Consider the following 60,946-nt stretch of genomic DNA (forward strand, 5'->3'; position numbering starts at 1 on the left):
CTATAATTAAAATATATTATTATTATCATTATTATTATGTTATTATTATACATTAATATGCATAAAGGAGAAACAAAGTGTTTTAGTCAGTTATATGTTTGTTAGGGAGATTTTTAATATCTGTAGTCTTAATGTTTCCCTGGTTAATTTGAGGTAAAATGATAGTTTTTTTTAAGCTAGCAGATAACAGAGGTTTTGTTTTTTTTTTGTTTTTTTTTTTTTAATGCACGGCATTTGGCTGTTTAACTGTCATTACATGTGCACATGATTTAATTTACGTTACATTTTTTCTAAAACCCAGTTGTATTTTTATTCGATTTAATTAAATATTTTAGCACAGTTTTAGCTTAGTTTTACCCTGACATTTGTGGTATGCTACGTACATGGGGAGGAAGATTTGCCTGAGAGATCTGACTCAGGGTAAAAATGGCTCACTACTTCCTCAGACCACTTTTTTTATAAGTCACTGACGGCGCTGTCTGAGAGAGAAGAAACGTGGACGGTGTAGTTTAAATCGTTTCCACAGCTTTAGTTTGTGTTAGTTACTTCTTACTCGAAAACATACATTTGTAAAATGACGGGACAGTCTTCGTTGTTATTGCGTAAACAATTATCAGGTAAGTTAGCTAACTGTTGCTGCTAAGTCTGTGGACACTAGCATTTCACTTTGTTTTATTGTCAGTCACAAGTGAGAAGCAGACGTGTTTCGTTTGGTTGTTGTTTAGTAGTAGCAGTGTTTGTCATATGTGACCTGTGTGTTTTATATATAAAAGCTTGAAAATGTAGTTGTAATGCACGTGTCGCGCGTAGATAGCGTGTCACACAGCTGTTAGCGGACATATGACTAAGGCTAGCTGCTATTGCTCAACAGCTACTATTTAAAAGTCAGTACACCCCCATTCATTACATGTGCTTACTCTCTCCATGTCTACTTGATGTTATTCGAAACACACAGTGTGGTGAGTTTAAACACGTTTGATCACTTTGAATCTGCAGAACTGATCAAGAACCCAGTGGACGGCTTTTCTGCCGGGCTCGTGGACGATGATAACATCTATCAATGGGAAGTGGTCGTTATTGGACCTCAAGACACATTATAGTGAGTGATTCTTGTTTATTGATCTTAACTAATGGATTTATATCCATCTGAAGCTAAAGCTGGTCTTGTTAACACCATCCTCTTTCTCATTTTCAGTGAAGGAGGTTTCTTCAAAGCTATCTTAACATTTCCTCGCGACTATCCTTTGAAGCCTCCTAAGATGAAGTTCGCCACTGAAATCTGGCATCCAAATGGTAAGAGCAAGCATCTCCGAACCTCTTCCTCTTTATGTATTCTACATCAAAGGATAGAAAATTAGCATTTTTCTTTGGGGGGGGGGGGGGGGCTGTCTTAAATTGTGGTTATGATTATGCAAACATTACTTCTAATCACAGCCAATGGCTTAGATGGTAATTTATATTATTAAAAAATACAAGAATTATGAGTTTTAAAAATATATAAGCCTTAGCTTAACACTCGGGTATGTACAGTAGTGCTGTGCAATACTGCAGATTTTGGTATTGATCAGATATGAAGCAAATACAGGGCCAGCATTGCCGATACCACTACCTTTACCCTATAAATGCAGCTTATATACCGGAGAGCAGCGTGTGTGATTTACAAGATTAATCATCATCATTTTGCAATTTCTGAACACACTTTAATGACCACTAAATCACAGTGAAAACACCTGATGTGGCTGTCCAACACTGGACTGGAAGACCTACATAAAAAAAAAAAGATGTTTACTTTGCTCCCAAAACACAGATGGGAAAGTAGCAACTGTTTGCTTCTGTGACGTGCCAGCATGCCCTGAGCAAAGCAAGAGGCAAACTGTGTATTATAACTACTTGTAGTAATCATTTAGCTTTAGGTGTTTTTAGTTGTTTGGTTTGCATTCCCAGCATTAAATCAGACTCTATCTCAGTGGGTGTTGGTCTCCGCCAAGGCTTTTATTTGTCACAGACTCGTTTTATGGGGAGAATTTCTAGACACAGCTAATTGACGGAGGATATCGGGTCTTTTGTCTCAGCTTCTTGCAGATGATATGGTTTTGTTGGCTACATTGAGAAATGACTCGACTGCAAACCGAGTGGTTTGCAGTCGAGATGAGAATCAGCACCTCTAGGTCTGAGGCCACGGTTCACAGCTGGAAGAGAGTGCCCACTCTGGGTAGGGGACAAGTTGCTGCACCAAGTCGAGGAGTTCAAGTATATCTGGGTTTTGTTCTCAAGAGAGGGGAGTTGGGAAAGTGACAGGCAGATTGGTGCAGTCTTGGCAGCAGTGTGGGTGCTGTACTGGTTCGTTGTGGTGAGGAGACTAGTGTAAAAGTGAGTCTGTCTGTTTACCGACTGATCTATGTCCTTACTCTCACCTGTGGTCACAAGCTCTGAGTAGTGACTGAAAGAATAAGATCACAAGTGCAAGTGATGGAAATGAGTTTTCTCCGAATGGTGTCATCTTTCAGCCTTAGAAATGGAGTGAGGACCTCAGAGTAGAGCTGCTATTCTCTTCCAGGATGTCTCCTTTGCCCGTTCTAGGTGACATGTTTTGGGTCCCAGGGCTGATTCAATACATGCTAGACAGATTATGTCTCTCAGCTGGTTGATTGGTTTCATCATATATACATAACACAATTAATATTTAGTTGAAATGATTGAAATTGAGTGATACCAGAGTGAAGGACTGGTAAATCTGCTTTTTAAGTAATAATGTGGATTGTACTTGGGACAAAAACTAATTATATTTATAATTAAATTACTCAAATTTTCATTTTATAAAATAAATAAATTGTGAATCTGGAAAAAATTCTTTAAATGACATTAAATACATAACCAATAACACTTTAAGAAGAAACATGTTTTGCTTTTATTATCATTATTTTGCTATTATGATTGCTTCTTCAGTTGGTAGTCTGTGTATGTTAACTATATCAGTAGGGTGAGGATCAATAGATCCATCAATCGTGTACTTTTAAGTGGTATGACATGAGCCACTTTTACCACAAGTGGTATGGAATAAGCCTATACCACACCACTTGTGGTAAAAGTCCCTTAATGAGCTTTTACCTTTTATTTTATATCTGCAGCACTGTAACAGTCTGTTTATTTTCCTGTTTTCTTTTATGCCAGTGGCAAAAAATGGCGAAGTTTGCATTTCCATTCTGCACGAACCTGGTGAGGACAAGTACGGCTACGAGAAGCCTGAGGAGCGCTGGCTACCGATCCATACAGTGGAGACCATCATGATCAGTGTCATCTCCATGCTGGCAGATCCCAATGTAGATTCTCCTGCCAATGTGGATGCAGCTGTAAGTGCTCATGTTCTCCGCTAGCTTCAGACAACGTGTAAGCTCTAAGAGAAATGAAGTAAACGTGTTACAGGCATCTCTGATTTGTGCAGCTTGTGTGGCCAAGATGTAGAAACAAGAAGTGATGGAGGGAGTAAATGACACTGTATACAATCACTGTCTATTATACCCGGCAGAAAGAGTGGAGAGAAGATCCTACAGGAATTTTTAAGAAAAAGGTGGCGCGTTGTGTACGGAAAAGCCAAGACACTGCTTTTGACTAAGGCGTCAGTCTGATCATCAGTTCTGTAAGTACAATCACCCAGATTTAACCTCTTCACATCTGCTAGGCTGCCTTTGAGCAAGTTTGGCATTAGCTGCATTTTAAGTAATGACAAGAAGAAGCTTTATTGTTCATGCATTACAAATTTATTTATTTATTTTTTTTGTTAGTTTGTTTGATTTTTAGAGCCCTCTGAATTCATAGCCTTCTACCATAGTGATTTACTTCCTTATGAAACTAGAACAGAAACTGAAATGTTTATTTTTTTCTTGGGTAGGAGCTGGATGTGGATTGCCCGTTGAGGGAGATGGCTGGCAGATCTTTGCAACTTTTTGCCAGTGAAGAAACTTCTTCATGAATATTGCTGAACAGCAGTAACATCAATGCTGCAGTTTTATATCATTACCACTTTATCAGCATTTCACTAGCAGGACATGTGCAGCCTTTTTGTGTGGCTTGCATACTTATGGAATTTGACAGTACACTGCTCCTATTTTGTTTTTTTGTTTTTTTCCCCCAAAGTAAATGTATTAACATAATATTTAGGATGATTTCCATAATTTAAGTAGTGTAATGGTAAATTCTGTGTATGGGGAAAAAAATCATCAGATTTTGGAGAAGGCACCAGGATAAATGCACCTTCTCTAAAGCTTGTTTATATTAATCTATTTATTTGTAGTGAAGCTGTTGCGTGTCGACTGCTCGAGTTATTTTTTCCTTCAATTTGCAACACTGAGCCACTCATTTCACTATATATGCAGTTTTTCATTAATCGCAGTCATTGATCAGATGGAAATCTAGAAACACATCTTCCTCTTTCTCAGGTGCTTCTTCTTTCCTTTGTTGGTGAACTTGAACACTGCCTTAACTTCAGCAAGGACTGCATTTAAGAGCCTTTTTTTTTTTTTTTAACTCAAGGAAAAAAGGTGTCTCATACAAACCAAAGAGAAACCGTGATTTTTATTATTATTATTTTTTTAAATTAACAGACTTTCTTCCTATCCTTGTGATTGCATATGTAGAGTAAATGTATTCTCTCATTCCTATGGAAGAGGTCACAGGTCAGCAGTTATTTTAATACCTCTTACAGAAGTTTATATGTAACAGCTTTTTTTTATGGTTACAATAGCATGGATATGTCAAATGAAATATAGTTGTATTGATATAAGTGTGAATAAAGTCGTGCAGATACTGTTCTTTCTGTAGAAACCTTTTCTTCCCTCCGCTGTACACCAACACATCCTTAAACAGACCTCAAGTCACTGAAGTTTTCCTTCACACCTAGTGGCACATTTGGTTAAAAACTAAACGGCAATAACTGCACTAGTTTCGCGTCTCCATAATTGCTTTATTGAATTAAGCACCAGCTCAATATAATCAACAAGTGAAGACATGCTTGAACATAAACTGTATAAAATCTTAACACAAAAGCAGACCCTCCTTTACCACCCCACCCAAAAATCCATCTTGCAAGTGTAGAAAACTGCAGTCCTAGTTGCTCACTGTCCAGGGGCTGACAGGCTTTTGTTCATGAACTGCTTCTTGACGAAGCAAACCCACCACTGAAAGAAGAAAAAGTTGGTAAACTTTTCAGTCAAAAGGACACGTTTCAGTGTTAACTGCTGAAACCTGCACATATTTAGATTGTAGAAAGCAGCTTAAATCTAGCATTTGAGCCTGTATCCCTCCTGGGTTAGCTGTGTGGTGACCTAGATTTGATATTAAGTTGTATAAATCAGATAAAGGAGGCAGGAAATCAAGACAGGAACAACAGTTAATTTTCGTTCGCCTCTGATCCAAATATGAGCTATGCAAGTTCTTTTCTGTATTGCAACTTAAATCCTACTGGATGCATCAGACACAGTAATTAAGGAACAAGGGGTGCATTAGCCCTGAGACATTTCCCTTGTCATGTTCACAGACTGCAACAGCCAATCACTTTGGACATGCCAGACTTACCTTGCTGGGTTTATCTGTCTGGGGGTCAAACACACGATCGCATAGCCTCAAGCCAGTCTCCTGTCGGAGCTGCTGGAGGTAGGCCCTCATAGTCTCTAAAGAAGGATGAAGAGCAAATATTATCAGTCCAGCCACAGACAGCAACAACTACTGTTTAACAGCAGGAAGGCATGGCTTTAGTAGTCGACCTTCCACATAATATACTGTACAAAAAAAAAAAGATCCAGGCATTTAGATTTAGGAGTAAGATTGCTGTAAAAGATCTGAGAGGATTCACTTGGATATGGAGTTCAGTAAAATAACTCGATATTTTCAGGAGTTTTTAAATAGGGTGGAATTCCATTAGTTTCATGTGTAACAGTTGGTACTTTATAAATGATAATCACATAAGTATAAAACAACATTTTCAGCCCCAGACCCCTAAAGCTTAAAGGTCAGCATTTCTATTTTTACCTTGAAATATAAGAGGTGTACAAAGGAACCAGTCTAATTCAGAGTCAGGGAATTGAAACAACATAACCAGTTGGTATAAATATGGTGAAATGTCAAGTTTGTTTTTACTTATTTACTGATAAACACCCTAAGGCAGACAAACATGTACTAATCCTAGCTTGTGGCTTCTTACCTTCCTCTTGCTTGTTTGCAGGTTTGACATACATAGCATTAAGGGGGAAGCCAGGTTCTCCAGGAATGGGAAAGTTTGTGATGCCCAGAGTGTACATCTCCTTTTCTCCCTGGCTCCTGGAGCTGCACTGTAGAGCCACATATCCCAATGGAAATAGTTTGATTATGTTTTCTGGTCACCTACTTGAATATATATATTTAAGTAGCTCATTGCTACAAGTGATGAAACTGCATTAAGCCCTTTGTGGGGATTTCAATTTACCTTCTGTAGTTTCTTTAGGCATTCAGAAATATAGAGTGTGACATAGATCAGTGTCCTGTCTGCCTCATTCTGAAAGAAACACATGTACACACACATTTTTGAAAAATTTATATAAAGCATTGAGGTTACTGTAATTTGTAGTAGTTAGGTCTCAGAATTGAACAGCCTAAACTATGCAAACTATGAAAAGATTGCACTGTTTGCAATCACAGGAAGAGGCAAGCCAGGGCATGTGGAAAAACCAAGTGCTCAGCTGCTCCAGAGAGTAAGAGAAAACATAGAGGAAAAGGGGCACCAGTGAGGTGCATACCTGCCTCCTTATTCAAATAAAACTTAAGCTACTTTAAAAAAAAAAAAAAAAAATTATATGTTGATACAATGGTGGGGGCACAAATACAGCAAAACCACCCTAAGGTTTATGACTATTTTGGTCTCCTTAAACATGGAACACATGCAATCAAAACAGTGCAAATGTCAATGAATTGCTTACCTTGATTTCATAGTTCTTGAAGAAAACATTGGCCTTGAAGTAGTAGATAGCCTCGTCAATAATATCAGAATCTACGCCTAAAATTTAAAAAAGCAAAGAAGAAATCAACAAATTTATGGCTCTAAATTCAGTATTTGTGCATATGTATGTGTCACTGTTAAAATGTCATTTCCCGTTTTGGCCATGCAGGCCTTTTTGCTACCAGCAGAGCTCCATTCTTGATTTATGAGCTGCTAACAAGCAACTAGAATCACCCAATCACAAAATATAATAACTTTATTATTCAATAGCACTGAACCTGTCAAACCCACAACACCATGGAAGACTGAAATGAACCTTTAGGTGGAGTAGACACTACAAAATGCACCGTTTTATTACAGAAGTGCTCATAGACTCTAATGAAGAAGTTAGAAGTTGAGGATGAGCTTTTTACACCATATAAGGAAGTGTATCTGATGCATGTATCAGGAAATACAGTAGGGGTCATAACAAGATACAACCCATTGCCTAAAAATGACTTAACCAAATCAAAAAACACTACTATAGACTTCACTACAATTGATATGCGTTATGTGAAGGACATTATCGAGTAAAATATACTCGATAAATATTACACAAGTAAAATATATCGCATAGCCTTACCGTCTCCCCTGGCTGGTCCTTTAAACTGAGTTTTGACGGGGAGCAAAGCCATGTTCCCCACCAGCCTCGTTTCGGTGGCCATCAGGTTTGAGTGATACGCCTGAAAAATATTAAAAGAAAAAGTTGCTGTCACCTGATATCTTTGGGAACATTTCTGCCAGATAGCATCATTGCTACTATGCTAGCCTGGTTTAATAGTTATGTTACCGTAGAACCAAATAATAAGAAGTAGTATAGGCAGCGTGCTAAAACCTATTTGCAACAAAGCATCAAACGCGAATTTGCGCTTTCTGACATGTCAAACATCGTTAAATTGCGACCCAAATGGTTAGGTAATTAGCGAACTATGCTAACGTTAACTCGGAGGCCCCTTTTTTCCTACTCAGTGGGATTTCAGCGCAATATTTCTGCTCTAAACCTAGCAGTAAAGTTCTCTGCTCGTCAATAATAGTGTGTTCCTTCTTATTTTTACTCACCGGCATGTTGAATGATAAATATCAGTCCAACTGCTCAGCGACAGAAATATTCCAACACTTGCAAGATGCTGCTTCCGTGCTGTCCCACCCTTCGGCTTTACAGGAAGTGGCCACGTGTCATGTGGCGTATCAACCAGCCGGGGGCGCTAAATAAACACTTTACATCACACGGGCGGCAAAACGTGTATTTTGCGTTGCATTTTATTCAAAAAAATATAATAGCAATATTTTTTAATAACTGCTAAGCATTTAAATGCATCAAACCACTGTTTTAAAATATACTTTTAAATGAATAGCTTCATTTTCATCAAAACAAACAAAAAAAAAACAAAACATGAAACATTATTTATGATATCCACAATCTTCTTCATGTGTCCATTTCTCGGTATCCATCCAGTTACAACAAACAGTCCGATTGGAACTCCTTTGCCAGTCTTGCTACACAAAGTCTGTATTTGCAGGATTGGCCGTACTCCGCCTCAGCTGTTCGCTTTGTCTTGAAAAATGTCGTCATAATTTAGGTTAGCAGGCTGTTCCTCAACCTCCTGTAGGAAAACAAGGTACAGAACAAAAAAAAAACTGGTTGATCATGAAAAGCTATATAATGCATCTCACACACACACACAGTATATTTATTATATAAATATATATTTATTATATATATATATATATATTTATTTTTTTCCAGTTGTGTTTAATTGGGGTGGGTGGGTTGTGCTGTTTCTTCACCTTTGGCTCCTTAAACTCCAGGTCCTCTCCGTACTGTATTGAGAAGTCAATGTGTTGCAGTACTATGTTAATACCTTCTTCATCAGTGCGGTCAAAAGGGAGGAATCTTACTATACTGTAGTCATCAATCTAGATACACAAACAGATACTGTCTCATTAAAAACAGACAAATATATTAATAAAAATATCAATCTGGTCATAAACATGATGCAGTACCAAATCAAGGCCTTTACTTACGAGACCACAAATAGCTTTGGTTAGCTTCTTGAACTTTTTGCTTCTGATTGTGTTGGAGCCGTCTTCCATCATCGAGTACATGTCCGGGTCCAGGTATCTTTATAAAAAAAAAAAAAATGCAATGCATAAAAATGTAAGCAAATTAAAACTAAGAATTGTGTCTTCAAACATGTTCAGGTTTTGAATAACATGAAAAGAAAACATTAATCTAGTCCTAGTACAGACGACAAAGGGAATTACTTTTGTAGATTTTGTGTGCACTTAACATTGTCAATTCATATGAAACTTACTTTTCAATCTCCTTCTTTGCTTTGGGGCTAAGCAGATCCATTTTTGTCATGATGTTTACCTGAGGAATCTCTAATGACACCATAGCACTGAGGGCAGCCATGACTCCAGAGATAAACTACAGTAGGAGACAAGTAAAAGGTGTGCTCTCACTATTACATTATGTTTGTGTTTGTACAGAAATGAAGTTAAAAAAGGAAAATCAAATAAATCAGAGGAAGACACTGTGAGACTGTTACCTTAAAAGACTCCACCATGAACTGCGAGTCAACAAGGAAAACTCCACAAACCCGAAACTCCCACTGCTGGAGCTGCTCCACCAGCTGCTTCATTACAGGAAGGTGTGTGTACAGCTCAATCTGCCCTGTAAAGAGAAGCCACGCTTCACACCAGTTCTATGAGGCACACACGGACAACCACTTTTCCAACGATAACATACCTTGTTCCAAGACTGAAATAATGATATATACACTCATCTGCCAATTCAATAGGTTTGTTACTCTCTAATGGCAGCAGCTCAACTACATTTAAGCATACAGACACGTTCAATATGCTGAAGTTTAAAGCAAGCATCAGAAAAGGGAAATATGGTATGGTTATTGATGCCAGACGGGCTGGTCTGAGTATTTCTGAAACTGATCTGCTGGGATTTTCCCCAAACAGCCATCAACAACCATCCGTAGGGTTTACAGACAACAGTCCAGAAAAAAAAAAAAAAAAAAAAGAGCGCCACTTCTCTGGGTGAGAATTCTTGTTCATGTATGAGGAGAAAGACCAGACTGTTTAAAGCTAATATGAAGGCAAGAGTAAACTCATATTCATTACAACCTAGGTTTACAGAAGAACATCTCTGAATGCACAACATGTTGAACCTTGAATCAGATAGGCTACAGCAGCAGAACACCACACCAGGTGCCACTACTGTCAACTATGACCAGGAAACTGAGGCTATAATTTGCAAAGGTTCAAGAAAACATAATTTAAACCCCACAGCCTACCTGAGTATTGCTGCTGACTACCTTATGATCACAGTAAACCCATCTTCTGACTGTTGCTTCTAGTAGGATAATTTGTCATACTACAAAGCTCAAAATCATCTCAAACTATGTCTCGCTGCATGCTCAATCATCCAGGTAATGAAATCCCAAAACATTGATCCTGTCCATCAAAACCATAGCACTTTCAGTGGGAGAAACATTATATCACTCATCCAAGTGCCTTCTTCAGTCTCAGATGGCCAAAATCAACGTTTTGGCATCTCAAACAAACTGACAAATCTGCAGCAATTTTGTGATGCTATCGTGTCAGTATGGTCCAAAGTCTATAAGAAATTCACCGTGTTGAATGTATGCCATAAGGAATTAAGGTAATTTTGAGGGTAAGTGGTCATGAGTGTAAATCTATTTTGGTGATTTTAACAAAATTAACAAATAACAGTGCCCAGGATATGTTGAATCCCATCCACACTCCAGCACAAACAACTGCACTGTGCTGAAGCTAATGGAAGTCTGGCTTCAACATACCCTCTTTGAAACATTTACCTGGACAGTCAAACAATATGTAGTCATCTTCCACGTGGCCCAGGCTTTCCTCCAGCCAATCAAAGTTGTTTGCGAAGTACTCCATGCAGAAAACCAGACCTCCGTTTGGGCCAAATCTTAAAGACTCGTCCTCCATCACGTCATCCACCTGAATAAGCTCACGAATGTCTGAGAGCAAACATAATAAAGTTACCATGTGGGTTGTGTAAAATAACTCCTATATGCTAAATACTAAAGCAAGAATTAATGTTAGAGCCTAATTAAAAGCCATTTATCAGGGTTAATCGTATCTTCCTCTCTTCTATGGACACTACTATGTCATATAAACTAAAACTATGCTGCATTTACCTGCCATGACAGGGTAATCAAAGTGCTCAGCTGCTGGGTCCAAATTGACCACCTGAACCGAACGGTTTAAGGTCTCTGAATGCTGGACCATGGTGGAGCAGTAGGTACTCTGAAATGAAAATGAACTCCAGTAAACAAAAAGCAGATGCAGTCTGTGTTGAACACAAGACAACCTCATGCCTTAGCATTAGCCGAATAGCACAACAAGGTATTTCAACAAGTTTAACTGAATGAGTGATAACTTACCTTACCGCTACCCGCGGGACCCATCACTAGCTGTGCATAACGAGGCATTGTGCCTCAGTTAAAGAGAGCTGTGTAAAACTGGGTCCTTTTTGTCGCCAAAAGTAGCTTCGTAGAACTGTTCGTAATATTGATGCACTAGCGGTGGTGGTGCTTGTGCTTCTTCTTCTCCTTCTTTTTCTTCTTCGTCTTCTTGTAAGAAACATCTACATTGTATTAGCACTTCTGCCACCTATTGGTCAAAGCGTGGTTAACAAGCTTGGATCATTACTAAGAAATTTTATTGTTAAGTTATACACTATATGAAGACGTCTTTCTATTTAAGGTAAGACATTTCCGTCAGTAGGGACAGAATACAAGTCTCTCATAAATAATGAAGTTAAATAAACGTAGGAGAATACATACATTAAAAAGCTAAAACTATTTTTCTGAGCAGTTAAATAATTTCAGAAATTACTCTCTCTTTGTATAATATGTTTAATTTATGTAAAATAAAACAAAAAAATAATGGGATAAAGGATAAAGTACAAAGATAACGTCATTACTAAACACTAGGGGGCAGCATTCTGTCGTCGTAGCTTCTAACCTGCATACCTCTAAGAGAATAAGAAGGAAAGGAAGTCGTTGCAAACCGAAACATTACCATCGGCATGCCAAGCAAGAGCAACAACACGCAAGCGATGGCTCCTGGTCTCCTAATTTGACTGAGCCTCTAAAAGCTGTCATAATTGGGGAGGGAAATGTCTCGATAGAGTGGATGGAGCGGATAGGTGAAGCTTTTGGAAAGAGCTTACCGACTGGAGGTGGACTTCTTATTATCAGGTGAGCTCTTTCATCATAGTCCGTCTTGCAAAACGTTTCAAATTACTTTGCACGTTACGTAAACAGTATTAGCTTCATTATGCTCCGTGCCACACTCTTTTGCTATAACTTAAGGCGGCCCTGCTAAGCCTGTCGTCAAAGAGTCGTTAAATGTCCCGTAAGAGCTCAGACTTAAAGAGAGAAGCTGTCCTTCTTTCACTGGTACATAAATAACTACAGGGCTCAATATTGTCTATGGTGGAGGAACTTCCAAAAGCCACGCACTGTCATTACCAACAGTAGCGGTGCTCATTAATGTGTTAAAAGCTAATCTACGCCAGCGCTAAACTTGGCAAGCGGGCGTTGCTAGCTGATAATAGCAACACAGTGAACGGAAGAATGCTACATGCAGGGACAAGTAGGCTAGTAGACTAGACATAAAGTGTCGCTACCCTATTTTTGTAACGTTTTGGTAAGAATGGACTGATCGCTGCTATTGCTAACAGGTCACTTAAAAACAAGCCTTTAAGTTCGCAGCTTAATTCCGTAAACCCACAGATTTGTGGCATTCACAGACTTGGGAATACATTAGTGGAACCTCATAGTCCGTTAAATTATATAGCTTTTACTAACATTTAAAATTGTAATTAGTGATCTTTTTTTTCTTCTCCCCCTCTGTTTTCCAGAGTTGTAGGCTATGAGTGTGGGTGATGGAGGACGGTCAGCATGGGGACTTGGACTACTTGATCCAAGATGAGGACACTCTCATTGAAGGTGTCAGCAACCAGGTCTTATTTGTGGTGGTGCTCAGTGTCGCCTTCCTTGCAGGCCTCCTCACTCTCCTCTGCAGGTAAGCAATTGTTGTTTAATAAAAGGAAAGTGCCGTTTTCTTTTTCTTTGGATGACAGGTGTTCAGGACCGATAATATATGCATATATCTGAGGGTTGTAATCATGTAGAATATTGCACTTTAGGGCTACTCGTAACACTGATGATGAAGTTCATCAGTGTTACCGTTTCATTACTGTGTTCACAGGCAGTTAGTGTATTAAAACTTAGCTCACTGTCTTGGATTTGCATTGTCATGCTCTGTTTCATAGTTTACGCTGACAAACATCTGATTGCCAAATCATCCTTTGACATTTGCAGACAAGAGCAGCAAAATATTCATCCTGAGAATCAGGAGCATGTTAGAGCCGTCCGACAACAGCTCCAGACCGAGCAGGTAAAGACGCAAGCGCAGCTCTAGCCTTTTTAGCCCTACGTATTACTTGGAATCCTTTGAGTGGTTTGAAACATCGCCTGAACATTTCAAACTCAGAAAAGCAGAGTTTTGAGGATTATATTTTAATTTGGAGGATGTCATCCTTTACTAAAACTATTATTTTGTTGGTGTTTAATTTCTATGTTATCTTAAGAAAGCAACCTCTAAAATTTATATTTATATCTCTGAAATTTAAAAGAAGCAATTAGTTTTGGCTCTAGAACTGGCAAAAGTCCAGAAGAAGGAACTGAAAAGGTTTAAATTGTCAAGTCACAACAGGAAGTTGCAAAAGGGCTGATTATAGATAAATATTAATATTCTTTTACAGCTAGTAAATGGTTTATAATTTTTATTGTTCATTTGGAGGGAATGACTCTCAAAATTGTGCGCTCTGTTATAACAAATGTGCTAAACGTTTTAATTTGTATGCTTTTGATTTCATTTTGCAGGATGAAAATCCCCAGGCTGAAGCCAGGCAGCAGTATTACACAGACATGTCGTGTCCTGTATGTTTACAGCAGGCTGTTCTGCCTGTGGAAACCAATTGTGGACACCTTTTCTGTGGTGAGATTATTGTACAGATTTCAGTAATGTGCACTAAACAAAACAATATGATTTCATTCTTTTAATCGCTTATTTCATTACTAAAAAAGTAGTACAAAAAGTACAAAATTTCTACAAATGTTGACATTATTTGAAAATATGCACATCAAGGAAAACATCATTTGAAGTAAAAAAAAAAAAATTATTTTTTCTTTTTTTTTTTTTGTGCTTTAGTTTTACTCATGTGCCATATCCTGTATTCTTACACAGGCTCCTGCATCATAGCCTACTGGAGGTACGGCACCTGGCTGGGAGCTATTAACTGCCCCATCTGCAGACAAATGGTGAGTCTTTCAGTACTTGTTAAAATGCACACTAGGGATATTCATAAGTTGCCAGCTGTTCTGTATTCATATCTTTGAATGCACAAAAATACCTTAATTCTTTTTAGGCGTTTAGCTACTGCCACAGTTGTTGGAAATGAGTGTTAAATGGAATAAGTGATGTGTCAGTCAGAGCGGTGCTGTGTGACCTGTCACTGCTCTACATATATATATATTACCACCCAGTTGATTTATAATATCAACTGGCCGATATAACTATAAATGAGTACATAAAAAGAAAAACACATGGCAAATTTTGGGGAAAACTGTTATCTATGCCTCTAATGTTTCAGTAAAGGACTAGATGTTACAATCCCAGACAATGCATTGCTTTTAATGGAGAAAATCTTGAAGGATGGCTGTTATGAAGAAAGCAGCGCAGAAACTTTACCAGCAGCACACATCGTTGTGTGCCTTCTTTTACCCAAGCTAGCCTGCCATTTCCCCTGCTTAGGTTTAGGGATTAGAGATCTGATCTAAATTGTTAAATTTGCGACACATCGTCCGTAGTGGACCTTGGATTCATCGGGTGTTTCGGCCATTATCACTAGACTCCTCATCCAAGGAGGCCCTGCCAGGGTTGATCAGGCCCTGGAGTGTGTCAATGATTTATGTTAAAATTGTTTTTCTCTCCTTCTTTCTCCTGTTTAATTTTCTACAGTTTATTTTCTATCTATTCACTACAACTGAGAAATACTTACCTCTTTAGCATTTATGGAGCCTCATTTCTTCAAAGGGACAGAAAAGGTGACAGAGAGGAGTAAGACAAGTAAGATGAGATAAGATAGGAGAGAGCAGAGAGGAGAGCTGGAAGGAGGCACCCGATCTGGCTTCCCACACCTCCCCGCCGGATCTGGCTGTGCGCTCTACCTCCCCACTGCCTACCAGAAAAGGGAAGAAGAGCAGAGGGGAGAAGAGTGGAACGTTTTTCATTCTTCTTTTTAGTTAGTACTACCATGAAGTTAACTGCACAGTCCCCAGGAGGCCCTGAGACAGCTGTAGCAGTCAACCAGCAAAACTTTTAATGTTATGTTTTACTCTTTCGACGCCCCCTGTTGATGCCCCCTGTTGATGCCAAGGATTGATCGTGGTGATCAATCCTTGGCATGTGTATCGCAGTTAGCTGACTGCCTTAGCTGCCCAAGTGATGTCAGCCCTTTGTAGCCATAGCCTGTGACTGGTCCTCTCAGCAGTGTTAGCTAATTCTCTTATAGCCTGCCGTTGTGCCTGTCCTCTGATCCCAATCTCTCTCAGCAGTTTTGCTGTTGTACTGGCAACAAAGCCCCCCCCCCCCAAAAAAAGTGTATATATGTCAACCGATGTATGTGATTATCATCAATATCAGTATTGGTATCCTTCTTAAAAATATCTTTAATTTTTTTTTTCTTTTAATTCCAGGTAACATTGCTCTTTCCACTGTTTCATGAGCACGCTGGTCCTCAGAGGGTACAGGATGGGGAAGCTGAACCTCAGCTAATATTAAGAGATATCAATGATTACAACCGCAGGTTTTCCGGCCAGCCGAGATCTGTGAGTATTTCACAGTGATATTTATTTAGATTGGGGCTTTAAGTTCGAATATTCATTCTGTACAACCCAGAATATGGTTATATTTTAAGGGGGGGTGCTCATCTGATTATGACCTGATCTGTCTCCTTTGGTCTTGGGAGCTGTGGACTTCTCCATTGTATAACTCCTTCTTTGTCTCTGTGAGTCATAGTCTGAAACCCAACAACAGTTATATTCTTGATACAAAAGTTAGGAAAGTTGTTAAAGAAGTGGATGTTTGCTCTCTCTGCAAGTCTATCATGGGAGACATGCGAAAGAGAGGGGTTTAAAATTTGCAGCCATCCATGAAATGGCCGATATGATACTACCTTAAATGAGATAAACGTGAGTTATTATTGACAACTTTGTTTCTGTGGTTTACCTCAGTTTATGGACAGGCTGCGGGATGTGCCCACTCTGCTTCGTCACGCCTTTAGAGAGATGTTTACTGTGGGTGGCCTCTTCTGGATGTTCAGGATTCGAATTCTTCTCTGCCTCATTGGGGCAATCACCTACCTGGCCTCTCCGCTCGACATCCTTCCCGAAGCGCTCTTTGGTCTTCTGGGATTCATGGACGATTTCTTTGTAATCCTACTTCTCTTTGTGTACATCTCTATCATGTACAGAGAGGTGGTTACTCAGAGACTGAACGGCTAGGCCTTCTCAAAAGCCTCGGGAAGAGTGAAGTCAACATCTGAGGACGTGCAAAAAAACGGAATAAATGTTCAAAGAGCAGTTAGTCGATAATACAGATTTTGCTCTCGCTCTCTCTCTCTCTCTCTCTCTCTCTGAAGCCTTGGATGTTATTTTATCACAGGAGATGGGTTAGCAAAAAAAAGTACTCTCAATATTGACTCTGTATATAGAATTTACCATTCAAGATTCTAAGGTCATATGAGTCAGTACCAACAGAAGCAGAATATAAGGATGCAATGTAAAAATCTACTTGGAGTCAGGCACTGAGGTCAGTCAGGAAAGTCTTTCTTGCCTGTCAGTTTCCAACCTTAACTAAATAGTCAACAGTGCCATGAACGGGCATTTGGTTAACGTGTATGTCATCATTATGGAGACAATCGTGTAAAACTGTAATGTCTTTATTAAATGGATTTAAAGTCAACAGTCTACATTTGGGTTGTCAGTTGACAAGCAAAGGTGTGTTACAAGAACCCTGTTAATGGGGTTATTAGAACCTGCTTTATTCATTTATAGTTACGCCCATATTTCAGTGATCTGTAACCTGCATAACCATGACTTGAAACCAATGTTTGTGTCAAAATCACTAAAGTTTTTCACCTGGAAACGTCTAGATTTATTCATCCATTCTAACATGCTTCGAACTTTCCTGGGCTTACCCACGTGAAAATATAGTGAACAACACCAACCAGTCTGATGATGATTTCTCAGTTAGAGATGACTTTGTTTTTCAAGAAAAGAAAGAACTGATTAAAGTTCATTTTTAATCATCAGCTCACTCAAGTAATGAATGTTAATGTCATGTTTCAATGTTCAAAGATTATTTTAAGGATTCTCTTTTTTTTTCTTCTTCACATTTCAGGATCTTAATCAGTTTGTCAGTGTCAGTTCAGCTTCACGCACTACAGAGCTTTTCAGAACGTCAGAGTCTCTCAATCTGTCAGATTTTGAAATGTATTAAAGTCTTATTTATGTTCAAATTAAATTAATGTTCTATACAAAATGTGTTTTACTGAGGATATAAATAAATGGGGGATTACCAAACTGTTCAAGTGTAAATCCAGCTTGAACTTCTGACTGGTGCACAGTAAATATCTCCACCTCAACTTCTTTTATTATTTTTATTTTTTTTTAGTTGTGATTACTTAAATAGGTAGTGTTGTCTAGTGGAGCCAGAGAGGGAGACTTCATTATCTGCCCTTTTCCCTCAAAGTTACTGTGTAACCATGGTTACTTTTTGAGCAATGAGTCCAGGCTATTTGGTTTCTGGGGATTCAAGCCAATGTTTGATAAGCTTGTCATGGTAGGCAAAGTAAAAGGAGCAGGTTAACTGTAAATTTCACTGTATTTCAGAGATTTAGATTACCAAAAAAGGAGACCAGCAGCTACCTCATGGAATGTCTTGTTTTAGGGTGTGCCCACATACCAGTATGTGTCATACTTGAGTACTGCTCCACTAGTGTCCCTTTCAGTTTAAACTAAAGCCAGAGACAGCAGCATATGTTGTAATGCTCCAGGTGAACTACATTTGAGAGGTTTTTTGGAAGTCCCACCCTGATGTAATCTTTATTTTGGAAGCATCATGCAAGGGGCACTTTGTGCACAGACTTCGTGTACATGCCAAAATGCATGTCAGAAATGTGTAAAAATGCTGCTTCTCTCATACAATCTATTAACATAATTTCAAAGATATCACGTGCACTCATTTTCTCAGGGTTAGTGGGATTCCATCTAAATTAAATGGAATTGTGGCAATTGCATGAAGAAATCAAGTGGTTTTCTTTTATAAATCATTAGTTGCTTTTGATGGGAATTTTTTGTGTGTGGTTAGACCTGCTCCAACTTTTTTTTTTTTACAATAGAACAGAATAGCCCTTTATTGTCTTTGTGCATGTACAACAACATTTTTGTGTGGACTGATTCTGTGTGGATAATTTGAAAGCAAGAAAAATGATCCACATGTGAAAAAATATTCAAGACAGTTGCCAATTTTAGCAGGAGTGGATGTCCCCAAAAATCCACCCCTAGGTCAGACTATGCAATGCTCAAAGAAATTACAACAAACCTTAAGAGCTACAGCTAAACAACAATAAAAGCGCTATATAAATACAGGCCATTTACCATTTTACCATTTACCAATATCATCAGTTGAACAAGTTATTGAATCATATGTTGGACTTAGTTATTAACAAACTTTCTGTATTTTGGCTTAGTTTTCTTTTAAACCCCACTGGGTGTCTCACTGTGAGAAGTACCCTCTGGTGCTCTCTATAAGCATTTAGACTTATGCTTTTACGCAGCACTGAGTCAGCTGTATGTCTTCCCAAGCTTATGCGCTGCTTCCGTTTTGCTTGCCAGAAAAAAAAGTAATTTCCTTGGATTGTTTTGTTTTTTTGCCTGTGATTGTGTCTACATATTTTAGAACCATAAATAAATGAATGTTTCATTTGGTGCTTGTTTTGTGCTAGTTTTCAGATTCTTTTGAAATAATAATTGGTTGTGGACTAGCTTTTCATGTAATTAATACCTGACAGTACATTCAAAGTGAGAACTGCCCTTTAAAACGAACTATAGACTCCGCCCACACAGCCCGCCTCTGGTAGACGCCGGACTAGCGAACCAGCGAACCCGACCATTGGCGGACGGATTGTGAGACACCCAGAGAGCCAGAGATCTCGGGAGTGTATGAAGCTGACTATCAAGTTCAGGCTCTCTTCGCCACGTAAAGTCGGTCTACGTTAGATCACGATGAGTACATCAGAGTCTTTGGATCGTATGGAAGTGTGTGAAAGCCTCTTAACATGGGTAAGTAATCGAGTTATAGTTGTTTTTCCGCTGACAGACGGTTCTCCGGCGCCCCGGCGACGCTAGCTAGGCTAATGGTAGCTCGAAGAGCTAACGGGAGTAACGTTAGCTGGCTAGAGGAAAATGACTCGCCTCACAGTGGTTACGTATGCAGGCCAGCTGTTTGCTGTGTTTAGCTGCTGATGTGTTGGTTGCTAGCCGCCAGCACACCACATACCATGGCTTAACTATTGATTTTTGATTCATGCGCTGTGTAATCCGGCTTTTATCTAACGTTATTTGAGCTTTCGTTTACTAAATCCCTACCGAATGGTGTGTCAAACCGCATTGGCCTTGTTATGATTTAAAGCTTCTTTTGGTCAAACCTTTTTTGTCTTTTCTTATGGTATGAGGATAAACGCTCGGCGTCTGCTTTGGGGTTAAATTCCTGTCATCGTTGTTCAGTGTAGCATATTATTATGTTCGCCTTTCTTCCTCATTCCTTCTTCTGAATAAAATGTTAATGCTAAATAACTTCTTGGGCTTGGATTTTTAACCAGACATTACCCTATATTGTTGATGCTCAGAGGCTGAAAACTGGGATTTAAGCTAAAGGCGTCGGACTGTAGAGTCACGTGCTGCAGACTGGTATATGTTTACATTGATCAATGAGGTCTCCCAACACTGGGTTTCTAGAAAAGGCATAACACGTTGTACTTGGAAAGCTGTCACATCCTCATTTACCATAGTATGACGTGACGATTGCTGATGGTTAAACCAGTGACCTTAAGGTTAATAAAGTGCTGCTCAGGCATTTGACTGGATGGAACGTTATGAAAACTCTGCATGGAAAAATTACATGTTTTCACAATACTCTAGTGGTAGAAATGTCAGAATTGTATAATGGAAACATCTATCTGGTGTTGGTTATATTGGAGCCGAGTTCATGCATGCTACCCTGCTTCTCTAATGTCAGCATATCTGCACACAAGCTGGTTTCTGAGCAGGTTCACTTGGGTCACCTGGATGTTGTTGTGTGATACTTGAAGCCATAAAACATCCAGTGATTCCAGAAACTTCACTGAAGATGTGTCAAGAAGAGCAGTAGATGACCCCACAGATTAGTTTTACACACATAGCATAAAATAATTGATTCCCTTTGTGAAAAGGCCCAGTAAACCTTTGTCATAGTGATAATGGATCTGGCAAACATGCCTCACATACCTTACATGCCTATTAACAGTGAAGATACATCAGTGACTAATTAGGACTAAAACGAGACAAGTGTTACTGGTTTAGATTAGTGCAGCATTAAGATCAAGCATAGCTGATTTTCATGCATGTTCTTTGAATTAAATTTGCAAGTACTATTTAATGACTTTGTAAATACTAGATTTGTTTGGAGAAACACTATTTACCTTCCCAGCTTTCTAGTTCAAAGTCTATAATATCCAAATGTGTTTGCATGAAGAGCAATGCAGGCAATTATCCTTTAAATTCACGGTGAGCCATTCAGCTTCATGTATTCTGCCTGCTGAATGGTCCGCCTTGCAAGCGCCCACAGCTAAAACAAGTGGAATATTTCCCGGACTGAGAACACGTGATTATCTCCCACTGCATGCTACATGTGAGTGTGTGTAGCTTTGGTAATTATCCAGACTGTTAATGAAAAATTAACTAGATATTTAGTATATATATTATACTAATATATATAGTATAGATATTTCTCAACTCATACTTTAAATATATAGGGTTGCACATGACTGGAAAATACACATCATGTACTTTTACTGTCATTATATGAAATTACTGGATGTTTAAAAAGAATTAATGAATAAAAGCCACAGGATTTAATGTTTTTGTTGTTTTTCATTAATTTGCCCTTGGGAAGGTTTGGTATCACAGCAGGTAGAGCAGGTCATCTACTAACTGGAAGGTCGGTGGTTTGATCCTTTTTGATCCAGTCTGCGTGGCAGAGTGTCTTTGGGAACGATACTGAACCCAGAGTTATTCTTAATGCATGTATCAGAGTGTGAATGTGCAGCACTTAGATGCTGCACATTCACACATAGAGAGAAGTTATTGTGTGAATGAGACATGTTGTATAAGGCCAGAATGCTTGAGTAGAAAGCCCTATATGAGAATCAGCCATTTACCATTAAATCTGAGAAAACACACAGGAGATGGTTAGTCTGGTGTATTTATCAATGTTGTGATTTAGGGTTTCGATGCGCTGCAGATTTGAAAAAGGCTAATCCGGCCTCTTAATACGTGATCGCTTACATTCTAAACTTTATTTAGTCGTGCACACGTTCTCCACAGCTGAGCATGTCCTGACCCAGCTGTTACTGCAAACTTTTAGGTGTGGATTTCCTGTTGGGTCTCAGTCCACCCCATGTGTTACCACCAACTTATGTACTACAGCTGACATTTATAATAACATGATTGTTTATTGTTTTTGGTTGACTAGCTGAGTTTTTACTTTTCACTACACGCTCATTTCCAAAAGTACATATGAAACCAAGTTTACGTGTTGCAGTGGCTTATGAAACACATCTTGATGAAGCATTGTTTTGGTTCAGTGGCCCTTTATGGTCTATACTGTCAGTCAATGTGTTCTTATTAATGCAAGAATTATCTGTGATGGCCAAAAATGTTTGTGGTAAACCAGGTAGTCTAATGTGAAGTTCCTGGTCAACCCTTTTAATACACTGCTGACTCGTGAGCTGAACCTGAGCAAAATTGGAGCCTCCAGTTTACAATACCTCAGTTTACACGATACGTTTTTCATAACTATAGTTTGTATCAGTTAATGACCCATATGGAAAAAAAAAAAAAAAATATATATATATATATACAGTGGGGCAAAAAAGTATTTAGTCAGCCACCGATTGTGCAAGTTCCCCCACTTAAAATGATGACAGAGGTCAGTAATTTGCACCAGAGGTACACTTCAACTGTGAGAGACAGAATGTGAAAAAAAAATCCATGAATCCACATGGTAGGATTTGTAAAGAATTTATTCGTAAATCAGGGTGGAAAATAAGTATTTGGTCACCTCAAACAAGGAAAATCTCTGGCTCTCACAGACCTGTAACGTCTTCTGTACGAAGCTTTTCTGTCCCCCACTCGTTACCTGTATGAATGGCACCAGTTTGAACTCATCATCTGTATAAAAGACACCTGTCCACAGCCTCAAACAGTCAGATTCCAAACTCCGCCATGGCCAAGACCAAAGAGCTTTCGAAGGACACCAGGAAAAGTATCGTGAGATTTTGAGCCAAAACCTCCTTCCATCAGTGAGAACTTTGAAGATGAAACGAGGCTGGGTCTTCCAACATGACAATGATCCAAAACACACCGCCCGGGCAACAAAGGAGTGGCTCCGTAAGAAGCATTTGAAAGTCCTGGAGTGGCCTAGCCAGTCTCCAGACCTCAACCCCATAGAAAATCTGTGGCGGGAGTTGAAAGTCCGTGTTGCTCGGCGACAGCCCCAAAACATCACTGCTCTCGAGAAGATCTGCATGGAGGAATGGGCCAAAATACCAGCTACTGTGTGTGCAAACCTGGTAAAGACCTATAGTAAACGTTTGACCTCTGTTATTGCCAACAAAGGTTATGTTACAAAGTATTGAGTTGTATTTTTGTTATTGACCAAATACTTATTTTCCACCCTGATTTACGAATAAATTCTTTACAAATCCTACCATGTGGATTCATGGATTTTTCTTTCACATTCTGTCTCTCACAGTTGAAGTGTACCTCTGGTGCAAATTACTGACCTCTGTCATCATTTTAAGTGGGGGAACTTGCACAATTGGTAGCTGACTAAATACTTTTTTGCCCCACTGTATATATATCTCTTATAAAGTTTGTATCTGTGTATTGTGTCTTGTGTGAAACTTGTATGAAAAGCATACGAGAGTGAAAACAGATATACTGTAAGATCCATTGAAAAATTATATATAATTGTAATATAATGTAATATATATAATGAAACTTGTATGTTTTGGATACTTACTAAAACAATATATGAAAGTAATGAGAAAGTGGCCACTTTCATGAGTAAATCATATAAGTTTTTACTATTTCTTTTCCATATGGGGTGCTAGTAAACATGTCGCTTTTGCCTGGTTTCTTTTAACGCAGAGAAAAATCCAAGTGAGCTCCAAGCGAAGCAAAATTCCTCACTACAAATCACATGAGAATTTTCACTCCGCTTATTGGCCAGATGGATTTCCGGAAGGAGCAATAAAAGTAAACTACAGCAAGAAGGTGCTGTGTTCTGGACATTTGGAGAACATGGAAAATTTTGGGGTTTTTTTTTCACGGCTAATTGCTAGCCCATACAGACCTTTGCACATCTATAAACAAACTGCTCTGTAGTTCATTTGGAGCCGCACTGAGACCAACATCTTCAAAGGGTCTCGAATTGGTTGTTTTTGTCCACACCTGCGATTATTGTGTTCACAATCTATAAAAGTGAACCACACCAAGGGGGAAAACAAACCAGAGTTCGGTTTTAAACATAGGTTAGGGACTATAGTGGATATCTAGAAGGTATCTTTGGACCGCTTCCCACTTGTTTAAGAGAAGTTGCCTTGAGCAGGACAAAAGGGTAGCTGTCGAAGCAGTTTTTCATAAAAATCCAGGGTGTGCAGACGGTACTATTCCAGTAGTTGCTGAAGTGGTTGTTGGCCTCATTTTGCTCTCTCGTAAGTGCTTCAAGGCTTCTTGATTAGTATAATCGTAACAAGCTGAATGGAAGGTGATCCTGATAATTAAGAGGACATTTATTAGCCCAGTTTTGCTCTTGGACGAGTGCTTCAGGGTTCCACGATTAGTTTAATTAAAATAAGCTGATTGGAACATGAGCTGATGATGTCATTCAGAGGACATTTAGTAGCCTAGCGCTATCTCAAAAGTTGACATCCCATCTGAAATCAATAAAGTTTGAATTAGGCTTATATTATAAAATATTATATATAATATTTTACACTGGGGCTCATATTCTGTTGCCCTTTAGTCGAGGCAACACAAAGGTCTATCACCGAAGTTTTCTTTCCAAGACAGTATTTACCAAAGCATAGGAAATACTAACTAGATTTAGTCCTCTGTAACTACCGATTGCATGTATTTAGCTCTTGATTCACATAAACGTAGAGACTATAAAGGGGATGGATATAAAATTAAATCATATTTTTTATATTCAGTGATGTAATCCAGCATATTGGCGATAAACATTAGGTTTGATTGAAGGCTGATTGGCTATTTGTGACTGATGTAATTACTGGGTTAATTGTTTTTAGATTTGTGCCTGATCAACATTCAAGACACCAAATGTGACATAATTAACTAATCTCTAAAGGCGTTTTTATGAGGATAAGTGTACTGAACAGAATGATACTTGGCTTCATTCATGGAAAACGTGACTGCACAATGTCCTGCACCTGCACATAAAGCAACCCACCTGCACTGGTCAGCTTTGGCTTTTATTAGAAATCACATCAGCATACATTCCTTTCCGATGCTTTGTTATATAGTGTTACTCTATGTATTGCGCTGGTTTGGACAGTGGGACATGCAGCTAAAGCTGTCAAGCTCACATTACCATGAAAGCCACTATTGTTTAGAAAGAATAGTGTAGGATCTTTTTCAAGCTACAGCCACACAAAAATGAAAGGAAATTTTTATCAGTCAGCAAAGTGGAAAAGTAGCTGATTGATTTAAGATGACTTGAGGTAATACGTTAAATCAAGCACAAAAGCACATTGCGTGTCAGGGGCCGTGAATTCATTTCTTTTGTACAACTCTCACAGCGTGTTGTCAGCTAAGGACTGCCCGGCATAGTGTCACGTTTGTTAGTGGTCAGTGTGGTTTTTGCAGGGCTGGCTATTCCTTTATTTTCTTTCCTTGTCTGCCTTTCCTGCAAAAGGAAACGATGCAGACCAAATATTGCTGTTGTGCAGTACTAAGTTCATAACAATAGGGATCCATGCAGCCGTTTCTACTTAGATGTTTGTCTTGTCTCAGTTCCTCTTAACTCAGTGGCTGTTCAAAAGAAAAGGGATTTGTGTTGTTGCCGTGCTCGTATTTTAGTAACACATTTTAATACTGCCTAAAAAAGCTAACACAGCAAATGTTTTAAGAGGCAAGTCTTGCTATTATCGTCTATCCCAGTTCCATCAAATATAGGAAGTTAGTAAGTAACTGTATCCTGTACTTTAAAGCTGGCAAATGTGTTTAAGTGAGCTGGTAGATGGAGTGAAAACTGTGGGTGTGGGTAATCAGGTGAAGTTTCTCTGCCTTTTCCCCAGTAATTGGTGTTACATAATCACGACTATTGTTTAGGTTCTCTTTTGTGTTGGCTCCTGGCCAGTGTCTGGCTTTCTGTTCCTGCTGCCTAGGACTATTTGACAAATCGCTTATTTTGAAAGCAGTAATAGATAAAGTTTTGCAGCTAATTGGCCCCCCAATGTAATTACAGTGCAAAAAAAAAAGACAAGCGGAAAAGACTCAAAATTCGCATCTAAACTGTAGCGTTACCTTTCATGTCCAGCCTAAATACAACTCTAGTCTAAAAGCTTTCCTTGTAGATGGATGTTACTGCAATGTCATGCTCTCCTCATACCACATGAGCTGTGTCCTTCTAAGGTGCACAGTGTCAAGTGTCTTCTTGTTTACTAATCTTGTTCTTTCCTAATGATGAAATAGTGCCGTTAGTTGCTTTTCTGTGACATAATAACACACTTCCCATGGTCCCAGACTTAAATTGTTAACTTAAAATATAAATTAGTGTGAAACTGTTAAAATAGTTAGAAATCAAATTAGTTTAGTACAGTAAATTCATCCATCCATCCATTTTCTTCCACTTATCAATAAGTATGTGTGTGGGTGTGTAGAACAGTGAATTCATTTTTCATTTTTAATCTTGTTTAAAAAAAAAAAAAGATAAAACACTCAGTTTTAAATAAATGTTAAAACTCGGTAGTGACAGCAAACACTTGTAAAAGTCTTGGTCCAGTCAGTCTCTCAGACTTGCAGCGAGATAAACATGTATTCAGTTCAGCCTTTTCAATTTCAACCCCGGCATAACAAAGCAGGGTGGGAAAACGTACTAGACATGAATTAAAATGATGACACTCACAGAGACAAGCAGGTAGAACTGGGACAAAGTTGCTGGTGTCTTTTTGGTACCTCTGTGTCATTCATTCAGTTTATGTCACTCACAGAAAAATAGCTTGCCGCAAGAAACAAACCTCACTAACCTGTGTCGTTGTTGATGAGCAAAATATGTGGACGGCTGGTTGGCTTTTACTTTTAATAGAGGCCTTGCATTATGTATATACTATACTATATAATAGAAAGTGAGGGAGACAGAATTATGTACAAACAGGATTTTAACTAGGTTTTTCATCCCTTTTCTTAGTGTATCTTCTTCCTTTGGCTCTTGTAAAGTTGGCATGCAGACTGATATCACTTCTTTCTGGGCAACAGACTTTCTGCCAGAGGGGTATGCTACAGAAAAATATGGAGGGTAGGAAGAGAAGACATGTGAAATAGTTAGAAGGGACATAATGAAATAATGATATAATAGAAATTGAGCAGAATGACAAGTGAAGTCCGCAAGAGCAGTAAGTGTGAGTTCTTGTTAGTACTGTGGATGATTGAGAGTTATTAAAAGGCACCATTATAAAATTTGCAATGCGTACGGTGGATCTGCTCAGTGGACAGCAGATAAGTGTGTGATGATACTAGCCAGCATACAGCTGTGACAGTATGATTGTGAGCAAGGGATTCCCTAAAACAGGGCGTTTAATCTTATAATAGGTTTTTTCTAGTGTTTCAAACATGTTATGTTGTTTTCAACACACTGGTTACTCCTGTATAATTGTATAGTTTAGTTCTGTAACCAGCGCTTTGTTTACTTATTTCAGATCCAGACATTTGGAGTAGAGGCTCCATGCAAGACTGTAGAAGACCTGACAAGTGGTGTTGTCATGGCACAAGTTCTACAGAAAATGTAAGTAGTTACTGTTAATGTTTGTGTAGAAAGAAAATGCAATGTTTCTAATCAGTTTTTGATGAATTTTATTACATCATTGTAAAGTTTAGGTAAACAAATACAGTTTAATCTCTATAAAGTTATATTAAATCCATAGTCCACAAATGAATAAAAAAAAACCCAGTCATTTCATTTGGTATGCTTTTTTTTTTATTTTTACCAAAGCCCACTTTGCATTGTTTTGTTTTGTTTTTTGTCTGAAATTTCTAGAGATGTAGTGTATTTTAGTGATGCTTGGATTAGTAGAATCAAGCCAGACGTTGGAGACAACTGGAGGTTAAAGGTAAACATGACTTACTCTTGATTTCAATAATAGCAAAGTGTGCATGAGATGGGCTTTGTCAAATGGTCTCTTTTTTATCAGTATTTGCTGATTAAACCTGAATTTTACTAATAATATACGTTCCTCTCTTTTACAGATCAGCAATCTAAAGAAAATCTTGAAAGGCATCCTAGACTATATCCAGGAGGTGAGAGTATTTAAATTATTATAATGATTTTAAAATGAACTTTCAGTACTTTACATCCAGACATTCTTGTAGAGGAGAAGTGATTGTCTACTCTACTCCAGTCAGCTTAAGTCATCACAAGTCCTAATAATCCAGTTGTTCTTGAGGTTTCTGATGTGATTTTATTGTTTAAAATTTACTGTTTTATTGGATGTGATACAACTACCGATTGCTAGGTTGCTAAGACATTGCCATGGTGGTCTGTAGTTAATCGCGTTTACTTTTCAGGTTATCTGTCGTGTTGTTCTAGCTGAGGAGTAGGATAAGTTCATAAAGTGTGATACTTACTGGAAATGGAGACCATTCGACTTGTAAGTAAAAGTTGTGTCCTTTGAAACGTGTTGGCTGCAGCACTGAGGCACAACTTTTACTTTGTATAAAGCCCTTCATCATTTCTGGTTTGTTTCACTTTTGACAGTTTAACAGCTCGGAGAGTAGCTGGCAAGAGTTTGTCGACAAGTCCATCACTTCCAATCAAACTATAAACGCAACAATATAGTAGTGACCAAAACAATCACAAGGCGGTATTGCCATCTGGTTGAGGAATACACATTTTCCCCTTGCGACAGGTTACACAGGCCTATGTGCCTGGCACTCTAGCAATCGTTTTCCCAGCAACTACAGTCAACTTCCAGCAATGACTTGCAACTGGTCAGTGAATACTATTTCTTTCACTCATCTGGTTGCCAGATGGACTAAACCCCAAAACACTGTATATGTGTGTATATAATATGTAAAATACTTTAAAAAATGCAGACGTACAACTCACTTTTTTAAATTGTTCATAATATTGTGCGCCACCCCCCAGAACACACAACCAGAGCTTGGAGCTCACAGCTCGAGGGGACTGTGAAGTTCCTAGAAGGAACTCTGCTTTGTTCCAATCTGCCTTTATGTTTAAAGCTGGCAGGAAGTGGAATAAGCTCATTGAACTACTGTTTATTGCCACTCTTTCTCATGTGATGTTAAAAGGGGGATTCTCTTTTATCCTCTTGATCTATTTGTGTTTATGTGTGACAGTAATTGTTATATGGGATTTGGTGCTGTGTTACAGTCTGTGTTTTATTGAAGGAACTACCAGTTGAATTTGTGTTAGGATAATTTTTCCTTGCTTACGTGATTTTGTGTATTTGTGTTTATTGCTTGATCTCCCCGGTGACTGTGGATAGAAATGATCTAGTAACTGATGTAAATCTGGTAGAATGCATCTCTTCTCTTAGGAGATTCATGTTCTTGTGCATTGACCCTGATAAATAAATACAAACCAATACAATGTATAGCCCTTACATATTTCATCCTTGTCTCTAGGTCTTAGGCCAGGATATTAATGACTTCCCACTACCTGATGTTAATCTTATTGGAGAACACTCTGATGCAGCTGAGCTTGGAAGGATGTTACAACTTATATTGGGCTGCGCTGTCACCTGTGAACAGAAACAAGGTGAATATTGGATTTAAGAGGCCCATGTTCTGTGTTGTCTCCCTGCTTTACCCACTGATTCAGAAAGTTATGTGCTACTTTATACTTACTTACTCTTAATTTTGGTTTTCTCTCTAATCCCTAGAATACATCAAAACCATAATGGTGATGGAAGAATCGGTGCAGCATGTTGTCATGACTGCCATCCAAGAGGTACCTTGTTATCTATTTTAGACCTTTAAAAAGTATTATGTGCATATAATAACTAATAAATGAAAGTAAGAGTCTTTGATTCTTGCTTTTTAGTGATCAACAGCTAACTGGTCACATTTTTATGGATAAAAAAACACACTCTGGTCACTGGTATTGTTAATTATAAATTTGAAACCTATTCGATTCAGGAATGATGATAAATAGTAATATTGATACCAATAAAACTAATGGTATCCATCGCTAGTGTTGTTTTCACTTCTAATCATTTTTGTTTGTATCTGTAGCTGATGACTAAAGAGACTCCAGCTACAGGAGGAACTGACTCATATGTGGATCTGGACAGACAGGTATGTAGATTTCAAGCTTTGACAAGCTCCTATGCAGCATTTCACTCAGGTTGAGATCTAGACTTTGACTCCGTCATTGCAACAGTGTGATCGTTACTTTTTCAGCAATCTCTTGTACATTTGCTGCTGTGCTTGGTCTGTTGACCCAATTTTGGCCATGCTGTCAGACAGATGGCCTCACATTTGACTCTTCAATACTTTGGTATACAGATCGGTTCATGATCCACTCAATTACTATAAGGTGCTTCGTACCATCTGTCAGCCATATCCTGTGGCTGACAAATGGTAGGAGGTGTGCTGATTGGCTGTATTTGGTTTTTCCTCTGCATCGTCACCAAACATCTCCGGTTTGGTCTCGTCTGTCGTCTGTCCAAAGATCTGCTCTTTTCCAGAGCTCTTGTGCTTTGCTCAGATGTAGCTTTGCAAACCTAAGCCTTGTTTCTATGTTTGTTTTAGTGGGGAAAAAATCCTGACAACCCATCAAAACTATCCATACTTGTATACTTGTTCAGTCTTTTTCTATGAATTTTTTCTCATAATCATGTTAGAGCAAAGAACAGCATAGGCTTGAACAAAGTTGTGAAGGTAGCCAGCAAAATAATAGTTTTCCCACAGTCTACTCCTTGCTGTATATGAGCAGCAGGTAGTGTGAAAGGGCTGAGCTATTGTGCTGAGCCAGATTCATCCCCTTCAGAGAATTTGAACCACTTCCTTCAGGCTGCAGACGGAGAAGAACACGAGTAAGATGTCATAGGATCTAAACTTTTTTATTACCTGTGCAGTAGCGTTCTTTAGTTTTATGTCTCTCTTATTTACCTTGTGGATTTTTGTTTGGTTTTTTTTTTTTGGGGGGGGGGGGGGGGGGTTGGAGGATTATGTCTTATGATTTTGTGTACTTGGAATCTTTTGGATGTAAATTTAATAAAAACAATAAAAACAACAATGTTTTTATTGTTGTGTGTAGTTTTACTGCTTTTATATTGTCTTTCTATAAACCTTCTTTGCTATTGGATTAGATTGAATTAAAATTATTATTATTATTATTTTTTTGATCAGTGAATCCACTGATTAGCAGCACCTGACTGCTACTTACCCTCTTAATTTATATGAAAATATTAAGGATGTACTTAATTTTTCACAAGTCTGCATGGAATTGTTTTCCTTTTTTATTAAGTGTACTACATAAAACATTTTGAGGAGCAGCAGTTCTTGATTTATGCTTAATCTGTTTTCAGCTGAAGAAGACAGTTGAGGAGCTGAATGATGCTTTGGCTACCAAGGAAGAGATTGCCCAGAGGTGTCGCGAGCTTGACTTGCAGGTTGGTTTTGTATGAATAACGGCCAGTGGTTTTAGGCTCTTCACAGCTAGCACCGTGTACATTTACTCTTCCACTACACTCCACTACAACCTATTACAATAAGGTTGTGAACAACTTTTCTGCTCTAACTCATTTGTTACATAAGTGTCATACTTCATAATATAGTTTACAGATATTTTTAGTTACACTTTAAAAGCAGCTCCATTTTTGGATTGATGTCATCAAAATTGTTGATTCAGTTGCTACTGATTGGCATGTCCCATAGTTCCTTATTTAATAATTGCCTTGCCAAATTGGCGATCTGACCCACCAGCCCAAAATCTTCACTGTAAATGAAAGACTGTTAATTGCAGTTGTTGCCAAAAAGTGGAGCTGTAATTTAAAGGGATACTTGCTCTCCACTTGTGTTGAATCAGTTTCCTCTTATCTTTCCTCTTTACTCTTTCAATACTGTTTGCCTTGGTTTAAAGGCTCTCCGTGCCCAAGAGGAGCGTGATAGACTGAGGTTAGACTTTAATGAGCTAGAAGAGAGGGTAAATCCAGACTTTATTTTCTTTGTTTCTTTCTTATGTTCATGGTGTGTGATTTTCTTTAGCCTGCTTGCAACAGGTTCCCCTTTTCCAAATTCTGTGTGCATGTATGTGTACACATTTGTGCACAAGCATTTGTGCACAAGCATTTGTGCACAAGCATTTGTGCACAAGCATTTGTGCAACTGTACACATTGTCCTGTTGGAGCACACCAGGCACAACTGCAGTTTGGTCTGGCTGTGTCAGATGTGGCTTTCTTTTACCTTGGTGTGTCCCATGCTTTTCCACAGCAATAGTAGAAAGCGAGGGAAATAGGTTAACATTTGAATTCAGAAATGAATCACTTATTGGAAAAATGCGTTCATCACTGTTTAAACATTATGCAGTCTTCAGATTTTTATTTTTTATTTTTTTGGTTGCATAACTCTGATCAGCAAGCAGTCAGCAAAATTATTAAGCCTGTACCTGAAGGCACTTGGTATCTTTTGAGGAACCCGTGTGCTGGTTTTGGAATTAATTGCAGCTGATTTTCACCCTGTTTCCTGCGTTTTGAGCTGCACGGTTCGCATCTTTGATGTGATACAGTTTTGTTGCCATAAGGGAATTTTCACAAGGAATTTCGTAGGAATTTTAGACATGGAAGTGTTAAGCTTTTTAGAAGAGAGAGTGAGTCACACCATATTAGTTTAAAATGCATTTTTAAATAAAATAAAAAAGAGCAAATAGATTCACTAGATAATTTTCCTAAAGTCCCAGAAGGATTAAATTATTTTCCAGTGTTTTAAGGCATGTTTATAGACTTGATCCAGGCAAATTAATAAAAATCCCTTCCTTATTGACTGATTATATTAATTTTTTAAAGAAGGTTTGTATTTTCTCTCAACAAATTATATCAATATATCTAATTTTTACTGTTTACTTTAAAATGCAGCAGCAGCTTTTGCTTTGCTTTGCCCATCACACTGAGAAAACACCAACCATGTAGCTCTCTCTGCCATGTTGGAGTTAATTGATTTGCCTTATTAAGGTGTGTTTGGTGTGTGTTTGTTAAACTAATGGACCTGGATGCTGTGAAGGAAACAAGCAAATTAAAGTAGCTTACCTACATTGTGAAAGTTATAAATCATCTCTAACTTGTTTCCCTTCTGCATCTCTTCTTTTCATGTGTTTAAAATCCCTTCAATCGATCATTTCCACACCTTTTGTGTTCCCGTTAATCTTTCTTTTCTCCACGCTGTCCCATTTTTCACCTTTTCTTATCCCATTCCTCTCATTTCACTCATGATTTCGTGTATCCCATTCTTTGGCCTTTTCTTCAACACTTCCCTTTCTCCAGGTGGCAGCCCTGCAAGAGGAGAAGAGCAGTTTGCTAGCAGAAAACCAGGTCTTAATGGAGAGACTTAACCAGTCTGACTCCATAGAGGATATAAACAGCCCTGCTGGACGCAGACATCTTCAGCTGCAGACGCAACTGGAGCAGCTACAGGAAGAAACCTTCAGGTCTCGATTTGCATGCAACGTGGAAAGGAATTTCAACAAGTCAGGGTTGAATTGATTAATGCCCAAAATCTGCAGGCTCAATGACACTTGTTTCTAATTCCCTCTAGGTTGGAGGCAGCAAAAGATGATTACCGGATCCGTTGTGAGGAGCTGGAAAAAGAACTTTTGGATGTGAAGTCCCAGAATGAAGACCTTACATCACTGGCTGATGAGGCCCAGTCTCTAAAAGATGAGATTGATGTCCTCAGGTATTTTGAGGATGCAAAACGAACCCTTAACATATTAAAATTATTAAATTAAAACAAACTAAAAAACTAATAAGACAGGAGCTTTGTTGTTTGTAGTAATTCTAGCTAAGGTGCTGTGAAGCACACGTTTTAATTTTAGCATTCATTCATTAGTAGATGTATTGGCCTAAAGACAGAAAATAAAAGAGCCAAGAAAACACTATGGCTTAAAAAACTTTTAGCTTTACAGCTTGTTATCTGTCCATAAACTAAACTTTAACTAATCCAGTGTGGAAATCAGCAGGATCAGTATGACAGTGGTGAAAATAAAACTGCTTGTTGTTTTCATCGCAGGCACTCATCTGACAAGGTGTCAAAACTGGAGGGCACCGTGGAACACTACAAGAAGAAACTGGAGGACATGGGACTGCTCAGAAGACAAGTACAATCTCTCACTCACACGCGCGCACACACACACACAGCAACTTTAATACAGCTTTTATTCTCATGAGTGCTAACACTGCAGTTCTTGAAAATGTGTAAATCAGATTGTGAAACATGACTTTCAGTCTAAAAAAAAAAAATGTATGTCCGTATTTTCCAGAACAAGCTTATGGAAGAGAAAACCACAGCTTTAATGCAGGCTAATGTTGGCTTAGAGGAAGAGCTACGAAAGGCGAATGCTGCCAAAGCCCAGTTGGAGACGTACAAGAGACAGGTACCTGTTCCTAAATAAATAAGTTTTACATTTTCCCAGTCTTAGTACTGTTTTACAATTTTCATGCTTGTGTAATAATTTTTTAGCGATCAGGTCTTCTTTTGAACTGTCATCTCTCTTCACAGGTGGTTGAACTTCAGAACAGACTGTCAGAGGAGTCTAAAAAGGCGGACAAGATGGAGTTTGAGTATAAACGCCTCAAAGAGAAAGTCGATTCTTTACAAAAAGAAAAAGATGTACGTATATTTAATGTGACTAAAATTAGGACTGATGACATACAAAAGAATTACTTTAATTTTTTGTTTGTTTTGTTTTTATGAAATATGCCACTTTACTGTTCTTTCAGACCTGTTTCTCTTTTTAGATGAAATCAAATTTGTTACAGCTAGAAAAGCCAAACCTTGTAACTTAGCATGAGAGGAAATTTTGACCAAAGGCTCTTGATAACTGGTACTTGCGCAGCTGTCTGGAAAGTATTTTACTGGAAATGTTTTACTACTAAGCACACTGATGTTGATTCCAGATCCTGCACTTCTGCTGTTTGACCTTCTGTCTGTCTCGCTCATTCACACGTTTGACTCTTTGTCTCTTTATAGCGTATGCGAAGTGAGAGAGATTCATTGAAGGAAACTATTGAGGAATTACACTGTGTTCAAGCTCAAGAGGGACAGTTCACATCAGGTGAAGAAATGTCTTTGTCCTGAAATATAATAGGTGTAGCTTTGCCTCTTATAAGTTTAATGAATTCTTGCTCATCTTATTTACAACTAATATCTGTATTTAAAGGTTTATTCCCATTGGGTAGCAACGATGGTTCTGATTCACTGGCTGCTGAGATCACCACTCCAGAGATGCGGTATGTGTGTGTGTGTGTGTGTGTATATGTTTTAACCCATATGTTTTTGTGCCAGTTTGATTATTTTAAATGAAAGAGAAGAATAATGATATTAGATCATCCTAGAAGTTGGTTTTTAAAATAAAAAAGAACAAAAAACTAATAACTGAGTAACAAATACAACAGCAAACTATGCAAAAAGAATATAACTAATGCTCTGGTAAAATAAATTCACTTTTTAAGGCTTGATTCCTAAATTTTGGATAGTAAAGTATGTCTCTAGTGTAATTTATTTTACAACCAGATAGTTTCAAGCCCGCTTCAAGGCTTTCTCTGCTGTTTTATGGTGGATGGGTTTAGCTTAAAAACCCTGTAGAGCGTTATGTAATAATTGAGTGTGAGTTACATCAGACTGCCAGCAGCTTTCCAGGACAGCTGGATTTTCTGTTGGCTGGATAATATGCTTAAATTTTTATTCAGTACTTGTGAACCCAGGAAAAATGTGGATTTGTATACAAATCTTCTAAAAGCTACTTTCAGGGAGAGGGAAGGTTAACCCCATCCAGGCAGTTCATTTACTGTAAAGGTAAATGATGAAAACATGTTGTTTTGTGAATGACTAATGACTTTATGTTCCAGTTGATGTCTTTTGGTGACTTTTCAGTATCAACATGCTGCTTTTATAAGAGGCACCTGTTGCCTGTTCATTTGATCTGAACTGTAAAACAGGGAGTCGCACTCGCAGCTGAAAATTCAGTCCCTCAGCCAACTGCACCTCACCTGAAAGTCGTAGTCAGTACCTGTAGTCAGTAATAAATTGTTTGGAAACAACAGTTCTTCAGTTGGAATGGATTCATGTGCCATGCCCTAAAAACAGGGCTTGACACAAAGCTTCCTACCCATCCTGCTGTTTTGGTGATTAGCTGAATGTAAGGCTCTCAGGTGCTTTATATTCATTTGGCTGTCTGTCACACTAGAGCCCAAGACAAGGCTGGCCTCAAGCTTTATCTCCTGCTGTATTAAATACAGGGAATATCCAACCAAATTTGTGTAGATAACATTTTTGACTCAAGTGTGGAATTTGTCAGATTTAACCCACTGCTGTAACACTGTCAGGAGCACTAAAACGGAGCAGGCCATAGGTATAATTCATTAAGCAGACAGTGTTGTAATAAGGTGATTCACTACAGTGATTAGTTACGCTGAAGTGAATATCTCACTTACACTCACTACTTGACCTGAGCTTGCTTGTGTGTATGTTTCCGTGCACAGGAGTACACCATTTCAAAGTGAGCCCTCTTCCTGTTGTGGTTGAGGTTTCCCTTTCTGCACGTTGTGCCCTATACTAACACGAGATGATAAAATAAATAAATAACAAAATATTGCGAATTTTAAGTTCATCATTTAGACCAATATTCTGAAGCATTTTTGAGACTGTGGTATAAAACAAGAATGCTTGTTATTTGAGTTTAATGCTCTTGATGCTTCTGTGTTTCTAGAGAACACGTGATTCGTCTTCAGCATGAAAACAAGATGCTGAAACTGGCTCAGGAGGGATCAGACAATGAGAAGATCGCTCTGTTGCAGAGTCTACTCGAGGATGCCAACAGGAGAAAAAATGAACTGGAGACAGAGAACAGGTTGGCATCGAGCACAAAGACATATAGCTTATTGGTATTAACAGGAAATCACCTATTACTGAACCCAGTGTCTCACTGATATAGAATCTGAGAAGAGCAAACAATAATATTGTTCTTCCTTTTGGTCTGTTCATATTAATATTGAGCCACATTTTCACTTGTGTGCTGGAATGTGGGTGATTCTCGCCTTTACTTCTCCACACAGTTGTTCTTGTCTTTGTTGTATTTCAGTGAATGACTTATCAGCTAAAAATCTCCTTCTAATATTGGATCTACAACAGTTTATTTTGCAGTTTGGTCACTGATTTGTTGAAAATAACACTGTGGTGAAACGTTGTACTTGTTATCTAGGTTGATAAATCAGCGCTTGATGGAGGAACAGAGTCAGGTAGAGGAGCTACAAAAGAATCTTCAAGAACAGGGTTCAAAAGCAGATGATGTAAGTAAATGCTTGTACTCATGTACTCATACTGTGTTTAATTCCAGCACCAGTTTACTGGCGGCAGTAAACACAGAAAGCAATCAAACTACACTTCAGAGAGTGCAGTGCTCTGTTTCTACTGACGGCTTAGGTCCTGGAAAGTCATGTGCAATAGTGAAAAAGGCAACGAACATTTTTTTCACAACATCAGCCTTTTTAATTCTTGTGCTTACCTCAATGCACTGTAAACATTAACAACTTCTAACAGCTTTTGCATTCCCCTTTCTGCGCATATGTCATTTTATTTATTTATTTACAATTATTTCTGCTGTAGCATTAGACACACTAGCTTTCTTGGGATGATGTCTAGCCATGTTAAAGACAGGTGTTTGAGGCTTGATTGCGACAGTGAACGAGATTAATACAAGCTCCTCAGCAATTCAGCAACTCTAATTTTTCTCCATCTTATTAACACATTTGCCTGCCGCCTCACCTCTGATGCTAAATGTTTTCATGGCCCTCCTCTCTGTTCCTTGTCTCTTTCAAACTAGTTCCTAGTATGGGACAACAGATTTTTAAGAAAATGCGATTTGGAGCATCTCCCAGGAAGGTTGATGTGAGGAAGAGAGTTTACGTGCATGTTTAACTTTGTCTTTACTGCCTGATTAACACTGATCTAAAACTTGTTTTCTTTTGTGGGGTTTCTGGTTTAATTTCTTGTCCGTCACTGTAGATCTTAGATCTCAGTATCAGCCTCATCTTTCCTTTCACTCAATATCACGAGAACAGTGTCTAAAATCATGCAACAGAAAGAAGAGAATGGAAAACTATTTCCCTCAAATAACATTGAAAGTACAGATGCAACATTTATGTGAGAATCAAAGATGTGAAACTGTCAGATTATTATGTCACATTTGGCACCTCTTTTTAATTTTTGCCATTTTGTTCTTTTGTTATTGTTATTTTCCAACTGTTCTCCACTGTCAGACTATAGTAAGTATATCTTTGTGATTTCAGCAAGTTGCAGCTTTTAGACTTTTCAGTTCTGATGTTTGCATAGCTTTTTAAAACATATTTATATTGACAAGAATGTGTAACCGAATGTAGCATTTACACTTTAGAGTAGTAGCAAGTCGCAAATATTCTCTGTTCTTGTGAGTAGTTTTAAATCCCCTCCCCTGATAGAAACCCCAAAGTCCTTGTCTTCTCCTCTAGCTTCCCTGTAGCAATCGGAGCATGTAATCTCTCAGTACTCTGAAAATGAGTTTTGTCTATACTGGCTGCACGTCGCCTTGATGTCAAATTGGGGACTGGTGCTGATTCAAAATGTAAAGAAATTAGGTTCCTGCTTTAATTGTACATTCTCAGTATCATCAACACTTTGACTATACTGAAGGTCTCTTCATCTCTTCATCTTTCCACATCTTGGATCATGATCTTTTCCAAAAACAGTTCAACGTACAGGAATGATTGAATTTTGATACCACGATTTCTAACACATTCGCCCGTTTTGTTTGTTTTCTTCTTTTTCTTCCAGTCTTCTATTTTGAAGAAGAAATATGAGGAGCACATGTGAGTGTGTTTTAACTTAATTTGCCCATGTCGCTTAATTCTGCATTTCATATTGTGAGCTACCTGATATAAGGTGCAATGTTCTTTTTCTTAGGGAAAAAGTACAAGAGCTGAATAATGAGCTGCTGAAGAAAAATGCCTTCATTGATGAAATGGAGCCGAAATACAACACCAGCAGTGAGTTTACGGTGATATCTGAATATGCAAAACACGCTGACATTTAAAACATTTTGTGTGTAATGTTGCTGTACAGGTAACTCTTCATGCACTGACATTAAAATGTATGAGTCAGTTTAAAGGAAATCTAAACTAAGATGCTGTTTCCCCTCTCAGTCCAACGAGTGGAGGAGCTGGAAGAGGCCTTGAAGAAAAAAGATGAAGACATGAAACAGATGGAGGAGCGATACAAGAAATACCTCGAAAAAGCCAAGAGTGTGAGTAAATGTTTACTAGCAAAGGGTCCATAAATGAATAGTCTTCTTTAGGGCGGGCTGTATGGGACACAAAAAAAAAACCCAAACATAACCTGAATGTGTCCTTCACAGGTAATCCGAACACTGGACCCCAAACAGAACCAAGGTTCAGGTCCTGAAGTCCAAGCCCTGAAAAACCAGCTGCAGGAGAAGGAGAGGATGTTGCATTCACTGGAGGTAATCAATTATCTAGTTGGGAATTAGGGTGCCTGAAAAAAGGGCCTGGCAAAATAAGTAATAGACTCATGTGCCAATATTTGTTTTAGAAACATCCTCCACTCTAAGGTTGATTTTGCCTTCATGTTTCCTCCAAACAGAAAGAAATGGACAAGACAAAGAGCCAAAGAGATCACGAGGAGAAACTGATTGTGTCAGCCTGGTACAATATGGTAAGGAGCACCTATACAGTCTGAAGCAAATCCTGGTGATACAGACGATTGGTCTTCTTTTTAAAATGCACTGTGGCACATACAGCTGAGATTTGTGGCCAAGCAAGTACACTCAACAAAAATATAAACGCAACACCTTTGTTACTGCTCCCATTCCCCATGGGATGGACGTAGAGACCTAAAATTCATTCCAGATACACAATATAACCATCCCTCCCAAACAGTGGTCACAAATCAGTCCAAATGTGTGGTAGTGGGCACATCTGCTATATTGAGATAATCCATCCCACCTCACAGGTGTGCCACATCAGGATGCTGATCTGACATCATGAGTAGTGCACAGGTGTACCTCAGACTGCCCACAACAAAAGGCCACCCTGGAATGTGCAGTTTTGTCTCACAGCAAGATGCCACAGATTGCAGTTTTTTCTGCCTGTCTGGGGACCCAGAACCGGTCAGTATCTGGTGTGACCACCATTTGCCTCATGCAGTGCAACACATCGTCGCTTGGAGTCTATCAGATTGTCAATTGTGGCCTGTGGAATGTTGGTCCACTCCACTTCAATGGCTGTGCGAGGTTGTTGGATATTCGTGGGAACTGGTACACGCTGTCGTATACGCCGGTCAAGCACATCCCGAACATGCTCAATGGGTGACATGTCCGGTGAGTATGCTGGCCATGCAAGAACTGGGACATTCTCAGCTGCCATCTGCCCTGAACAATGTGAACCATGATTCATCCGTGAAGCGCACACCTCTCCAACGTGCCAGACGCCATCGAATGTGAGCATTTGCCCACACAAGTCTGTTACGGCGACGAGCTGGAGTCAGGTCAAGACCCCGATGAGGACGACGGGCATGCAGTTGAGCGTCCCTCAGACGGTTTCTGACAGTGTGTGCAGAAATTGTTTGGTTGTGCAAACCAATTGTTCCAGCAGCTGTCTGGGTGGCTGGTCTCAGACGATCTTGGAGGTGAACCTGCTGGATGTGGAGGTCCTGGGCTGGTGTGGTTACACGAGGTCTGCGGTTGTGAGGCCGGTTGGATGTGCTGCCATATTCTCTGAAACGCCTGTGGAGACGGCTTATGGTTGAGAAATGAACATTCAATGCACGGGCGACAGATCTGGTTGACATTCCTGCTGTCAGCATGCCAATTGCACGCTCCCTCATTGCTTGTGGCATCTGTGGCATTTTGCTGTGAGACAAAACTGCACATTCCAGGGTGGCCTTTTGTTGTGGGCAGTCTGAGGTACACCTGTGCACTACTCATGATGTCAGATCAGCATCCTGATGTGGCACACCTGTGAGGTGGGATGGATTATCTCAATATGGCAGATGTGCCCACTACCACACATTTGGACTGATTTGTGACCACTGTTTGGGAGGGATGGTTATATTGTGTATCTGGAATGAATTTTAGGTCTCTACGTCCATCCCATGGGGAATGGGAGCAGTAACAAAAGTGTTGCGTTTATATTTTTGTTCAGTGTAATAATAGCAATACACAGAAATAGCTACTGTCAGGAAGTAATTCATAGCTGAACAAAGCATCTACTAAAGCATTGAAAGACAAAAATGTTATAATTGGAGCTTTTTTTAAATGTTGCGTATGTTTTCTGCTGTAGATAACAGATATAATACATTTCTCTACCACAGAGGGTAAACACCCCTTTTTGTTTGCCCAAGAAAATCACCACTAGATGGCAGCACAGACTATTCAATAACGTCAATGGCTGTTTGCTCATTATATATCTCATCAGTTGCTGGTATTATTGTTCATGAGCTGCTAAATCAGCACTAATGTTGAATGTCAGCTAATTTAATTTCCTATACCTCAGGCTTGGTGGACTAACTAGCAGATAATCTAATGACTGTCTTAATATGTGTGTTAACAGTCTGCGCTCCTTCTTGAGGGCTGTCTTTGACTTGGAGTGTTGCTGATTTGTAGTGACTTTCAAATGGGGCCTTAAGCTTTCCTCCTCTGTTTCTTTTACCAGGGTATGTCTCTGCAGAAGAAGGCTGCTGAAGATCGACTCGCCAACACTGGTTCTGGTCAGTCTTTCCTGGCCCGGCAGAGACAAGCCACCAGCACCCGGCGCCAGTATCCCGGTCACGCCCAGTCAGCTACCGCCAGGTAGATGGCAGTAGGGCACGAAATGCTGCAGCCAGCTATTTTACAAGTCCCCCGGACGATGTGCCTATTTTGAGGCGTTCTGTTTTCATTCATTTCTAATGGAAGTAAATGTTTTCCTGCATTTCCTGCCGATTGATTTTCTTTTTTTTTCCTTCTTGATCAGATCCATGAGGTAGAGATGCCAAGAAAGGTTGCCCCCAAATCTTGCACCTTTTTTTTTTTTCCTCCTCCCCCTAAGCGTATTTTACCTTGACGCCCATCATGCAAGACTTCTACCTTTTATCAGGCTTCAGCATATTTAATAGGTTCTGACCAATCACACCAAACATCCTTTCTTCCTCCCTCTCTACCACTGACCTTCTTGAACCTGTGCTATGTAGTAAACTTGTGCCATGCAGGTTTTCCAGACTGCAAGGCTCAGAAGAATCGCGTGTCCTTGTCAAGTTACTGTAATTTTTGATAAGAGGAACCGCTCTACCTGTTCATGCAGTATTTATGCACATCTCTACCTGTAGTAACATTTTCAAGTTCAGCTTGTTTTTTGCAGTGGACTTGACAGCTTTTCTGTCCTGCGTCATCTATTGTAACTCTTTATGATGTAGCTTTAAGGAGGTAAAAGCAACTTTTAGTTTAATGTGTCAGTGTTTCATTTCAGTCTCGACCAGCAAATACATCGAAGCATAGGATTATGTAATGTCTCGTGTAAATCTTTGATTTGCTTGCTAAATGTTCTAACTGATTTAATTGAGTGATTTCAAATAGGACTGCATGATTGTTGGTAATGGTGCAGCAATAATTGTGAATGGTAGCTTTTTTTCCCGAAGAAAAAAAAAAGACTTCTTTAGGTTTTGAAATTGTTCCAGGTGGTGCAATTTAAGACTTGATAGATTTCCTGTGCTAGTGTACATACTGGTGTAAATTAGTTTTAAGTATCTAAGAGAACAAGGAGCCACCAGCATTTACAGAGTTGACAGACAACACCTTATGTGCCATAGTGTTTGATATAAATGTCTGTACCTTGGCAATCTGTCAGGTTTACCTTCTCCCTAATATGACGTGACAAAATAATGTATTCACAGAACGTTTAGCGGTGAGATGGTTGGAGAGTTTTAGACCTGAGGACTGTCTGTTGAAAGAGATTTAGTTTCTGGATCATCTGCAGAGTGGACATGAAGACCTGTTCAGTGTCACACATCAGAGTGGACTGTTCCATATCACTTTCTATAATCAGCTCATTGCTGTCACAGTAAAAAGCACTTTTTTTCCAGGTTTGCTAAAGGGTGTTTAAAATGCGCACTACATACAGGTATATAACTTTAAATGGGAGTCTTAAATAGGGTATGCTTTTCTCAATATGTGTTTAACCGATTGTTTGTTCCGTTGTCATTTTCCAGTTTTAACGCATATCAGGAATCATAACTTACTAACCTTGAAATAATTTTGCTTGGTGTTAGATCAGGAGCAGATTGTTGATTTTAGGCTAAAAAGCCCTGCCATCTGACCATTACTTCTTTTCTTTTTTTTCTTTTTTCCCCTCCCTCAACAGCAATGTCCCTGCATGACTGGCACACCAATGACCTGCCCGAGCCTTGTGTAGCCTGGCCTGTTCTTTATGTGGCCTACACTGACCCCCAGCTGGGCTAGGCTGTGGCACGCGTGCATGAACTACCTACCTGTTTGCATGACTTTGCATTGACTCAAGTCTGCGAATAACCAGCCCACTAGCAGCAGCGCGAGCACTAACAACCCTCTGCGGTGTCACGCATTATAACCTCCAGACAAACCCGGGGAGGAACGGGATTGGAAAAGAAAACCTTCGCTCTCCTTTCCCCTGTTAATTTTTCCACCATTCCGACTCCTTTCCCCACACCCTGATGCTCTTTGTTACATTCTCTCCTCCTCCCCTCTTGTAGCCTTCATAAACATGCCTGCTTGTTTGCTTCCACACTGCATCAAGTCTGTTACACCTACACAGCAAAATCTCCAGTGTTAAATTAACACTAGAGAGTGTCTATATGGGTCCACACCTCTGAGTGTTAAATACAACACTGTTGAGTGTTAAATTAACACTTTTGACAGTGTTATATGTTTAAAAGTAACCTAGTCAGTTTTTAAAATTAACAATGACTAACACTGGGCAGTGCTGATTTTCTAACACTGAAATATTTCTAACATTTTGAGTTATTTTCCAGTGTTAGAAAATCAGCACTGCTCAGTGTTAGTCTTTGTTAATCTTCAAAACTGACTAGGTTACTTTTAAACATATAACACTGTCAAAAGTGTTAATTTAACACTCAACAGTGTTGTATTTAACACTCAGAGGTGTGGACCCATATAGACACTCTCTAGTGTTAATTTAACACTGGAGATTTTGCTGTGTATGTTACAAACAACCAGGAAAAAGGAGTGGAGTAAGCCAGTTATCTGTCAGTCAAGTTTTGGGTTTAAATAGGCCTGTTCTCTAGTATTTATGTCTAACTTGATTTTGTTTGGCTGCTTAGGGATACCTCAATGACATATTCCTGCATACTCTGTTTATTTGTGTGGCTCGAGGATTGGGGTAATATTTGAGAGGTATAACCGGCAAATCAGTATGCATAACAAAATAGGACTCCATTCTGTTTTTAACTTCTACAGTAAGTATTTTTATGAAAGCCCTGAACATGTTGCTAGATTGCATCTTAAAAGTGCTTTTACCTCAAGTATTGAATGCAACCAGTTTTGGACTAAAGGCAACAATGCTGCCCGAAAAGTGTTTGCAGAGATATAAATATAAAGTGTTTAAATGAAAGACATTGTTACAGATGTGTTTTGAAAAGCAGTAAAAGCCCCCATTAAGCCTGCTTGCAGTTTTTTGTTGTTTTGTTTTGTTAAACGCACATCTACATAGTGTTTCTGATAGTAGCCAAATTTCAGTTGATTCCTAATTGATTAATATTTTTTTTAGAAGCAAATAACCTGTGCCCTACCATATCTTGGTGTATTTTACCTTGGATTTGAAAATTCTTGGTAGTACAGACATGAAACCGTGCATTAGCTCATGCAGGCTGATGTGCTGTCTATTCACTTAAAGTAAAATTGGTTCATCACACTAAAATTGGAAATGGTCTCCAGTGGTCCTGCTGACCATAGACTCTCCTAAAAAAAAAAAAAAAAAAAAAAAAATATATATATATATATATATATATATATATATATATATATATATATATATATATATATATATATATATATATATATATATATATATATATATATATATATATATATTTTAAATTTTTTTATTTTTTTTTATTTTTAAAGGCCCTTCACATCAGACAGTTGAGAGGCATCCTGTATTTGGACGCTTACTACTAAAACATGTTACAGTATTAGTAATGGAGAACCATTGATGTTACTGAGAGTAATATTGTACATTTTATGTAGCGTCTTTAAATAAATGTCATTATTTTCCCTAAAGATTATGAAACTATTGAAAAGCGGGACTCAAGGTTAAATGTATGTCAAAAGTATGACTGCATACATTAATTTAAATAAGAGCGTTGGTTGCATCATCTGATTTAGTGCCTTTTTTTATTTGTTATATGAAAACATTAATTTGGTCCTTTTCTTTCTGTAACAATAGATCTTACACACACATTTATTTTGTTATTTGGGGAAAAATGTTAAATATGGATTTTAACTTCATAAATTATTGTGTTGGGCTTAATGTGGGCTTTTCTCTGCTTTTAATCTATTTTACTTCTATTTGATATGTTACATAAGCTTAAATGATTCATGGTGTGCATTTTTTTTTAATCTTAACAGCTTATTCTTTTGCTGCTTGTACAGCAGTGTTAAACTTTTAGTAGTATTATAGCACCACTCATGTTGTTACAGTGGATGTAATTTATCCATCATTTAAATACTTGTCTTATGCAACAAAAGGAAGATAAAGTTTGTGAACATGTACCTCCCGTTTCTTAAGTAGGAGAATTTTCTTAGAAATCGTTTTATTTAAAACGTTTTTTTCTTTTGCTTTAACAAACAAATCACTCTTTATTTTTAATTTAATAATTTACTTCAGCCCTACAAATGGTCATGTTTTTTAATGCCTGCAAAGACTGGTGGGTTTTTGTTGTTTTTTTTTCTTTCTTTTTAGTGGGAAAAGAGGTTCATTAGCTCTTGAGGATGGATGTTTAACTGCATTAAAATGTTATCTCTGCAAGTCATGTTTGTTTTCCAAAACTGAGTAGTGGATGAATATTTTCAAGTATGAAGTCAGTAGCAAAGTACGGCGGTGTCTTGTCCCAGAGTTTTTGAAACCATTAGCCTGTGACCTCTGCAGTTTCAGCTGTAAATGTTATTCCACAGAACTCTTAACCGTCCATCCCCATACGCTGGTAAGAAATCTGTATATAATGAAACACATCCACATTGGGGTTGACCTGTTGAGATTTATATCAGGGATTTGAGGAAAACGTTTTTTTTTAATCTCCCTTAAGAAAAAGCACAATGTCTTAACCCCTTTTATCCCAGTGAAATCAGCTCCTGTGTTTTGTTGCTCTTATTTGCATCTGTTTGTTCTTTAATAATACATCAAATCGGCTAGTTTGGACTACTTTCAGACCTCGTCAATGCCACTTCTTTGTCAGTACAAAGTAAAGTTACCTAATGCTGAGGTTATTACTCATTGTTTTCTAATTAACCGAACTCTAATTGAGAAAAGCAGTAATCCTACAAAACTCTGTCCTAATGTAGTGCATTTTTCTTTTAAAACATGCTTAAGATGAAATGACTACCCAGTATTCTCTGTTGTTAGCTGGTTGCGCACCTACAATGGAGACCAGTCAAACTGTATTAGAAAGAAAATATGAACAGGGAGCTGTTAACAAGTCGTAATCATAACGTGCAGTGTTTGCTGTAGGTTTTTGTTTTGTTTTTGTTTTTTACTCTGTGAAAATGAACAAAATTCGTATTGAAGTAGCAAATAACCTTCCATTTGCCAAGTTTTATATAGCTTGTATACAAACACACTATGTACATAAGTATGTGACTTGGGAAGCGTGTAGACATTTTAAGAATGAGGAAAGTAGGAATCCTGTCTACTTTGGATTATAGCACCTGTCCAACGAGGGCTTACTGATGAAAACGTGCTTCCTACACTGCTAAAAATGACATTGTAAATAAAGCTTGTATAAAACTGGCTGCTGGGCTTTCTTTTGTTATCACCTAAAACCACACATTTCCATTACTTGCTGTTAAAATTAATCTCATTTATTAAATAAGTTAAAATGTGTATTTCTCTTATAAGGCAATGATCAGTTAAGGGTAAACTAAAAGATTCTATATGTAAGAGGCCGTAAATGTCATTGCCTTATTAATCTCTTTACAACAAAGCTTCTTTCATTTGATCATGAGACAAATTCTGATGATTGTCTGTTAAAATGGCTTTTAAATCGAGGGTGTTTGTTATTATTTTGTTCCTAATGCAGAATCACTCTTACCTGCAAAATGCAAGTGTGGCATTAGTGTGCTTTCCCTATTATTGCACTTTGCCTTGTCTATCACCCCATCTTTGTTCTTCAAAGTCACTAATGCCAGAAGGGGTAGTGTTGAGTTTTGATTCTGCATGTCTGCTTGTCTTATAAACTGAATTTGCTCACTCATACTCAACCCGGCCTGGGAAACAAAGCAACAGATGCCCCTTGAGGCTGCAGACGCCAGAACTTCCCTGTATCAGTGTCCCATTCTTCGATCTTCTTTTTCTCACTCTAACCTCAGCCTCCGGGTTCTTCCTCGTGACACGTCAAGGCAGATGTCCAGAGTCAATATAAATACACTTCTCTGGTTACTCACTTCTCACACTGACAGTATGATTGAAAGGAGGAGAGGTCATCGTTGCAGTCCACAAAGGTAGGTAGGAGGCCATGGTGAACAAATGGATCAGACACAGGCCTGTCTCCCAGTCAGTTTGAATGTGTGCACCATTTGAAAATAAGGATACTAAATATTTCTTTTGGACTTACAGTTGCGTTATTATCTTAATGTCTTCCTCTTTTATGGTTTCTCACTGTGTTTTGGTTTGCATGGTCATAGAAAACTGCTGGGTTAGGTATAGGAAATGATTATGGGTTGGGTCAGGCGAGACCCTTTGACAGCATTACTCACATGTTAGAAAGTCTTGCTGCTAAAGCCCTGAAGGCAAGCTTCTCCCATGTTCACCAGGAAAGAAAGTGTAGGTTTACCTCCATGTCATACTTACTCCCTGTTGGGCTGACTGAACTGACCTACAAGTTACTAACAAAATTGTTACCGAAATTTCATCTGTTATATATCATATCACAATTTCTCGTGAGAAAATGTTAAAAATCAATATATCAGTGTTTGAGTTTATATGAGCTGGAAAGTATGGACACTTCACATTTTGATTGTTGTATTGCAGTTTGCTAAACTTGATTTTGTATAATTCAACTACAAAGAATTGGAGAGGAAAAACTGAGGCCAGTGAAAGTCACAGACAAACACCGAGTCATGAACAACATGAATAGAGACTAACCAGAAGCACTGAAAAAAAATGTGTGGATTAGACAAATGCCATAAATTCTTCTTCTGTCTTTTGAAACCTAAATACATAGTGTCTGCTTCATTATAATGCCATCATGGTCAGACCTTCTCTGAAACATAATAAACTCAGAGATGAATTAATTTTAAAAAAGAAAGAAAAACAATGTTTCACATACATAAAATGAGGCGACTGTAATTTTACAGTTAAACTTTATAAGTTGTTGGCATGGATGAGGTGATTCTCTCTCTTTAATTTATTTTTCTAAAAATGTTGAACAGCTTGAACGCTTAAAGGCTGTGGAGCCATTGGAAGTGTGATCTGTACAGTAAGGTACACCTATTTTAAAAAACATTGTTGCTCTTAACATGCTGTCAAAGAAACAGCATTTTTTAATATCCAAAGAAAATGTTGTCATTGATGCCAGATGTTTTTTCTCCCCTCCTTTTTCCTCTCTCCATTTCTCAGTATTGAAGTCATTACGGAAACATTCCATTGAAAGGAAAATCAGAGCAAATACGAGCTGTCATTTCCTTAATGAAAGAGCCTGTTACTATTTCTTCATAACTTAGCATTTGGCTGACAATATAGGCTTTATGACACTGTCAATTTACATTTCAATCAGGCTGCTGGGGGGGTGCAGAGGCCTGATAACACAAGGCTCTCACTGATGCACGAACGATAACACGCACACACACACACACACACACTCGCAGGCACACACGGATCAGGTGGTGGCACTTTTGGATTGAAGCCTGGTGGGTACCTGACCTGAGATTTTGACATGCACACAAAAACCAATGGGCACACACACCATCACTGTCAGCTAACACACAGGCAAGCCCTCCAATTTTCCATTATCATTTCTGGCATGACTTCAGTGAAACATAGGTGAGAAGTGCACCGGTGTAACTGAAACCTCATGCTCAGCCTGTTGACACAGTCAGAGAGTGAAAGGAAGGCAGAGTGGCTCTTTATATTGTGTTGACCCCTGCGAGAAAGGAGAACTGAGCAGAGTTTGAAGGGATCAGTTTGACAGACAGCTGCTGTGCGCAAAAGGCTGCGGTTTATAAAAAAGGTCCAAGCAGGCGATGCTTTTTGGAGACACGAGGCTTTCATTTGCCACGAAGATTTATTTTTTTCTGTCATATTATTGGCCTTATCACAGGCTTGTTAAAATGCCTTTGGTTGAGGGATAGGTTACAGAGTTCAGTAAACAAACAGAACACTTCTTCTCTACATGAAACTCCAGCCTTTTTATGTATTGGCCTCGTGTCCTGTATACAGATTGCTCATTAACCTCTTCAATTTCATTGCATAATTTATATATTGATTTTGACTTGCATCTCATTGTCATAAAACTAGTATGTACCATATGATGTTCTTGGTTAACCACATGCTTTGAAAAATCTTATTTTCCAAGTAGTAGCACGTGGCTTTTACTACTGATGCCCATTTCTCTATTTATTTATTCATAGTAATAAATGCTAATAGGAGATGTGGAGTATTCCTACATATATGGGACCTTTGATTCTATAATTCATTAATTTTTCTATCGTCAGCACAGAAACAGCATGTCACATCATAAACATGAGTGGTTAACATGCAGAAAAATGTTTGAAATGTTTTAAGTGGGATTCGCACAGGACTGCAAAAAGTCTTGAGCCAGGCCTCATTTCTTTCTTCATTTTGTTTTGAAAATTTAAAGCATGTGTAGGTATTTCAAGGTACATTGAAATACAGTATATAAGGCAACACAGAGCTTGTACAATTCTAACGAGCTTGTAAGTCAATTTTTGGTATGAGCGCCTTTATTCTTCAACACAGCCTAAAGTCTCTTAGGCAGCTTTCTTTTTGTTTCTTCAAGTAGTCTCCAGGTGTAGTTCTCTGGACTTCTTAAAGGACATTCAAAGCTCTTCTTTGGCTGCTTTTTGTTTTGACCTCTGTGAAGATGATCCCACACTGCTTCAGTAATCTTGAGGTCTGGGCTTTGGGGAGGCCAATCTATGACTGATTGTGTTCCATTGTGTGTGTGTTTTCTGTCCAAGTATGCTTTTATTGCATTGGTAATGTGTTTGGGATCACTGTCAGTGTGAGAAATGAAGCCAATCAGATGCTTTCCTGGTCGATCAAAATGCAATGGCCTGAAATGCTGTTCCAAACCATGACAGAGCCTGATGCTGATGACAATTTTAACCAAAAACGTCAAATTTGAATTCATGACTCCCGTCCAGTTCTTGTGTAATTTGGCAACCTCAGTCTTTTCTCCCTGTTTTCCTTCCACAAGACTGGAACTGAGATTAAAAAGCTCAATGATCAACTGAAGGTCCAGGTGGATTTTTTCCTGTTTCTTAAGAATGTGACTTTGGATACTGTTCATCTGTTGTAGACAGTTTTTAATGCCTGCTACTTTTTCTTTGCCCTCCACTTTCCTCAAATTTCTTAATTGCACATACAGATCAGAGATGTGCTGAGATATGCTAAGTTTTTGGCTAATAGCTCTTTGGGACTCACATTGTTGATGTAAAAATACAATGTTATACCTATTTAAACTGTGTAATCTTTGGGATGATGTGTTTTTGTAACAAAACAAAGTGCCCAAAGATGCAATTTAAGGTCAGTTAAAAGGTCTGGACTGTAAATGAGTGCAAAAGTAGCCAATGCCCAAAGAAAAGCTTTGAATGACCTTCAGAAAGCCTGGAGAACAAGACCACTTTAAAATGACAAGAAAGTCTGGCTCCTTGGAAACAAAACATTAAGAAAGAAAAAAAAAAAAACCCAGTGCTCTTGCTTTTTAAAAATCTTTGTCCTCGAGAGGCTCTAAGCTGCGTAAGTACATTACATGAACATTAACCTTTACACCATGTATAAGTAATCAAGTTCAGGTACTGCAGATAGTACACACACACACACACACACACACACACACGTCAACAGGGAGCAGAAATCCACCGGGCCAGAGGGATAAACGTCTGAGTGATCTCCATGGTTTTTGAGCCAGAGTGAGTAACACTGGGCGCCGTGACCACTAAATCAAAGAGCTGTTTGAACAGCTGCATTCCTTCACACCCCTTCATCCTCTCATTCTCTTGATGTGCAGTAATTCTAATTCTGGCTTTGCTGCTGACCCAAACCCTGTCCCCTTTCCATGTTCTGGTGTGATGGAGATCAAACTTAATGGAAAAGGAGTGCAAGCAAGTTTAGTCATCCTCTGATAATGAAAAGGTGTCTGTTTGAGTTCCAGTGTGATGATGAGACAGAGAAAGTGCAGCAGATTTATGGACACATGACAGCCTGAGTGAGTCGACCTGCCGTTGCTTTTCACATATACAGCTGCCCTCCTCCACACTCATTTACTGTTAGGCCTTTAGTTTTCAGTGACAGGCGTGGTAATTGGAGCGGTATGGACAAATCTCATACTGAAACAATTCTTTTGTTTTAGGTTTCTGACATTTTACTGGTTCAGTATCAGAATCAGAATCAGAATCAGAATACTTTATTGATCCCTGGGGGAAATTATTTTTTGTTACAGTGCTCCATTTTAAACCAACATTAAGACAAGACAGACAATACGCTAACTAAGAATAGTACAATATATACATATATATACATACATACATACATAAGTCACTCATAAATAAATAGTTGGAAAAGAAACATGTGTAGTTGTAGCAGCAAACAGTGTGTTAAGTGGATGCGTTGTACAGTACTACCTAATATTACTGTGCAATCATGTGTAATGATTATATTAATGTTTCTGTTCAATATTTCCTCCACGTTCCTGCCCCGATTTTTAAATTGCATGCTTAGGGTGATGATCCTGATCACTAGGCCAGTTTTATTCTACTCTGCATGAGTATTTGACATTGTTCCTCCTACTTTGGGGGCCTACAAGTTCAACTTCAGGCCATGCAAACTATGTTACATCTGGCATTTAGTGATAGATCCTGAAAAAGAAATGAAGCATCACAGTTTCTCCATTAAAGTGTCATCTTTGAAGTCATCTGTTAACAGGACCAAACAGAGATGCTTACACTGGCGGTTTCAGGTGGTAGTTTCAGGTGGCTCTTCATTTTGAGAAGTTGTTAGCTTTTTTTTTTAATGTAGGTATTTCCTATTGTTATTCACACTGCCTGAAATAAAACAGTGGTTTAAAAGAGAGAGCTAGGGGAACATTTAAGAAACATGTGCGTATTTAATATCCCACCATTATGACTGCATCCTTAGTGAGTATTTGTTGCTACAATCTCAGGAGAATCTTTTGGAAAATTGAAATGTAACTCTGAAACAAGTCATTTTTAAAAAATCTGCTTCAAACCTGAGGAGGAAAAAACACTGAAGGAGTAGTGCCTGCTGCAGCACTAATTCAAAACAGATGAGGTCTCTCAGCTACCATACTGGATTATAGGTTGACTTCTGTAATGATTCATCAGCATGGTGGACCCTGCAGGCTCTGGGATGGGTTTCATTGGTCTTAGTTTTGCTTTATTTCTTATCAAGTTGCTTTGCAGTTCTGTATTTTTATTTTTGAGTCTTGTTTTATTTAACAACATAATTAAAACCAAAGCAAGTGTGGATACAACATGTAATGTATGTAAAAGATGGACGTACCACTGTGATGTCACCTTTTGGACTTTGTATTTTGAAGCCTTAGCATCAGTGTTTTGATCTGATGGTTGAGTTAATTTAATTTCAGCCTCAAAGAAAATGGATGAATAAATTTTTTTCCACAATCATTCTAAACAAAATACCCTGCAAATAAAAAATGAAAAGAAAAATACATTAAAACTTCTTAATCTAGGTGTTTTTAATGAGATTGCCTCACCTAACACATATCGTGTATTTTTACATGTTCATTTCCCAAGAAATTGAAATCTTAAATCAGACCATGCCATTTGAAATCCCAAACTTTCTATTGTGTGATATAAAATTAACAGTTTAAATGACAGTTTTAGTGATTTTACCAACATCCAAAATAATGCTCTTTTATATGTGTTTATTTTTTTTAAAGAAAAGATTATCTGTTTCACTATACACAAGTCCGTGAGGAGAGGAAGCACGTTGAGCAGGTACACAGGCTGAGAGAAGACAGCGCTAATAAAAAGGGTAATCAGGGAATTGAACACAGGAGGGAAACACAGGTGAAACAAATAAAAACGGTCATGCAAGGGGAGAAATATTAAATGGAACAAACAGGAGACAAATAAAAAATAAAACAGATAAAAGTAATTAACAAATACAGAGGTAGATAGTCAGCAACTTTACAGTGAGGAAAACACCGAGGGAGCTTGTTTCCACCACTTTTTTTTTTTTTTTTGGTCAGTGGTGGAAACAAACATGACTTTTGGCCAATGCCAATAAGTTAAAATTTCCAGCCATTATCCCAAAACTCAACCCACCAACTCAAATTTCTGAGAAAGTAACTTGACATGTTGTGTTATCAAGTCGAAACTCTGACATAATAACCCCAAACCTCAACTCATTGAAGACAAACTTTTTTTTCATAGTAACAGTAACGACCTTTCCTAAAAAACTGCAATTCACAAAATCCAAAAACACTATACAAACCTCAGAAGAAGAAAAAAACACATCGATTTGAAACTAGAGTTCAAGGCCACAAAGAAAGTGTCCAGTAAGGTCACAGATCATCTTAGTGGTAGAGTCATCCTCCGGCTAACTTCCATGCAGGAAACCCTCCTTGCAAACAGAGAAGCCGTCAGTATTAAACCAAAAGTGCAGATTTAAGATCTTGTCACCTTCACCTTTTGTGTCACAGTCGTAACCACACTTTGATTGGTTCTTCATTAACTTTTTTAAAGATTTTTTTTTGACTTGGTATAAATGCAATCCTCTACATATGTTTTTAAGTCAAGTTATTTAGCAACAATTCTTTGAGAATCAGAAAACTACTTCAAATTGTCACACGATCAACATTTTTCTGCTTTTTTACACCTAAGGAAAACCACACCGCACGAATGTGAGTCAAATATGAAAAACGTGAAAAACAGAGTTCAACAACAAACACTGAGAGGAAGGTGGTCGAGTGATGAACAATTACGAACATAAGCTGGGATCAGAGCTTTGGATCAAGTATACAAGGTATGTGTGTCTGCCCACAGATCCGCCGGGACACCCTGGATTCCAGTAAGTGCTTTTTACCCTGAACACCACTTCTGCCTTTGAAGCTGTGACTAAAGGCTCAGTCACACAACCACTTCCATCACAGCTAACCATACAGTCATGCCTTTTCTGCTGTCTGTGCCATTTGCCATTAATGTCATGTTTGTTTTTGAAACGCGAAACTATAGATGTTTACAAGTACCAGATAATTAAATGTGCTGTGACTATCAAACACAACCATCATGTGGTTTGTGTCCCTGCTAAAACTAGAAACTCTGTGTTGAGAAGTCACAGATTAGAATAGATGGGATTACTGTAAGCAGAGCAAAACAGCAGGACAAATTATCATGTCATAGGAAGAAAATGTGTGTGTTTTTCTTTCTTTTTCTTTCCAAAACCCAAAAAGATGTCATTATAAAAGTCAAATATCTGTGCAATAAAGTCATATTTTCTCTGCCTGACGAAGACAAATACCCTCCAGGACTCATTTATAAATACTCTAAATGACTCTGATTGTATCACGATTTTATATGACCACCTCAAACACAGGACACAACCTAGATCAGGATTTGCCTGTAGAGGACATTCCACAAGGTACCTCTGTGTGGTTTGTATAGTTAATAAAAACTATGAGTCACCATCTAGATTGTAAAAAAAATTAAGAAGTCTCTTTCAGTAAGAATATACCCAAATGACCTAAAATACCTTTACCCTAAATAGCACAGACAGACTACAGGCTTTGTTACTTTCCTGGGCATCTTCTGAGTCCTGTGTTTACCAAAAATATACCAGATCTATAACAGGTAAACAGATGAAGTGAAGCAATCAATGAGGGAAAAAAAAGCCATGTTGTGACAAACAGTTTAACATCCACAGCCTTGTTTTTTATTTTATGCTATCTTGTTAGCACACAAACTGTCCCTCAGCCTCTGGATCTTCTGTTTGGTCTAGTTTCTGTAAGAGAGACATAATGAAGTCTGTCTTTGTATATGATCTGTCTGACATCTATGTATTACTTACTTCTGATCTAACTTGATCGACTGATGTTCAAAGTGGTAAACAGAGATGGGCAGTAACGCATTACGTGTAACGCGTTACTGTAATCTGATTACTTTTTTCAGGTAACGAGTAAAGTAAGGGATTACTATTGCAAAAACGGTAATTAGATTACCGTTACTTTCCCGTAGGAACGCTGCGTTACTGCGTTACTAAAACCGTGATTTTTTTTGCGAGAATGTCTCATGACAGTGACGTAAGCGAGTGCGACGTTCGTGGCAACAGCTGTGTGCAGATCAACAATGGATCATATATCGAGTTCAATTCAGTTAAATTCAATTCAGTTTTATTTATATAGCGCCAAATCACAACAAAAGTCGCCTCAAGGCGCTTCATAGATACAGGGAAAAACCCAACAATCATATGACCCCCTATGAGCAAGCACTTTGGCGACAGTGGGAAGGAAAAACTCCCTTTTAACAGGAAGAAACCTCCGGCAGAACCAGGCTCAGGGAGGGGCGGGGCCATCTGCTGCGACCGGTTGGGGTGAGAGAAGGAAGACAGGATAAAAGACATGCTGTGGAAGAGAGACAGAGGTTAATAACAGATATGATTCAATGCAGAGAGGTCTGTTAAGTGCAGGAGAGAGTATGAGCGTGCAGCGTTTAAAGCGTGGAAGTACTGACCTTACTTTGAGTTTGATTCCATAAAAAGTGACAAAAACATTAGTGTCCATTGTGCGTGGGAAGAAAACTTCTTTTTACAGCGGAAAAAAAAAACCCTAAACGTCCAAGCAAGCACCGAGTGCGCTACGACGTAATGGGAAACTCACAGAGAAACTCGCGGATTCTTCCACTGACCGCTGCGGCACACCTGCACCAGGGTAAACCTCCGCCTACCTCACTCCTGCTTTACAGGTGAAACTAGAGCAAAAGGACGGCTGAGTCTTTGACTTTATTTATTTTCTGCTGTGTTTTACTTGCATCTATTTGAAAGACTGAGTGTAAACACAAAAAAATATTTTTTATGTGCTGGAATGTGCAGAAAATAAGTTTAAATGTTAAACTAATTTCTTCCAGTCAGAGAATGTTGCATATAATTAAATTTTTGCTTGATGCATGAAGTTAAAAGGTTAAAACTAATAAAACAAGTTTTAAAAAGAGACTTTTCCATTTGATTACATTTTGTATGATGGATTATGCAGAAAAAGTAGAATTGGGCAGAAAGATCTATCGCTTTATCACCTATTCAGGTTGTAAATCGTGTTTTTAAAAAGTAACTAAGTAATTAATTACTTTTGAAAATAAGTAATCAGTAAAGTAACGGGATTACTTTTTTGGGGAAGTAATCGGTAATTAGTTACTGATTATTTTTTTTAAGTAACTTGACCAACACTGGTGGTAAGTTTAATTGATCCAGTGAGACTTTGGCATGAACATCTGCATCTGCAGCCATTAAAGGAGGGAGATGGTATTGGAAGGTCACTTCTGGTCTGGCTCATTTGTTATTGAATCATCTATAGGAGCTCAGAGGACAATCAATAAATCATTTATCACCCTTTTTTAAATAATAAATTCGAATGAAAATATTATTTTAAACTTCACAAAACTCTTTGAAAACTAAAAGTCTTCATCTGTAACTTGAAAATGTCTGAGGCTAAAAACGAAATATAATGTGTACTATATATATATCCTGTGGCTTAATATTTTATGAGAATATCAAAACTTCTCTCATATCTGCACATAAAGCTCCACTCCAGGTTTAACTGAACACAATCTGCTTTGTATAATAATGTGTGTTGGAAATAAAAGCCAGCCACCTCCACTAAAACCACATAGACCATTTTCACGCATGAACTGCCGCTCTGAACTTGTCTAGACATTACCACACAAAGGTACACGTGACAACACTTGGGACAGTCTTTAATCTGCCAGCTCCCTAGTAAAAAGTCCATGTGATGCCTGATTGGGCTGATGTGAAAAATATCAAGCAGGTAACTGTCCCGAGAAATCCCAGCTAGCGAGTGGGAGTCATGTCTCCTGGGTCCTGCAGGCTTTATCTGGGCCCCTACGTGCCTAAACCGAAGAAATCTTTGGAGTGAGAACATCTCCAAAGATTACTGTGCTAAATATCAAAACGGGCATATTTGGATAATTTATCAGCCGGATTCCTCCAACATTATCTGGAGGTCATGTGTGAAAATGTCTACAGGCAGGCAATGCAAGCATGGAGGCAATCAGGCATCTGCCAGCACACAAGCCGCAGATACTAGAGCCAGGTCTTTTCAATTAGACACAATAAGACAGTGGTTTATATGACTGACCATCTGTAATCGGACAATTACTGGAACTGCATATGCAGTCCATATGATTCTCATCTCTTCCTGTTCTTTTTTTCGTGCCTGATTCAACACTTCATCAAAATGTGCTTTCCACTACCAATATCCAAAGTTTAGGTCAGCTATTTTTCTCCCTGACTGATTACAGCTCAGGACAGGCCCTGGTTTCCCATCTAGAATCATCTGTGGATTTGCCAAAACCTCGTTCAAGTTAACTGAACTGTTCCTACATCACAGCTGTAGTCCTTCTGTCCCGCAGGTACTTGTCTACTTCTTCTGGAGGCCTCTAGGTCAGCCAAGCCCAAATGGTCTTCTTTTTCAGCTTGACAGCTTCCTTCATCATCGGTGTCCCCTTGATGATTCTTAGTTTGCAGCTCCAACAGGCGCTGACAGCCTACTGACCACAATTCAAGTAACCACCAGCACTGGGTCCAAACGTGGCTTTCTTTGCTTCCATGTCTCTAACATCCTCACAGTGTATCCAAAAATGTCCCGTGGAGGAAAAATGTGCCACAACTACATGTTAGCTGTTCACCCACCCAAGTGTCCAAGAAATCGCACCTCATATCTGATGATACAATCAGAAAGTCAAGCTTTGAACTTTGACCTTAAGTGTTTTGCTGCAAATAAGTAAGCCTGTGATTGCTAATAAGGTGTTTCTAGCACCGGAACCCAACCATGAGGTCTCACAAACATTCAGGAATATTCTCCAGAGACAAAACACACAACTCAGGTATAGTGTCCATTGGGCACCAGAGGCCACAACAAACTCTGGAAAATGGAACTGCAGGAGAATGGAGGCATAAGCCAGACAGCTCAACTACTCAACCTCCCACACCAGCACGGGGTACTTCCCCAGCAGAGTGGTTAGCATGGTTCCATCTCACAGACGAAAAGTTCCACACCCAGGTTTCGCTGTTTAACGAGCCCTAGTGGATTTCAGTGGAGAGACCCATCTCCAAACAGGACATGTTTTGTTTATGTTTTTATGCATTCTTCTTTTGACCCAATATAAACTTCTTCTTCTTCTTTTTATTTGTTATATCTTGTTCATGGTGTTTCTACACACACACACACACACACACACACACACAGTGGGGAAAAAAAGTATTTAGTCAGCCACCGATTGTGCAAGTTCCCCCACCTAAAATGATGACAGAGGTCAGTAATTTGCACCAGAGGTACACTTCAACTGTGAGAGACAGAATGTGAAAGAAAAATCCATGAATCCACATGGTAGGATTTGTAAAGAATTTATTCGTAAATCAGGGTGGAAAATAAGTATTTGGTCAATAACAAAAATACAACTCAATACTTTGTAACATAACCTTTGTTGGCAATAACAGAGGTCAAACGTTTACTATAGGTCTTTACCAGGTTTGCACACACAGTAGCTGGTATTTTGGCCCATTCCTCCATGCAGAACTTCTCGAGAGCAGTGATGTTTTGGGGCTGTCGCCGAGCAACACGGACTTTCAACTCCCGCCACAGATTTTCTATGGGGTTGAGGTCTGGAGACTGGCTAGGCCACTCCAGGACTTTCAAATGCTTCTTACGGAGCCACTCCTTTGTTGCCCGGGCGGTGTGTTTTGGATCATTGTCATGTTGGAAGACCCAGCCTCGTTTCATCTTCAAAGTTCTCACTGATGGAAGGAGGTTTTGGCTCAAAATCTCACGATACATGGCCCCATTCATTCTGTCCTTAACACGGATCAGTCGTCCTGTCCCCTTGGCAGAAAAACAGCCCCATAGCATGATGTTTCCACCCCCATGCTTCACAGTAGGTATGGTGTTCTTGGGATGCAACTCAGTATTCTTCTTCCTCCAAACACGACGAGTTGAGTTTATACCAAAAAGTTCTACTTTGGTTTCATCTGACCACATGACATTCTCCCAATCCTCTGCTGTATCATCCATGTGCTCTCTGGCAAACTTCAGACGGGCCTGGACATGCACTGGCTTCAGCAGCGGAACACGTCTGGCACTGCGGGATTTGATTCCCTGCCGTTGTAGTGTGTTACTGATGGTGACCTTTGTTACTTTGGTCCCAGCTCTCTGCAGGTCATTCACCAGGTCCCCCCGTGTGGTTCTGGGATCTTTGCTCACCGTTCTCATGATCATTTTGACCCCACGGGATGAGATCTTGCGTGGAGCCCCAGATCGAGGGAGATTATCAGTGGTCTTGTATGTCTTCCATTTTCTGATGATTGCTCCCACAGTTGATTTTTTCACACCAAGCTGCTTGCCTATTGTAGATTCACTCTTCCCAGTCTGGTGCAGGTCTACAATACTTTTCCTGGTGTCCTTCGAAAGCTCTTTGGTCTTGGCCATGGCGGAGTTTGGAGTCTGACTGTTTGAGGCTGTGGACAGGTGTCTTTTATACAGATGATGAGTTCAAACAGGTGCCATTCATACAGGTAACGAGTGGGGGACAGAAAAGCTTCTTACAGAAGACGTTACAGGTCTGTGAGAGCCAGAGATTTTCCTTGTTTGAGGTGACCAAATACTTATTTTCCACCCTGATTTACGAATAAATTCTTTACAAATCCTACCATGTGGACTCATGGATTTTTTTTTCACATTCTGTCTCTCACAGTTGAAGTGTACCTCTGGTGCAGATTACTGACCTCTGTCATCATTTTAGGTGGGGGAACTTGCACAATCGGTGGCTGACTAAATACTATTTTGCCCCACTGTGTGTGTATATATATATATATATATATATATATATATATATATATATATATGATATTCTTTTCTCATTTTGCAATATTGTTGCATTAGAAAACAAAAACCCCCAAACAGTGTTGTATGAGTCACCTGTCAGGATCAAATGCATTCACCACCCCATCTGTAAAAATGAAACATATGTGGTCATTTCCATACTGTGAGACGCTTTTGAAGATTTTTCTAAAGAGGCTGAATCGGATGTTTGCTCAGGATCTCTCAGAAGACCCCAGTTCTGTTTGATCTTCATAAACAAAGCCACTTTAAAGTGGAAATATACAGATGTAATGTTGCATCTGTATTGACAGGAGGTCACTGAAATCCATTCCAGATTTCAAACAGACTTACTGCACTCAACTTGAACAAAATATTGTCAGTGTTTTTTGGAGTATTCAAAATTAATTTAACTAATAAAACTGTGGATTACTGGTTTAACATTTA

The 60,946-nt window shown here is 38.7% G+C and overlaps 5 protein-coding genes across 11 annotated transcripts; 3 read left to right on the forward strand and 2 right to left on the reverse strand.

Moving 5' to 3' along the window:
- Window positions 1-217: 217 nt before the first annotated feature.
- On the forward strand, window positions 218-4,809 carry LOC147325791 (ubiquitin-conjugating enzyme E2 G1-like). 2 transcript variants are annotated; one of them, XM_086300490.1, is made up of 6 exons: window positions 218-617; window positions 997-1,099; window positions 1,196-1,293; window positions 3,172-3,350; window positions 3,531-3,637; window positions 3,890-4,809. In XM_086300490.1, the coding sequence occupies exons 1-5, from the start codon at window positions 575-577 to the stop codon at window positions 3,624-3,626; spliced, it is 519 nt and encodes a 172-aa protein (XP_086156616.1). In that variant the 5' UTR covers window positions 218-574; the 3' UTR covers window positions 3,627-3,637; window positions 3,890-4,809. The 2 variants fall into 2 exon arrangements, with proteins under 2 accessions (XP_086156616.1, XP_086156617.1); XM_086300491.1 differs by having other exon boundaries at window positions 225-617; window positions 3,527-3,637.
- Window positions 4,810-4,939: 130 nt separating this feature from the next.
- arpc3 (actin related protein 2/3 complex, subunit 3) lies at window positions 4,940-8,199 on the reverse strand. Its single transcript, XM_086300489.1, has 7 exons — window positions 8,066-8,199; window positions 7,590-7,689; window positions 6,948-7,024; window positions 6,458-6,526; window positions 6,197-6,323; window positions 5,572-5,666; window positions 4,940-5,174 (listed from the first exon to the last, which is right to left on the reverse strand). Exons 1-7 carry the CDS (start codon window positions 8,069-8,071, stop codon window positions 5,112-5,114), a joined length of 537 nt encoding a protein of 178 aa, XP_086156615.1. The 5' UTR covers window positions 8,072-8,199; the 3' UTR covers window positions 4,940-5,111.
- A 44-nt stretch (window positions 8,200-8,243) lies between these two features.
- Window positions 8,244-11,643, reverse strand: gpn3 (GPN-loop GTPase 3). Its single transcript, XM_086300487.1, has 8 exons — window positions 11,455-11,643; window positions 11,209-11,317; window positions 10,861-11,028; window positions 9,559-9,683; window positions 9,322-9,437; window positions 9,032-9,128; window positions 8,795-8,923; window positions 8,244-8,610 (listed from the first exon to the last, which is right to left on the reverse strand). Exons 1-8 carry the CDS (start codon window positions 11,500-11,502, stop codon window positions 8,545-8,547), a joined length of 858 nt encoding a protein of 285 aa, XP_086156613.1. The 5' UTR covers window positions 11,503-11,643; the 3' UTR covers window positions 8,244-8,544.
- A 404-nt stretch (window positions 11,644-12,047) lies between these two features.
- rnf170 (ring finger protein 170) lies at window positions 12,048-17,691 on the forward strand. Its single transcript, XM_086300488.1, has 7 exons — window positions 12,048-12,273; window positions 12,939-13,102; window positions 13,402-13,477; window positions 13,966-14,080; window positions 14,330-14,403; window positions 15,841-15,972; window positions 16,378-17,691. Exons 2-7 carry the CDS (start codon window positions 12,963-12,965, stop codon window positions 16,645-16,647), a joined length of 807 nt encoding a protein of 268 aa, XP_086156614.1. The 5' UTR covers window positions 12,048-12,273; window positions 12,939-12,962; the 3' UTR covers window positions 16,648-17,691.
- A 1,597-nt stretch (window positions 17,692-19,288) lies between these two features.
- hook3 (hook microtubule-tethering protein 3) lies at window positions 19,289-43,804 on the forward strand. Of its 6 annotated transcripts, none has more exons than XM_086300493.1 (25): window positions 19,289-19,488; window positions 27,405-27,490; window positions 27,743-27,815; window positions 27,952-28,002; window positions 29,350-29,482; window positions 29,607-29,674; window positions 29,959-30,021; window positions 31,257-31,340; window positions 31,811-31,873; window positions 33,208-33,371; window positions 33,479-33,619; window positions 33,953-34,040; window positions 34,203-34,316; window positions 34,442-34,552; window positions 34,913-34,997; window positions 35,103-35,172; window positions 36,651-36,791; window positions 37,143-37,230; window positions 38,750-38,784; window positions 38,879-38,961; window positions 39,118-39,218; window positions 39,330-39,434; window positions 39,575-39,646; window positions 41,644-41,780; window positions 41,944-43,804. In XM_086300493.1, the coding sequence occupies exons 1-25, from the start codon at window positions 19,432-19,434 to the stop codon at window positions 41,954-41,956; spliced, it is 2,226 nt and encodes a 741-aa protein (XP_086156619.1). In that variant the 5' UTR covers window positions 19,289-19,431; the 3' UTR covers window positions 41,957-43,804. The 6 variants fall into 6 exon arrangements, with proteins under 6 accessions (XP_086156619.1, XP_086156618.1, XP_086156621.1 ...); XM_086300492.1 differs by having other exon boundaries at window positions 43,327-43,802; XM_086300495.1 differs by lacking the exon at window positions 41,944-43,804 and having other exon boundaries at window positions 41,644-41,901.
- Window positions 43,805-60,946: the final 17,142 nt, after the last annotated feature.

This window comes from Aulonocara sp. 'chitande type north' Nkhata Bay, linkage group LG7 (assembly GCF_057382095.1).
Source record: "Aulonocara sp. 'chitande type north' Nkhata Bay isolate Kocher_YH1m ecotype deep benthic linkage group LG7, A_spYH_male_GT1.1, whole genome shotgun sequence".
NCBI lineage: Eukaryota > Metazoa > Chordata > Actinopteri > Cichliformes > Cichlidae > Aulonocara > Aulonocara sp. 'chitande type north' Nkhata Bay.

Coding starts and splice junctions, on each gene's coding strand:
- LOC147325791 (XM_086300490.1), top strand. CDS start 575: ATGACGGGACAGTCTTCGTTGTTATTGCGTAAACAATTATCAG. Junction 618..996: donor ATTGCGTAAACAATTATCAG/GTAAGTTAGCTA, acceptor TTGAATCTGCAG/AACTGATCAAGAACCCAGTG. Junction 3,351..3,530: donor CTGCCAATGTGGATGCAGCT/GTAAGTGCTCAT, acceptor CCCGGCAGAAAG/AGTGGAGAGAAGATCCTACA.
- arpc3 (XM_086300489.1), bottom strand. Junction 6,527..6,947: donor TCAAGAACTATGAAATCAAG/GTAAGCAATTCA, acceptor TGTTTCTTTCAG/AATGAGGCAGACAGGACACT. Junction 6,324..6,457: donor GCCTAAAGAAACTACAGAAG/GTAAATTGAAAT, acceptor GTGGCTCTACAG/TGCAGCTCCAGGAGCCAGGG.
- gpn3 (XM_086300487.1), bottom strand. CDS start 11,502: ATGCCTCGTTATGCACAGCTAGTGATGGGTCCCGCGGGTAGCGGTAAG. Junction 11,029..11,208: donor TGATTACCCTGTCATGGCAG/GTAAATGCAGCA, acceptor GTTTGCTCTCAG/ACATTCGTGAGCTTATTCAG. Junction 8,611..8,794: donor TGGAGTTTAAGGAGCCAAAG/GTGAAGAAACAG, acceptor GTTTTCCTACAG/GAGGTTGAGGAACAGCCTGC.
- rnf170 (XM_086300488.1), top strand. CDS start 12,963: ATGGAGGACGGTCAGCATGGGGACTTGGACTACTTGATCCAAGATGAG. Junction 13,478..13,965: donor AACAGCTCCAGACCGAGCAG/GTAAAGACGCAA, acceptor TTCATTTTGCAG/GATGAAAATCCCCAGGCTGA. Junction 14,404..15,840: donor GCCCCATCTGCAGACAAATG/GTGAGTCTTTCA, acceptor TTTTAATTCCAG/GTAACATTGCTCTTTCCACT.
- hook3 (XM_086300492.1), top strand. CDS start 19,432: ATGAGTACATCAGAGTCTTTGGATCGTATGGAAGTGTGTGAAAGCCTC. Junction 33,372..33,478: donor CTACAGGAAGAAACCTTCAG/GTCTCGATTTGC, acceptor AATTCCCTCTAG/GTTGGAGGCAGCAAAAGATG. Junction 39,219..39,329: donor ACCTCGAAAAAGCCAAGAGT/GTGAGTAAATGT, acceptor TGTCCTTCACAG/GTAATCCGAACACTGGACCC.